This window comes from Buteo buteo, chromosome 11, assembly GCF_964188355.1.
Source record: "Buteo buteo chromosome 11, bButBut1.hap1.1, whole genome shotgun sequence".
Lineage (NCBI taxonomy): Eukaryota > Metazoa > Chordata > Aves > Accipitriformes > Accipitridae > Buteo > Buteo buteo.
In genome coordinates, this window is record NC_134181.1 from 14,039,296 (window position 1) to 14,110,302 (window position 71,007).

Consider the following 71,007-nt stretch of genomic DNA (forward strand, 5'->3'; position numbering starts at 1 on the left):
TTTTAAGGTCATTTTGTGTTTGCATAGCATGTACACCCTTCTGGTGGGTGGGAGGCATTATAAAAACAATCACTGCTGCACAGAGTTATGAACTAAGCTTGGAGAAGGATGGAGAAAACAGAACTTTGTGTACTTATTGCTTTAAAACCCCCAAACATCTGCTTAGGTCATAAGGTTTGTTGACCCACTCTAAGCTGTGCCCCCACCGGAAAAATACCGTTTCAATTAATACAGACTACCGCAGGGGATTGCGAAAGACTTGGGAAAACTCAGTCAGATGATAACATGGTATAAATAGAAAGGAAGCATCAGATTTGGCCATTTTTTTTTCACCCGTGCTTACCTTCAAGCAGTAAATAGAAACCCAGAGCATTCACCCCACGGCTGAGGAGACAGAACTCACACTGGCTGGCCAGGCCTGAATCCCAGCTCTCGTTTAAGACTCTTGTTAAATAACAACACACTTTATTGTCATACTTTCCTGGCTTCTTCCTGTTGGCCATATCTTTATTCACACACAGTCAAGTAATACAAATTCATTGGAACTGTGGCAGTTTACAAAAGACAGTTAAGAATGATTACTTTGAACTGAAATTTAAAAAACACTAAGTCTGGCTGTCTGGCAGGGAATGCACTGTTTGGAACAGGTCACGGTAGGGAAACAGTGTATAACATTGGCAGTGTACTCCCAGCCATGTTCCTTTTCCAGAGCATAAAATACACAATACAAAAATATACTAAAAGTAGTAACAGAGTTTGTAGAAATGTCTGCTGCAAAACAATTGCTGTTGTCTGATTTTCAGTATATTTACTCCCACGCTACATTATGATAGAATACTTGAATAAACATGGTTTATTTCTAACTTAGTTTGAACTTCAAAGTTGATCTCAAGTTAACTGTAAAGCCTTGGGCTCCAGTCCCGGAGGTACATAAAGGACCTTAACTTTGGACTCATGAGACCGATAGACGTGAGGTGAGCCCACAAGTGAGCATTCAATGCCTTGGGCTCCTGCTCAGGAGGGAAGTGGAAGTGCTGTACTTCACAGGATCTTAATTTGGAGCATTTTCCTGGATTTTTCAAGACTTTTAATGAGTCTTCCCTGGGCTATCCTTTCACCTGGTAGGCTTGAGTTCATCAAGTTGCTGGTAATCTGGTGGAACGGCCTGTTTTTGAGATCTGGGGCTCTGCACTTAGTTGAGTCAAGTGCAGTAAGTCTCTCCCTTCTTATCTCACTACTCTGTATAACTTTACCTGTCGCGTTCCTCTTTCCTTCCTCCCTCCTGGCCCAGTACCACCAAAATGGCCTCTTTCCATGCGAGAGCACTGGATGCTCCAGTGCTTTGCTAAGGCTGCTCACACCGAGCCTTGTACGAGCTCCCTGCATTCCGACCACCATTCCCTTAGTGTTTCCAAAGTTGAGAGACCTGGGTGCAGAAAGGGAAGCCTGTGCCAACTTTACCATGCAGGGATAAGCGGCTGTCCCCCCAGGCTGGCACGCTTGCAATGACAATCTCTGACATAGATGCCATGCTGATGGAAAACAGCATCCAGAGTGCCTCTTGCCATGACAGAGGAATGCACCGCTAGCAGGCAAGCATGTTTAACTCCAGGATTTCTTGCTCCTTGTTCTCCCAAGAGCCCACCTCAAAGCACCTGAGAAAAGAAGTTTGTATTGCTCTGTTTTTGCAGATGGAAAGACTAAGGCACTGAAGGGTGAGCTCATTTGGCCAAGGCTGATCTGCAGGTCTCTGCCCCAGTCCGTGCTCTTCACTGAGCTGTTGCTCTCTGTGCTCGCGTTGTGTGAGACACGTTCTCAGAGGGGTAAGCCCATCTCTGCTCCCCAAGCAGACACCACACACCTGGGCCAAGATCCACCTTCCTAGGCACGGCCTCCAGAGAAAACATCAAGAAGGACAGGCATTGGAGGCCAGAAGTTGGCTTCCTAATGTCTAAATGCCACCGACTCCCAGGGAGGTCAGCTATGGAAAGATGACCAAGATACTTCTGAGGTATAAAACGCTGTGTCTGCTGGCCACTGGTTGGCTTTGTCGTCGTCAGACTTGTCGCTGTCATCGCCACTGGAGGGTTCATAGCCTGGGATGGCAGAGCGGATCGGCTCCAGCCGCCTGCCATCTGCCTCCTTCTTCTTTTCCGCCAGCAGCTGCCTGTAGCACAGGTTGCACACCCTCAGGGGCTTGGGGGACAGTCGGGGCATCAGGAACCTCTGCCTGGAGCAGTCTGCACAGACGACAAAGCCGCACTTGCGGCAGTGGTGCCTTCGGGTGAGTGTGGAGAACTTGGTCTGCATGCAGCGCATGCAGATGTCCGTCGCCTTGTCGGGGATCCAGGGGGCTGCATGCTCCGTGGAGGGCTGGCGGCCCGTCTTCATCAGCAGGTGCCTGATGCACTCTTCCAGATGGCTGATCCACTCCTTCCTTTCTGTGAGGGAGGCCGCGGAAACCACAAAGGACTTCTTGGAGGTTTTAATCATCCAGCGGTTCTTCATCTGCAAGGTGTCTGGCAGCGTCTCCAAAGTGACATCTTCAAGAGGAATGATGTGCTGGGAATTGTACTTCCTTTTGTTGATGACTATGCTGCCATAGACAAGGATGTCGTTGAAAAGGAAGAATATGCGAGGCTTCGGTTTCTTGCGGCATTCTTTGGTTAAAATCCCTTCTCCTAGAAGGACCCTTCCCGGCACGGCTAAGGGCTGTCCGGAAGCCCCAAAGCAGTTTTCCACAGCAGCAATGCGCTGACTGTTGATCTCAGTGTTTGCAAGGTGGTCCACCATCTCCAGCTTGCTCTGAAGAGAGGAAAATAAAAAAGGAAGTGGTGAAGCTGCAAACATCTGCACTGGGGTGAGGCTGAATAGCACAGGTGAGATGCTCCTAATGCCACCTAAAGTTAGGATTAATCTCCTTACCACTCCTCACTTTAGTTTGTTACTTTTTAAAATTATATTTTCAAACTTTCTGACCCCACTTTGTAACAGCCCGGTCTATACTGGGATAGTTTGGTTTGCAGCAATGGAAGCCCCTGAAGACAGAGCCAGCTCTTCCATTACACCTGTGCTTTTTACCAGTATAACTGCATGCCCACAGTAAAGGAAGCCAGTTAGTCTGAACCTGCTCTTAGGCGGCTATAAGTACTTGCTCAGGAGTAACCATACTGTGACAGCTGAAGGATACCAGGACCCCTCTCTTTCTATCCCTCTTGATGCTGGGGGCTAACTGATGCTGGGCTGGACACAGGCTCAGGGAGGATATCTGTGGTCTTGGGAGCAAGCCTCCCACTTCTGACTGCACACCTGCTTTCTCGAGGATTAGTTACAGACACACGCACCTCACAATGCCATTTTGGGCCACAGCTGAGGCAGGAACAAAATAGCACGGTATCACTTGTTCCCGCTGGTCCTTGCTGTGTGACAAAAAGGGGGGAAAAAAAAAAAGAAAAGAAAAAAAAGCACCCACTATGTGAATAAACCCACACAAACCAAGCGCTTCCTCCATTACCACAGTTAAGCCGGGGCTGCCGGTGCTTCTAGTTACAAGCCACATCATTCTGAAAATAGTCTGACCTCTGCTGAAGGGGAAGTGGAAGGCAGCACGCTCATCCCTCCCCCCAGCTCCATGCTCTCCTCATACAATCTGGGGTTTTGATAGTCTGTTTATTGTTTTTTTTTAAACAGGAAAACCTAGATAAGGGTAACTCTGAAGCAAAAGCAAACGTTTGCTATGGGTAGTTTGCAGTAAGGTAAGTGCTCCATGCTGTAGTTCGATTTTTCGTTGCACCTAGCCCCTCCTGCACTGGGGTGCTGCCCCAAGGCTGTCCGGCCACGGGAACGTGAGTCATTTCCTCCTCCAGCGAGGTAGCTCAGCCATCATGAGGCAGCTCCGAGATCACAGGGATGTGTGTCGCCCTGCTTGCTGTTAGCAGTTCATCACTAGTGAACATACAATCGCTAATGCAGAGCTGCCCTCCATCATTTTCCCCATTTTCCTTGTCCAGAGTCCCTGTAGCCATGGAGGCTGGAGGGGAAAGGGAGGAGGAGGAGGACAGCACACCTGGTCCTGTGTGTTTGGGACAATGACGATTCACATTCTGCCCTTGCCCTTCACCCCAGATCATCCCTTCGGTACGCTAGAAGGGAAACCACAGAGCCGCTGCTCAAGGCTGCTACACGCCATCTAACTCTTACCTGAGCTATCTGCCAGACAGACTGGTCAATTCTTCTGAGTTGCCAGAATTTTCTTCTCTAGAGCAGGCCAGTGTACAAGGGCACAAAGCTAAGATGCAGGTTTAGCCCCAGGAAGACCCAACTGAAGTGACCTACCCCGCAGAAACAGCTTTCACAGAGAAGTGTAGAGTGGCCAGCGCTCCTGAACAGCTGGCTTCTCGGCGGCCTCTCTCAGACTTAGAGGGAGGGTTCCAAGGCCTCCAGCTTCCTTCTGGAAGGATGCGTATCTTCAGGGCCTTGGAGCACCGGAATGGACTTGATGGAGTTGGACAGTGGTAAGCACATCCACTCACGTGTGTGTGCTTCAGCGTGGAGGGCAATTTACAATTAACCGCAATGCTCCGGCCGGGGGCTGTGCTGCAGCCAGCCGGTGGGAATCCAGGGGCCTGACACCATCAGCCGTGGCTGAGGTAATGCCCCAACTGACCTGCCACTTCAGTACGGACGCGCAGAAGTTGTGCGAAGGGATTTATTACTTGCCGCCAGGAGAGGAGAAAGCCTCCGTTCCTCTCCTTCATCTGTCAGACCAAGTGGGCCTGCGCATGGAAGGGAGCTGCTCTGCTGCAGGACATACATTCCAATCTATTCTGAATTACAACAACGCAGCATCTGGTTTTTTTCTCTCCCTCTTAAATACACAAATTAGGCTGAAGAACAAGCAGGGCATACTATCGTCCACAACTGAACACCAAACTCCCTAACTATGAATACCCAGAGTCTCACCTATCCTGGGATGTGGACTCTCAGGGTTTCCTACAAACAACTCCATGGATGGGGAGCTTTTGAGTGAAACAGGAAGACGAGCACACGAAATAATAAAGGAAAAAGAAAAACTGAAATTACAGCTTGGGAAGTTTGGTGTGGAAAGACTGTGAATGCAACAAAACACTGTCAAGAATTTTTGGCATCAGCAACACCAAGTGGGATAAACCAAAGCAGTTAATCCTGCTCCCACCAGTCTTGCTTCCTCATGTGTCTGGGTTATGGAGCCCCAGCTCTTAGCCTGCTTCCTTTACTTTTATTTTATGTATTTTAGAAGCATGGTCCAACCTCTTAAGCAAATACGGTACCTCACACTACTCGTAATTTCTAGGGATCTCCATGTACTGGATCCCAGTGGAGATGAAAACGTTTTATCAGATATAAAGACGGTGCCTGCAAAGAGCCAGGAAACATAAGCTCATTTTCAAAGAGGAGTGCAAGCCCTGCTGCTGTGAAAGCTTTAGCTGTTGCATTGATCTGGGCACCTGCATAGGCCAGCAAGCACTTGGAATTGCTGCATGGAGCAAAGGGAGAAGGGGCTGTACGGGGGACGGACACAATCCTGCAACGTGAAAGAAATGAAAGTGAGCTCTCATTACCCATCACGCTTCCACCTGCAGGGTACGTCCTTATTCCTCCACCCTCTGGTTTGTTACCCAGTTAAAATGCCACGAGTTAACCAAAGAAAAGCTAACTCTGTTCTGGGAAAATCTTCCCTGCTAAGACTAAAAGTGTCAGCTGCTGCTCTAGCCCAGGGTTATTTCCTGAAGGAGTTTTCCCGGAGAAGCAAAAGCAGAGCGTTTTTCTTCCATCTCTCTCCTGTCAGGCATAAATGGCCAGAGAACAGCACAAACACATACTAAGCAGTAAAAAAGCAGGAGGGCTGGGATGCACATCGCCCACCTTTAGACTTGGACAACTAACTCCATCCCTCTATGAGCTCCCTTTCCCGTTAGGGGGGAGGAGAAGCATCAATCTGCAGAGGGTGACTCGCTTCATCGCACCACACACAAGATCAATCCTGCCCTGAGTTCTAGATAGCGCTCAGCTTGAGTAACCGCATACAAACCAATTTCATGTTAATATTGTGACTCACTGCAAATAATACTCAGTTTGGCTTCGGAATGGAAGTACTATGTGAATTTGGTAAAGATATGTGAATTTGGTAAAGTCTCCTTTACTGGGAGGTGAGAGCCCCGCCCTTTGGAACAACAGTGATGAGAGATAAAAATGAGGATATAAATTCTAATCTATTTTATTCATTTTGGTAAATATTTTTTTCCTGTTTGTTCAAGTTTGTCCTGTTGGGTCAGTAGGGTCACGGTGCTTATTACCAAGTGAAACGTATGCACATGTGCCACGTGCTGCAGAAGCTTACACAGCTGAAATGAGAGTGGGAAGATGTACTTTAGTGGCATGATACTCTTCATGGGAGTTTTTGGCATGGCAAAGTTTGGGGTTGTTTTTTTCATCAAGATCTGTTGGTTCTGCGTGTGATCAAATATTATGCAATGAATATATACTCAGTGAATACGACTGATATTCAAAGGAAAAAAAATACTATTTGGCACTCCACTCCAGAGGTAAGCAAGCCACATCTTTTAACAATGAGCACTTGTTCACTTGTGATTATAAACAGCCATGTTGATGCATGCCAGGCAAAGCATTTCAACTTCAGCTCTTGGGTCAGCGAGTCCAGGGTATGTTTTTCAAGTCTGTATGGATCTAAGGCTTAGGCATAGCAATGTAGTGAGCTGTTCTACCTGATTCTAGCATTCTTGCTGTCAAACAGAACTGACAGTCTTGGTATCCACTGCATACCACATGCAAGGAATGGTCCATGAGTATCGGCGCACTGAGATCTGACTGTTGAGGTCTGCCAGCAGAAAGTGCCCTAAGCCTCATCTCTCTCTGCAGCTCGCCCTTACTTGCTCTTTCTACTTTGCTTAGCTGAGAAGTCTCTCCTGGAGTTATGGCTGGCATAAGCTCTTCCTCACCAAGCACAGTAAGCAAGATGTAGCCATGTTTTAGCCTGAGCAGGCATTTAGAGCAAGAAAAACATAGTTCCTCTCCTTTTCCTCCCAGAGGGGATTTCAACTTGCCTCTCCCTTTTTCCCAGCATGCTGTAACTGCTGGGCCACTGGGGGCAAGAGGGGCAGGCTCTGGCAAGCCCATGCTCATGAGGAACCCAACTCAGTACATGTACACTTTGGGACTGACTGTCACGTTAGGCATTTGACTGAGAAATGCCACCAGTCCCCGTGGGATTTGGACTAACCAAGCTACTGAGCTTCTTGCCACTGTTGCTCAGCATGCCCAGGACTTGTGGCACGTAGGGCCAGAACAAGGGGACAGCTGAGTAGTGGCTTTTGAGGAGCTCAGCCTGATGCTACCAAAACCGGCAGTTGGTAGCCCAAGCTCAGTTGTGGCTCTTGCATGTGTCACCCAGGCTCAGAGGCATCCAAGCAGCTTTGTACAGAAGGAAGGAAAACCTGAAACTAAAGAGCCTCAGCCCCCTCCTCTCCGTCCACACATACACACGTCCTCAGGCAGTGCATCAAGGTGGTACTCCACAGGCACCTCCTGCTCCCCACTCTGCCGCTCATCAGCATCAACCTGGTGAGCAGCCATAAGGAAGAGACGTCCATAAGGAACTCTCGGGCGCTGGGGCTGGAGGCGACAGGACTAACGTAACAGCATTTGGTCAGGCCACCCGTTACACGCTCAGGCTGGACAAGGGCTCATGACAAATGACGTACACAGGCTTGCTGGTGAGGGTGGGTAATCACCAAGGGAAGAGGTTAATTCTGTGTCTCTCCCAACGCCTGAAAGCGCCCGTGCCTTTTAGAAGAGATGCACGGCCAAAGCTGGGGGACTCCTCTTAGAGTTCAGCAGTGGGATCAACTTCTGTGGCTTTGGTACAGCGTCAAACTCGGTAACTTAAGAGTGCTTTCTAAAAACACCCCAAATCGTCACTCTAACCGGCACTTAAGCCATGCATAGACATCAGGGTGCTGCAGAGCGGCGGGGGACGATTCGGTGCCGACCGGCCCCCCCGCGAGCAGGGAGACCCGCGGGTGGGCGCGGGTCCCAGGCGGGCCGAGCCCTCCCGGCGGCGAGCACAGCCTCCCCCACCCCTCTCTCCTACGGCCGGCGGAGCGGCGAACCGGCGGAGCGCAGCCGCCAGACCGCTCCCCTCCCGCCGCGCCGGTCCGGCGGTGGAAACCCTCGACTCTTCCAAAACTCTCCCTCTCCGCACGAGCTGCCCGCCCAGCCGCCGCGCCGAGCCTCCCCGCAGCCCCGCTCGGCCCCGTACCTCCGCCGAAGGGCCTCGGCCGCCTCCGGCGAGCGCTCCCCGGCCGCCCCGCGCCAGGCAGCTCCGGTCCGCCGCCTTCCCGGGCTGCGCTCCCGCGGCCCCGCCCACCCCCGCGCCCGACGGCCAATGGGCGCCACTGGCTCAGCGCGCCGTGGGGGGCTGCGCCTCCTCGCTGGACGGCTGCCAATGGCGGAGCGGGGCAGGCGGCGGAGGGCGGAGCAGGGCGCCGCCAGGGGGCGCCGGAGGGCGGCGCAGCGCGCGGGTGGTGCCGTTCGCTGTTCGCCGTTCTCCGGCGCTGCCTCGCGGTGCCGGCGGCCCTCAGCGGCTGTGAGCGGGCTGGCGCGGGCTGTGTGGCCCTTTCAGGCGCCTTTGGGCCTTTCCTGCCGCCTCTCCTCGGGCGGCGCCCCGTCAGCGCTGGGGCTGGCGCCCCCCGGGGCTACTCCCGGGGCGTCCCTTGGTGTGGCCGTGTCTCCCCGGTGGCTGCTTTGCCGCGGGCCGCCGAGCGCCCCTCCTGCGTGTCGCTGGCGTGAGGGTGGTGGGACGGGTGAGCAGAGGCCGTGGGTGTTCCTCGGCGGGTGTCCCCAGCCAGAGGCGTGGGAGAGCCGAGCTCTGGCCCTTGCCTGGCACTGTCAAACAGTCCCCGGTTCCCTGGGCCTGCGCTGATCTATAATTCAGGTGCTTGCTCACTTTCTGTAATAGCTTTTCTATTTTTAATGGGAACTGATGGACCTGTCAAGGTATTAGAAATGTTTTTTTTTCCCCAGGTTTTCGTTTTCTTTGGTAATAATAATGTGGGCTGGGAAGCTCGTGATCCACTTTAGAGCTAAAGTGCTTGGGCAGTCACAAGAGTTTCCACAAAGACCTTATTTCTTCATACTTAATGTTTGTGTCAGATGAGCAGATGAACGAGGACATGGACTAAGTTAATTGCAGTAGGTGGCTCCTTGGCAGTGTATGAGGGAGGGTTACAGAGAGGTCCATCGGGTCGTCAAACAGACTTCTGAAAACCTGGGAGAAGAAAGCTCACGGCAGAGAGCAGGCTGCTGGACTGAACAGTGCTTTTCAGGTTATTGCTAGGGCTTTAGTGTGGAGTCTTTTCTGTCCTTGTGTGAGAGCAGGACTGAGTCGTCTGTCGGTGGAAGGAGGGGCAGAGCCTTTGCAGAGCATTTCTCACAACTGGGAGCTGTTTTGTGTTGAGCCTGGGCACCAGCCGCCTCCATCCTGGCTGCCTTGCGAGCAGTCTTCTAGGCCTGGGGAGATCTGCCCAGCTGAGAAATTAATCCTCAACAAAATGCTTTTTTTAGGTAAAGCTAACTAAATATACAAAGCACTGAACTAAATATGTTAGAGTTTGTCTCAGCTGCCAGAATAATTCAGATCTAACCAGCCATAGATTATTACTCTTAAACTGTTTTTTCCCTACATGCTAAAATTATTCTGAATTTCCTCTCATGTTACCCTAACCATAGTCTTTATCACTGAGATGTAGTACTTTGTTTTATTTTTGTTGTTGTTTCTCAATATGCTCACCTGGGCAATAATCATTACATGTCGGCCAAACGTAGCACTGTGTTAGCCAAACAGCCTGGGATTTGAAGGTTGTTTCTACTTTCTCCCTCTTCAGTCAGAAGTGGAGGTGTGCTCAGGCAACTGCTGCATGAGGCAAGGGAAGCCTCGAGGTACAGGCTGGGCGTGCAGTCAGTATTAAGCGGTTGCACTTGAGAGCTGACTTTCTGTTGGTATTTTGTTTGTTTTGGAAGCTGTTACATCCTTGTTTGAATGCCTTATTGAGATACAAACTCAGAGTTTAACTAGTAATCTTAAGAGCTGTTTGATAGGCAGGCTTAGGAGCTCTTTTTTCCTGGCTGTAAAAGCAAAACATTTGTGGGACCACTTGAAAAAGCTGCAGCCCAAATTACCAGCTTTTAATGCAACTGGAGCAAGGTAAAGAGACTTTATCTGATCTATTGCCTCTGGCATTTTCTCCAAAAACACTTGTTTCTCAGTAGCAGAAGTATCCTGCCCAACTGGGATGCAATAATTTCAAAGCAAGTAAAGGAAACTGCAGCTGCTCAGCTGAGTCAGCCAAAGGTAAGCTCTGCAGGGGAGAAAATGGCTTTTTATTATCTTCTAGTGGCAAAATTACTACAACAGCCTGCAGGAAAAGATCAGATTATAATAGTAACAAAAACATCTGTTAAATTCTGAGCTCAGTGTATGTTTAGTGCATGTTTAAAAAAACCCCAGACATTTGATAAAATTATTTTGAATAAAACTCAATATTGAGATTCAGTTTGAGACGTTAGGAACCCATCGCGATCATAGGATAGACGGTGATTTTAACTAATTGACTACATGGAGCATTTCATCAGTGGACAAAGCAGCTCTTAGCTATGGAGATTTTACTGAACTGAGCTTGGAATACTCCTGTTACTTAATGAACGCATGTCGACTTATTCACTTATTGTACAGGTTACTTGTAAGCATGAATAACTTCTGTCCTATGCTCTGTGAGAGTATGGTGTGCATGGAGGGATGAATGTTTGCTTGATCTGACTCCTGGTGGATTCAGCTCATCAGCCTGTTTTAGAAATGTATGAATTGCCATGATTGATTTGTGTCCCTGAAGCTTTACCAGCATCATTTGTGTGCTTTAAAAATGAGGTGCTTCCAAGTCTGACGATGCAGAAATTGGAGCTCTGCTCGGCTCTGTCAGTACAGACTGGAACTTCAGAATGTCATGTTCCAAAATACTACTAGTCCACACGCCTTGAAACCACTGCTGGACAAACCTGCTTCAGGGGGTTGTTGCATCCTCAGGGCTTCTCTCAGCCCATGTGTGGGAAGTTACCCACTTCTTGAGTTGTTCCTGGGAGCCTGGCTGCAAAACAATTGTCAGAGTGATGAAAGTATTCCTGAAAGCAACCTTGCAACCTGCTTGCTTCTCTGCCTTTTGCATAAGGAACCAATATGCAATCAATGTGCTTTTGTTTTTACAAGGGTATTGCTGTCCTTTGCATGTGTGCAGGACTTTATTCTAAGAATCTTGAAGTGCAGCATAAATTCTAATAACCGTGTGAGGGTTTGTACCCTCCTCAGAGAGTAAAACTGAAACTTTGAGAGTTACATGTGGTGATACACAGCTTGATCACTGAAATAGGAATAGTGGGTTATTTGCTATTGTTTTCAGCAGCAACGGGCTCTGGCTGAGAGTGAGTCACTTGGGAGGCTGAGGAACATCCCACAGAGCTCCTGACTCACGGCCCTGTGTGCCTCACCACAGGGTCGTGTCCAAGTTCAGAAATCTCAGTGATTGTTACAAAAGCTGTTGTGCAAGGAGCACAAAACCACTCATGCTTGCAGATTCTAAAGTTGAAAGTTTGCATTGTAAGAGCCTTTGTGTTTGCTGTGCCTTGCCTTCCCTGTTCAGACCTTCAGCCCTGTCCTAGTCACATATGTGCAGTGCTGTGCATGGCCTTTAGATAGAGTTGAAACTGAAGTCCTGAACACCAATAATGACCAAGAAGGTAAACAGCAGAGGCTAAGTTTAAAAGCTGTGTATAAATACATAATAAATATTTGCTCTGGGTTCTAGGAAAAATAAGGAAGAGGATGTATTCTCCCCAGTAAAAAACACACGTGTGGTTGTCAGCACTACGAGCAAGGGTTTGAAATCCATGTTATCTTTAGGCTGTATGCTGGTGTTTGTGTTAAGCTTTGGCAGTTGTCTGTGGATCTCAGTGCTGAGAAGGCATAAGGTATTTTGCTTGTTCCTTCTTAATTTTCAGTGATAAATAGCAGTGGTGAAACATACAGTGGGAGAGAGGAATGCTAGGGGTTTCCCTGCTAAGCCAATTTCAGTTTTAATAGCTTGTTCTCTTCCCAGTGGTCTGTAACTCTAATCACAGAAGTGGTTAGAAGCTCTGATCCAAAGCTTGGTAAGAGTTTTAATTTCTGTTTTGGATCAACATGTAGTTCTATTTATATCCCCTTTCTTAACTGTAAAATACTCCGGGTATTTTGTCACTGCAGTGTTCTTTGTATGATGTCATCAGTGTGTACCATTCTGCATGGTAGAGTATACTGTGAGCAGGAGACACGGTAAAACTCGAAACTTAAAACCATGAGCAAACCAAATACACTGATTTACACTCATGGGGTCAAGCAGAGAGTGTGCAGGAGCGTGGTGGATGTCAGGAGGGCGTGCTGGACCTCTGGTGCTGGGCATGTGAAAAGGTGAGTGGGAAGCTGCTGCTGTCAGGACAGTGAATGTGGCTCGCCTTGCGGTGCAGAAACACCCCCGCTGTCCCACACTGGCAGCCTTTTCCCTGCCTCCCAGAGCACCAGTGCCACATGCCTCATGACAGCTCTGTGTCTTCTCCCATGTAGGCTGTTGAGTTGAAGGTAGCAAGGGCATTTTGTAGCTGAAAAGTGAGCAGGTCCAAGCAAGGAAGGAGTTGCATTGTTTCAGTGGAAAAGGGTTGGTTTTTTTATCCGGATTACCTAGTCTCATTTTTTTCAGGTTGTGTCACTAACCCGTGCTTTCTTTCATCCTTAACTGCATGAGCTTTGTGTTTGTTTTCTGAGTGGACTGATCAAGTGGGTCGGTTGCCATGAGTCTCCAGGTTGCACCCAAGAACTGCCCAGTATGGGGACATACAACGGGGAAAGCTCAGAAGTTTGTTCTCTTCAGAGGAGCAGGACAGGTGAGTATGCACTGACAAACAAGCGGTAGGTTTGGCATGATGCCAGACCACTATTTCTGAGTAGTGTTCCCCAGTAATGGGAGCAGGTTCTAGTCAAAATATGGAAGGGTAAGGTGAGAAGGAGGTGAGGTAAGAGAGTATGAAATGCCAGAACTGTGAGAAGGTGCAGGTATTCAGTGCAGAGAGGGCTGTAATATTAATGGAAAAACATATGAAATTAATGTGGAAAAAAAAAACGTGTCTAAAAAAGCTGCTGAAAGCATTTTGCAGCATGGTGTGAGAGAGTACTACATCTTTTGGGCTCAGCCATCCTTCCAGAATAACACCATTCTGTGCATGTTCTTAATCTGAACTCTTTTCCTACTATTGCTATTCTGTTTAAACAGTGATCTCATATTCAGAGTGTGCTTTTATTGCACAAGATAAATCATGGTGAACAATTAGGTATTTCAAACACTAAACTTGGGTAGATTAGGCATTTCAAATATTAAAGTGGGGAAAAAGCACAGGGAACAAGAGTGTGATAATCATCAGTTAATTTAAAAAGATGTAAATGTGTTCACCTATGATTGACTGATTAGTCAAAGACACATAAAAGACTTTAATTCATAAACCCTGCTTTCCCCATGGATATAGCTTCTATTTATGTGAAGAACATGCTTTGGTCTCTTTCCTTTGGAACTGCTACCCAGGCTGAGTGTGTGTGTCACTCAGACATGAAAAATCATCTCTTTGTAAGGGACCTGTGCCTTGCCCCACATCAATGCCTTTTGTGCAGGAAGGCATCTGCTGCAAATGCCTGAGGAAGTTTTATGCATCGAGTGCATAGAGCAGAGAGCTCTATGAAAGGGGAAGGAAAAAAAAAGGGGGAAATCTTTGTTTCCTTTTGTGCCCTTCAAATATAAGGGAAAACAGAAAGGTGGTGTGGCTTGGTGTTTTTTTTTTTTTTTCCAAGGTGTTGGGCTGATACTCTGGAAATCAAAAAGAGCAAATCTCAGCTTGGCTGGGATCCCCATCCATTGGCATGCTGGATCTTTAAATGGAGAGGTGCTGAGCTGAAGGAGGAACCATGGGGATTTCTTACCAGGTGGAAGAGGTTTATTGGCTTTTAGAGAGTGTATTGCTGCCTGGGCTGTGCAGGGTATGAGATGCAACATAGGCTAGGGCACAGAGGATGTGTGAAAGATCACACCTTAATTCGTGAAGTGTAAAAATTGTTGCCTGCTTGCGAAACCAGAGGGATTTTTTGTAATAGGAGGTGTGTGGTGGGCTGTTGAGGGACATTTGAAGGAGGAGTTGAGGATTCTGCTCTGTACTTCAGTTCAAGCTGTGTGAAAATTGTCCATGTGCGTGTGCTACCGTCCTGCCTTTTTGGGAGTGGAAGGGACCTGCAAGAGTTAATGTTTTCCTGAGATTTCTCTCTTACTGGTATGCTGAAATATGCAGGAAGCTTTGGTTTTTGTTTTCTGGTTGGTTTTTTTTTTTCTTTTTTTGTCTTTTCTTAGAATGAAATATTTCTTCTCTAACCTCAACCCTGAAGAGCAGTTGTGGGGAGGCAGGGGAGGGTACTGCAGTTTGGCTCTGTACCCTTTGGGCTGTTTGAATTCATTAGCTTGGGAGCCCCCACAAATGCCTCAGGCTGTATACCTCCTTATCCACACAACTTGGGAGAATCTCTTACCACTACTGCATGCATTAGCCTTCATTAATACAATTAGCATAATAGTGATTAGGATTCATTATTCCCTACAAAAAGATAAAGCTAGTAATAGGTATCTCAGAATCAAATTCTTCAGTGCCTTGTTTTGGGATTGCTTTATTTTGGAGTTGTTTGCTCTTTATAACCTTCCATCTCCTAGAAAAAAGAAAGCCACTTAATTGTAAAACTGTTTGGGTCAAAGAAATGCACTGAGATGATCTTTCACGCATGCTAAATAGGTGAATTGATCTATGGGACCCACACAGCTCAGACAGCCACTCAACAGTCGAAACTGCAAACTTCATGTTCTTCAAGCACAAAAGCTACTTAGTTTCCCCATGTTGAAGACTTTTTATAATAGCAATAAGACAACTCTAGAGAGAACCATCTAATATTAACTCCAGGGAGTAATCATCTAATCACAATCTGGGGGTGATTTGAAGCACTCATCTGGACCAAATGCCTCACAACACCCCAGGAGTGGTTTTATTGTATGATAGCAGTACCCCATTGAGCCTTATTGCTTAATTAAAAACAAATTCCCAAGTAATTTTTTTGCCTTTCCATAAAAACACAGTAGTACATAGCGTGTATAAAACATCCATTAAATGATGGTAGATGCAAATTTACTTTGTGAGATACAATCCGTTTCTCTACCACTTGGGGTTGAAGTTAAATGTAAAACCATTTCCTATAATCTGTGCACTGCTGTGTTTAGAGAGGAATAAATATGGGAAAGAGAGGTTCATTGTAGGATGCCTTGTTTTTATTAAGTGATATGTTTGGTTTCCTTACAAAAGAGTTCAAATTCTCGTCCATCTTGCAGACACAACAGTCAATCAACAGTGTGGCTTTTTCTGCTTCCTCCTGGAGATTTCCTCAGCTTGCCATCATTTCAGTGCAGATCTTCAATAGGAATCCTGTATTTCTTTCTGGGATTTCCATTCCTCTCTGAGCAGAGAGAGCACAAACAGTGCAGGTGATGTATTTGGGATACATCCAGCATACTATACAAGTGCTGCCCGGGTTTCCTTTGTGGGTTTTGTAGTCTAATGCAGATTAACCCTGGTAGATGCATGGTACAGCCACTTTTGGTGGTTTTGCCGCACAGCTGACCTCTGCCTGCACTGGATGCATGGCTGAGATGTCTCCACCTCCTGCAGTTTGACTGAGACCACTGCTATAGCTGTGGCTCCTCTGCAAGGGACCCCGACTGTGGATGGGAAGAGTATGAAAGTCTATTTTGTTCCTGTTGAGGCATGCCTCAACATTCGAACCCACAGCTCCCTTACACCTTTACAGAGTGCTTTTGTAGCCTGAAAGTGATTCCCAAATGTAGTGCTCCCCTGAGGACTTTGAGTATTGTTCACATATTACAGGCAAAGGAAGCAAATCCAAGTTTTTAAGTGATTGTCCAAAAAGCATACAGGGAGTACTAGAGACCCTGCTCAGAAATCCTGGCAGCCAAAGCTGTAATTGGGCTTTTGGCCACAGCACTGAAGGAAATGGTGGGGGGGAGGAGGGTTGATATGTTTTCTTCAGATTTGTCACTCAGGGTACCTTTAATTAATTGGTGGAGATAAGCTTGCAAGTACAATTTTTTAAATAAAAGCTGAAAATTAGTAGTAACTATTGCTCTAGTTGTTTGACATGCCAAAGCCACCTTGTGGTACCTACAGGCTCTGGATAGAGGAGGACACTTGTGTCAATCCCACCTGCTGTGGGCTCCACTCAGTGTTACACACACCTTTCTGTTTTTCCCCATCAAATGGTGGTTCCCCAAGGACTGGTGGGAGCTGAAGCCACATATGAATATCTACTGCTGATATGAGGTTGCAGCATTTGGGTTATCGAGGCAGCATGCTTTGTCCCATATTTAGATTTTGTAAAAAATAAATTTTTTTTGTTGTTTGGTGAACCACTTTGCTAGAATGTTTTGTTGACTTCATTTTTATTGTCCCGTTAGAGATGTGTTAAGTGTGGTGGTGGAAGATTTGTTATAAAGAGGTTATGGCATTGTACTAAGGAAATGAATGAGAGTAAAACTAGTTGCCTGCTTCTGCTGCCTGAGGTCAGTCTGAAAGAGTGGCAAAAAGAATAATTAAGTCTGTGTATTTGAAACAGTTCTGTAGTAACTTCAGACATTGCCAGGTCAGGGAAGGACATGAAAGGACCTGACTGTTCTTGAACAATAAACACTTTTACCTGAAAGATCTCTGCTGGCTTTATTAGGAATGCCATTAGCTTGCTTTGATCTGACTCTCTAGGACTGGCTGCTCATACAGCTGACACAGAGCAAGTAGCCAACAAAGGAAGGCACTAATAGCCTTTAATACCTTTAGTGAAGAGTTTCTCTTCCCCTCAGATGTATGTCATTTTACAAAAGCTCTTTTCATCTTAATGTATCATGGAGATGACTGTATGTAGTAGGACAAGCACACACTGTTGGCTAAGGGGCAGGGTTTAGCAGACTTGCCATCAGACTTGACAGCCCTGTCCCACCACTCAGCGTGGAGCTGCTGGGGGGTCAGCAGTCCTCCTTGCCTGCCCTGCCTTTGGAGTAGCTGCCACTGGCACTGCTACAGCCTGGACGCATCTGCAGAGCAGTGGGTGGGAGCTGCCCCAGAGTAGGGCCTGAGGGAGCAGCCATGGTAAAGCATCTCCCCCTGTTGGGTTGGGTTTTTTATTTTTTTTGGCAAGAAGGTTTTGAAGCAGAACAGCGGGGTTATTAGCCTTCAACAGAGAGAGTAAAACCGACTGTGCCCTACCGTGTGGCAACCAGTCATGCTGGGCATCAGTGAACTCCTGGGGTGGGCAAAGGCATGCCTCAGTCATCAAATGCGTGGCTTACTCTGAGTGACTGCAGCAGTGCTGAAGGGTTTGCAGAGTACAAACCTAGCCTATTCTCTCATCTGAGCACATATTTTTAAGCTTTAGGACATAGAGTAAACATGGTATTTTATCTGCATTTATTTGGCCATTTAACAAGATGAGGAGTTGAGAGTCTTAGGTTAATGGTTCTGGGACATGTATGACTTCCTTTAAGAGTATATCCTTTCATGAAGGAAATTAAAAGTGTGATATTTTAGTAGTTGGAAATGCCTGGCTTACTTTGGTTCTGTTTCCTAATTTCATTTTGACACAGTAGGCAATTCAGAAAATATATTTGCAGTAAGGAAAATTCAGTTGTTATGGAAACATCTGAGAAAGGCAGCTGACATAGGGTAAGGCATGCACCAGATTAGCAGTACACATAGACGCAGTAAAAAAGGCAAGTTCATGTAATGTAAGGGAGCAGTTTCTAGGCACTGTCTGCTTCATGGGTGGTTTTTTCTGTCAGAACCGGGGGTGGGGGGTGGGGGTGGGGGGGGGGGGTGGAATCTCTTTAAAACTGTGAGCATGTGGCTCCATCTTCTGGTACCAAAGCAAATGTGTTGCTCTGGGCATAGAATGAGGTGAGGAGATTTCTATAGCATTTTTATGTTAGTTGCAAGAAAAGCAACAACAAAAACAACAGCGACAATAATAAATTAAAATACCTGTGCCTCAGAGCCAAGCCATAAGATATTAATGTAGTTTTCCTGAAGCTACAAACCATTCTGCTGCGTGGGAAGAAAACTGTCTTTTGAAACATTGTCCTAAGTGTGTAGCCCCAAAGTGGCTTGTCTTCCAAAGCACAACACTGCTGTCCTACACAAAAACAATGTTTGGTCAGAGCGTGGACTGTACCAGCAAAGCTTGATGCCTGTGTTGTCTCCTGCGTATAGCTGTAGGATGTTTTTCTTTGTTTTCCCCTCCCCAACAATATATTTGGCAAAGTAGGTAAAAATCATGATACATCTTCACAGAAACGCTAGCTGGGTGGAAGTAGGAATGAACGGTTCTTTGAGGTAGACTGCCAGAAGTCAAAAGAAAATAAAGCTATTTTATTACTTCACCAAACAGCGAATGTTGTTACAGTGCATATTGCGCATGTTTAATTGAGCTTGATTACTCAATCTGTTCACCTTAGTAACTCATCTTGTTTTAAACAGAAGTCATTGTTCAAAACCAGAAGATGTTATTATTCTCTGGGTAAGCCTTGGGTTTTCTAAGTAATCCTAAAGCATTGCCCCAACTTTGTTGCTTTAAACAAACCAAAAAACCAACAACACAACAAACCAGAAACAAAGGTAATTATCTTGATGCAGTGCTGACCTAAAGCTGTTGTTCACAAGTCATTGCAAATAGGAGGTATTGCACTGTAAATGCAAAATTAAAAATACGGATCATGTGTTTTGTTTATTTTACTTCCATGTACATATGTAAGTATGTCTTCCCCCCTGGATATTGAGTCTAGGATATAAGGGACCCTATATTCTTTGTATGAAGCATTAGTTTTAAGTCCGAAGTACTGCATGGCAGAACTGTGAGAATGAAGGTGAGGGAACATATATTTAATGGCCCCACTGCTTCTGCCCATACTTGTGCCAGTCTTCCACTAACACGAGTGTTGAGTTACTTGCATGCAGCACTTTTCCGTGGGCAGGGTTGTGTGCGAGACCTGCTTCAAAAGAGGGTGTTCATGTCAGTCCAGCTCCTGTATGGCAGAGAATCATACCACAAAAATAATCTCTAATGTAAGTACTAGCCAGGGCTTCTCATCATGGCCTCAGCAGCAAGACTGCGAATCTTAACCAGAGGTAGAACTAGCCTTTACTCTTCAATGTGGTGCTTCTAAGGACCCACACAGAGGGAAGCATTTTAAGTGGCCACAGGCTTTGCTGACGTAATATGGTTGCATCTTCCATGGCTTGCATTTAGTGTTTCTAACCTGTCCCAGCAGCCAAAGCGCATGAGACTTCCCTTTGGAGGGAACCTACCTGAGGTTTCCTTTTCAGGCTGCCTCTAATTCCTATGATCTTTTTTTTCCCCCTCCCTGTATTTAACCTTCAGCTTCATCCGATTCATTTAATTGGTGTTTCCAAGCTTTTATTTCTAGGGTCTGTGCCTCTCTCCTTATCCTGTGGATTATTCTAAAGGGATCTACTTACCTTTCTGAAAGATGTCACAAGGGTAGCACCTTTCACTGACACTAACAGTAAATAAATATTACAGACCTCTTTTATTAGGAAGTACAAACCCACAACAAATCCTGCCTGGAGTGTGTTTGATAAATCAGATCTTTTGCAGACATCTGGAGATTGTGTTTGCAAATCCCCAGCCAGCTTGTTTTGTAGTCATTGTTACCATAATTCAGGTTAATGTTGTTGCCACTTTTTACTTGTTAAAACACATGTGGTGCTTTATTGCTGAAAAAAGTGGCTGCCTTGGAACAGAAGTTCTTTTAAAACCCTTCTTGGAAGTTTGCTGTTTGGAGAAACAAATGTCAAATCAATTGTCCTAGCTCTGAACTGCCATTCTGAAAAGGCAGCTGTGAAAAGAAATTACTTGGGTACTGTGATGGGAAGCATGTAAGAATCTAGATTGAGAATTATGTAGCAATAGAGACCTAGAATAACAAGTGGAACAAGTAAACTTTTAGCTTTTCCTGCAAAGATTAGCTTAAAAAATACTAGATCCCAAGCGAGAATGCTCATGCCAAGTTTTAAATCTCATTTGAATTTTTATAGCTGTTATAATCTCTGATATATAACCTTGGAAATAGGGTCTCGTAACAGAAATGCCGAGTCCCTTGACTATTGCATCGCAAAAAAGAGTTGCGGTAATAGGCTACAATTCTGAGACAAGTTTGCAAGGCTGGCTTATGTCTGCATATCATCACTCAAATGGATCTAAGCTGGGCTCTTCACATTATTTGAGCGTATCTTGTGTACATGAGCAGCCGTATGCAGCTGTTCCAGTACTGTCAGCCTTCTAAGTATAATAGGCACAATCCAGCATATCCTTCTCCATTGAAATGTTGCCACAGGGAGAGGCTTGGAGCTTGGACAAGCTGTCATGAAAAGTAGAGCTTATTTTCTTTTTTCCTGTCCTTGTTCTTCTGTATTTCTGTGCAGAAGAAATGGAAGTTCCCAAGGAGCCTGGGCTGCAGAAGGATTGCACGTGCCAGTGCTCTTTTCCCTCTCATTATCATACGCTTGCAATCAAACTCTAATTTTTGAAATAAAAAACCTGCAGGATTCTTTATTGGGACTATTAAACCTTCAATCTTCATTATTTAGGATGGCTACTTACCTTTTACTCAATGAAGCCATAATGCAACTGCTCCTATAAAAACTACTGAAATGGCTACTGTGGCAGTGAGTAGATTTTCCTCCGTGTAAAATAATCCTGTGTGAGTGAGACATAACTATCATTTACCTTAATTAGGCAGCCATATAATGGGGTGTTCAATAGCTATTACATCATTTAAATTCTTCAATGAGCACCCCAGCCACCCAAGAACTATCCAGCTGAACATTTCTGAGTCCATAATTTTGAAATAATCCTTTAGAGGAAGAATATGCATGGCAGAGTGTTGCAGACAATTTCACCAAAAAACATCCATTTTATTCAGATTTATGGGATTATTTTAACATTTACAAGAAGTGCATAATCCTATTTTTTCTCTCTCCCAGAATAACAGTGCCATTAATTGGAGTCCATTTGGGGGCTGATACTGTGTGTACGCTAGAGGATGGCCAAGGAGCTTGTAGTCAGCAGTCTGCATTGGCAGCTGGACTCACATACACAACAAGCATGTTTCCCTAAACATTGTGTTTGTAAACATTGTGTTACAAGCCTGGGGCCCTGGAGCCATGTGGCTCAGCTGAGAAGCCCTGACTCACAGACAAGTGAGTGCAGTCCTACTTGAGGTTTTGTTTTTGAAGTCTTTTGCCTTTAACAAGCACGTGAGGACTTTAGCATTTATATTCAATTTTGGTTATTGATTTTAAATTTGTGAGGTCAAGCCTTGGCATTTCTGGTAATATCATACTTCCCAGAAACTATTATATGAATATTATAATTAATGTTCTAACTATATTTTTTTTTTGGGGTATACTTTAATATTAGTGTCTCAGTCAAAAGTATGCACATATGTCATGAGGCTAGGAGCTCATTCTGAGAACTGAAAGAAATAAGGCCGAATTTAGTAAGTAATACACCAGGAAGAGATTTCTGTTAACAGGCCTGTAGTGCAAATCTTTAACATGCTGTTCAGCTGCCTATAGAAGGTGATGGTTATTAGAAGATTGGTCAGTGCCTGAAAGTATATGAAAATAACATGTTTTAAATCAGTGTTGTTTGGCAATAGTTAGGTGCTATGGGAATACTTCCTAGCAGAATGAAAAAAAAGTAATAGCCTCAAAATAGGCTGGGGAGCAGGGCAGGATAGACCGTAAAGTTTAGGTTGTGCCTTTTCCTTCAGCATTCTGGTTCAAAGCTATCAGTTATGTTATTTTAGTCAATCCTATACTCAATTTTTTTCTCTTCTTAATAGTTATAAGGTACTGTACCTTATCTGACTAATACAATAATAGAAAGCAGCAGAAAGCTGTCTTAACAGGGAGAGCTCTTAATTCAGTATTAAATGTTGCTAGGTTCTCTGTAGTTCTCCGTAATCCCTATCCAACAGGGAGAGTGTGCAGAGCTATGTGTCAAAACCTGTCTGTAGGTAGAGCACCAGGTACTGTTTGTTCTGCAGCCCAGGAGGTTTGCATTTGCCAGATGTAACTGCTCCTCTCAGCAGTAGCGGATGCTTGATCCTCTGTTTTTCACATTCGTTCGTTAATTTAATTAAACCAGTACACTGAGGAAGATTGCTGCCTTACCAAAAGAATATATTTTCATCACATGCTGTGGGGAAGGTGGCTCAGAATTAGAGTTAGTTACCATAGGAGTGACAGAATTAAGGAAGGGGAGTGTGAGACAAAGGTGTGTCAAACCTCTGTGAAATTCCATGGAATCGGCCATTGTCGATGTATAATTTGACCTGGTACATAGGACCATGGTCTGGTGAATGTTGTAGCATGGCAAACTTTGTAAATCCAGTTTTTATTTGTCTAACAAGATGAATGAAGGTGAGCATTTGTTATATAGGTTAACTAATGCGCTTTACTCACCAAGGTCCTGCATGCTAACAAGCTTACCTTGGGTGCAAGAAGGCAGTACAGCTGGGGTAAGAGGCACAGCTGACAAGGGTTAGCCTTTCAAAGCACTCAGGTGTTTTCAGTGTCAAGAGAGCTTGTTTGGAATTTTGGTGTTGCTAAAGAGGCCAGTTGGGCATTTGCCTCAGCTGTGATGGTACAGGAGACTGGCCTGATGTAGCTGTTACTGGGTGTTGGGGACCTTCTGTCCTGCTGGTGCTGCTCAGATCTCATGGGGTGTATAGGCTGAAGAAGATGGGGCTGTTAGAACCAGTAAGGAGAGCTCATGGATTGCTGAAGCCTTGTACTTGCATCACCTATGGTAAGGATGCTGCGGAGGCAAAGGGAGATTAATTAAGGAAATTGTAGTGTGTGCTGAGGGAGGAGTGATGAACAGCAGGAGCTGGGAATTAGCTGTTTGGTGGCCTTTAGTATGAAGGTGTTGGCGACTGCAGCAGGAATGATACGGTGACCAGAACTTTTTGTTAGTTAAAAAACCTGTCTGCGTATGTTTTGGGGACTTGTAACTGGGGAATGAGCATACGTAACTGCTCTGGTAAGGGGCTGAGGAATTGCCCTGTTTAGGTAAAAGCAGTGCTGCCCTGGTTTTGAGAAGGTGCTGCTCCTGTCCCTGAAAACATGCTGCTGATGCAGAGGAGCAAGATGGTGTCTCGGGTCTGATGCAGTACAGTGGGTCCTGCCTGACATCACAGCTGTGTTTTAAGTGAATTTTAAAAGGAGAAGAAGGTGTATAAAAAATAAGTGAACGGTTCTGGTTATAGGGGGCAAAGGATGCTATATAAGGAAGGAGTTACAAGCAAAGATGTAAGTTAATTGATGGCAAACCCGCTAGTAGCTCTGTGGTGTGTTCTGGTTCTTTGGCACCTGTGCACCAACAGAAACACTTGGCAGAGTGTGGGCCTGGGCTGCTGCAAGAGGTCTGTCGCAAGCTCAGCATCTCCCAGTCATGCTGTTGAATGCCCAAGGACACCATTTTTCCTTGGAAACTGAAAAATTTTGATAATTTTTAGGTGGCATGCTGTGGCTTTTAGTCACTTCTTAAGGACTGCTTCATATTTGTTTGTAGAATGTTAAAGGTTATTTCTAAATCTTTTTAGAAAAGCTTTAAAAATACCAGAAGTAAAGAAAAAGTGCCGATGTGGAGAAGGATGAGTAGCCCTGGTTGGTTAGGGTGTGACATGTGCAGTCTGTAGCAAACCTGAGTATCTTTTTCCCTAGAAAAGTGGAAGCCTGCAGACGATGCACAGAATTACCAGTGTTGCACCAATGGATACCTGCAGCTTTTCTCTGCAGGATTTGTTTCCCCTACCAAACTGATTGTCCTTCCCTTTGTTATTCTGTCTGAGCTCTGACTCGCTCTGTTTCTTCTTTTATACTCTTTCTCACCCCATGCCATTTTTTGGTCCCTTTCTGTTAGGAAATGCCACCAATGTTTCCAGTCAAGGTTTCTAAACCTATGATTTGCATATTATGGTGAAAATAACTAAGCCAGGCTTGCTTATCTTTTATGTACGCATGTCGGAACAAGAAGCTTCCTTTTCCAGATCATACCAGCCTGGCATAGCCATAGCCAGCCCTTTTCCAGTTCAACAGGGGCATTGTTCTAGTAAAAAATACTAGTCGCCCTTGCCGGGACTTCTCTTTTGCAAAATGCAGCTGGTTATTGAGGACTATGTGTTACTGTTCCAAATTATTTTTAAGGTTTGTTTAACAGGAGTTGCTTGGTCGAAGGTTGTAAGAGGCTTAGAAATTATTTCTAACCTCTTGCATTGACACAAGTCCTCCCAGATCTGAAATACTAACGTGGACAAAGAAAGTCTGCCAGAGGGGCGAACTTGTCCAAGATGTGAGAATTAATTAAAAAAGGCTCTGGTCCAGATCAGAATTTTATGCTCTCTTATGCTTCTCTAAAACATTGGGTGGCTTGAATATATAGAGTTAACATCAGCTACATGCTGCTGTGATTTCAGTGATTTAATGAGTTTCACAAGGAGAGTCCCAGGACGTTTTTGGGGGTTTCCATTGTATCGCTGTGTAATCCATCTTTTAGAGGAAGTATAAAAAAACCCCTTCAAATAGAAAATTCTGTGTGTTTTCTTGGATGCGACTTGGCTTTAATTTCAAGCATTTCCTGCAATGAATTATTTTGAGGTTTCAAATGGAAATTATGGGGTGTTTTTGTTTGTTTTCCCGTTCTTGCTTAAATGTGCAAAATTCAGTAACTGGATTGTTTATAGTTGTTTCAGTTCAGATTGGTTATAAATATATATAGTAATAGGAAAGCAGAATTGTGTTTAATGTAGTGAGACAGTATATTGTTCATTATTCCCTGGTTAGCCTTTTCTTTAGTGAGAGAGAGTTTAGGTATAAAAATCATAACTAATAACAGGTCTCTGCTGCATGCAATTCAGAGTTGAATGTAGAAAGGAAGAGGCATATTAGAGACAGCTGTGATTAGTTCTCCAATTTTCTAATATTAAATCCATTAAGTATTTACTGTCTCAGCTAATGAAGAGATGGGGAATGGTCATGAATCAGCAGGGGAGGATTGGTGCAGTCATTTTCACTTTACTCAGCTTCTAAGGAAGTTCCTTCACCAGCAATGGGTAGTTTAATGTGTTCTAGTGAAATATGAACACAGAGCTGCGTTCTGGAGAAAGCAGATGGGACAGGGGTTTGGTTCAAGGAACTGATGGGTAGACAGTGATACCAATGGTCTGCGGGAGTGATTTATGGGGGCTGTTTGGAACACCTCACTGAGTCATTACAAAAAGGCCTCTTCAGGTGATTTACCAACTGCAGTAAAGGTGCCTTCAATACGTTGGCCGTTCAGCTTTCGTTATTCTTCATTTGTCATCTGTCTTTATGTGCTACTAGCTTGTGATTACCTTGAGGAGACCTTTGAACATCTTTTCAGCACTCTTCACTGTAAATAATGAATGCCTTCCTATTATTTATCGAAAGGGACTGCTAGGTAGTGTTTGTCTTTTGGTTGCTGAAATAGTTTAAAAAATGGAAATGCCAGTAGCTATGGGAATTTGTATTGTGTTCATCTATGTGTCCATATGGTAGAATATGGTATGTCCTTCACAGCACAACGAAATGTGATTGTGCCTAATTCCAATTTGTATGGCATTCCCATTAATGATGTCTGTTTAATTTAATTAACTAGACTATGCCAATACAGTTCTATCAGCTTCCCCCTTTTAATTTAACATTATAGGCATTTAACAGATGTCTTAATTAGATGTTACACTGAAGGCTATGAGCAAAACTAAAATCAGGTTGTTGTCCTGAAAGGAAAGTTTCTGCTATGATTTATGCTTTCTACTACTTTGTTTTTCCTTCTGACCTCTTGCAGGAAAACAAGGGATTTAATTTTGGAGAACGTTGAGAGGAGTAATGGGTACTAGGTAGAATAACAACTTGGGTCTAACAACTTTAACACATATTGTTCTTACTTCACAGATGTAAATTCATTGAAAAAAGCTTCTACTCTTTGGCACTTTCAAGTGTGTTTATCTGTATTTTCAAAGGCTTCCCAGTGTTTTTCTCCTAGTTTCCTATTGGTGTGAAATGATTGTATTTCCCTCTATAAAATATAAATCTCTAGCAAAACCACTGTCTGTTTTCCCCATCCCAAGGGCAGTACTTCATATAATTGCAACAAAGATTTATTTCCATACCAACTACTTTATTTCCTGACTTCAAAGGGGGAAGAGAAGCAGTCTGCTCTTGAAAACCGGTATTGCCTATGCTGTGATTTCAACTGATCAATCTGGTTCAGTGATGCTGAATCTGGTTTGTGTCTGAGGGATGTGCCAGGGAGATGCAGCTCTCCTGTAACCTCTCTCAGCCACAGGTCCAGAAAGGAATTAGGAACTTTGGAGGCCAACTGACTTGAGGGCTGACTGGCACAGTTAGTGTTTTCATAGGACTGGGGAGGGTTGGAGGTGGTGATGATCTTTGGCTCTCTCAGGGCTGATAAATGGCTTGTGTGCTCTGCAGTGCAGTTAAGAGCTCTAGCTGGAGCTGTCCTCCTGAACCCAGTATGAGGCTTTGGTGTGTAGTGTATGTGAGAAACAGCTATGTTGTCTTTAAAGAAATGATGCTGGTTGGCTACAAATGCTTGAATGGTGGCAGGGAAAAACTCCCTCCTCCTAGACACAGGTCTTTCATTTGATCCTGAAACTGACTTGGTGATTTAAATTGAAAGCTTCAGAAAGCTACCTCTATAACATAAACACCATAGAGGCTCTTTTACAACAGAAAAATGTGAAGTGACCTAAACATGTGGGTCACTTCCACCTCCCAAACAAGTCAAACCAGCCTAGTTAATGAGAGAGTATAATCTGGGCAATCAAAAAAGGATCTAAAAGTATGGGGGGGGACGGGTGGGTGGGTGAAGAAAAAAGGAGATTAAAAGGGACTGAGGATATGTGAAACACATCTACTCAATGCTGAACAAGTCTCCACTGGTGCGAGTATGGGGTCTCCATTACAACCACTGTTGCAGACTGCTGCAAAAAGCAAATATTTAGAAAAGGTTTAAACACTAGAAGCTTCTTTACAAGTGGTGCTTGGTGAGTTTAGAAGACTTATGCTATAAAAGTACCTGACTGCTTGTGTTCCAGTGATACAGTGCTCACAAACAAGTGATATAAATTGCCATCCATGCTAGCCTTTTTTAAAATTTTATGTAATGTCTAAATATATATGAAAACAGGCTACAGTAAAGCTCTATAAATAGAGGTTAAATATTCATAAAGCAATTTTGTGGGTAATTGAAGATTGGGGGTCACTTCCATCTTCAAATTTCTAGCTTCAAGTGCTTCCCTGTTATGTGATATGTTCCCTGCACTCTGGCATGACAATATGTATTTACTAATACAGATGTATCTGATTTTAAGATTAAAGTAGTATGTTACTAGTAAGCCCCTGGTAAGCAAACAGCTTGCAGGGTAGCATTACATGTTTAGTATGTTTATATTCTTGTTCATATACATGTTATCTGTAACAATATTAACCACAGGGAAGGAAATACTCAAGGTAAAACCAATCAGTTGAAACAACTTGCATATGCTTGCACCAAGCAAAGATGTTGATGTTGGCCCAGGAACGATTATAAAAGAGCAGTTGTTGTTGCCTACAGTCTCATTGTAAGCATGTAATAGGCAGATAAAGCCCAATTTATACAGAAGGCACCAATAACATTTATCACAGTTACAAGACATAATTTTCATTGTGCAAATTTATGATTATAAATTGAAACAGAAGTCAGGTACTCAATACCAATCATGTAAATTTAATAAAAGCCAGAATGTTATATACAAATAACAAAACAGATACAACAAACTCCAACAGTCTGAGAGACTGCTTTAAAGACAACAGGTACTAGTCATTCTTCAGTAAGAAGAAATGCTTTATAAGTATTTCACATAGCTATTCTATTTCCAATCTGCCTGAAAACCTGGTATTTAAACTGAAGGAAAACAGCAGACATTTCTATTAATATTCCTGATTTTCTATGAAATCATAGGTCAATAGTTCCTTTCAACTTGAATTTTTTTGCAGATCGCTCACTTGCTCTAAGCTGGAACTTGCTTCCATAGATGTAGGATATGAATCCATCAATCTCCAAGCTAAATACATTGTTAAGTTTGGGAACAACTGAAAATGCAAAAGGAAATAAATTAACAAAAGTGGACTAATGTAAATAAATCCCTGTTATGTGAAAATATGACATACCAGAGGATATTAGTCACATGTAGACCTGAGGTTTGCCACATATCAAGGTTTTTATGCTTTAGCATGAGAAGAAAAATAACCAAATCCTCTAAATTTTAAACTAGAATTATTAAAGTTAGTCCTCTTTCAGGAGCATGCACTAAGTGTTGCAGAGAACATCCAATGTGAATCAGATGAATAAGCCTTGTGCATAATCACGTTGGGTTCATTGGAAATTATTATTTTTTTTAATTGCTCATTTCTAATGAAATACTTTTTGCTAAGATACTGGGCTGATATGTGGTCAGTAAAGACACCGACTTCTGCCACTCTATGCAAAGAACTGAAAGCACTGATATAAAACAAGGTACTCGAGAGGTGTAAGATGAATAGGTGTTTAAGAAATTTCTGATTATTTAAGTTGTGAAAAGCACTCAAAAAATTGTCTTGTATACCTTTTAATTTGTCCTCTTTAGTGATAATTTTGAAGACGTGTTTAAATTCCTGTAGAATGATTCCTGTTATCCCAACGTAAGAAGGGCACTTCGATTTTGTGACTGAAGGAACAGAAGTATGTATTAGAAAATTTCAGATGCAGGCAGTTTATTTGCTCTTCTACAGTTGCCTCATGATTTTAAAAACTGGTTTGCAATATTCTGAAGTAATGCAATTACAGTAATCACTGGTGAAACTTGCAGTAAATCTTTGCAACTAACAACATGACTTTCAAGAGTAGTTGAAAAGTCATTCGCATTGGCAAGTAGAGAAAGAATCCATCAACATATGATCTCAGCTGTGTGATTCTAGAGTTAATGATGCTGAAAGGAATTTAAAAATAAGTACCTGAAATATAGGAGTGTCTACTTAACTTCAGATAATTTTGAAAAAGAAAACAAACAGAATACCTGTAACAATAGCTCCATGGAGATCAGCTTTTAGCAGTTTGCCCTGAATCACGTGTGGTTGCCTTGAAGAAGAGGGTGGGATCAGAGGGAAAGAAAATTATATGGAAAGTTAGGTTTACAAAATTTGACCATGATTTCAATAGTCACGGTCACAGCTTACAGAAATAGTACGTATCCTTATCAAGTAACTATGATGTTTCATGCAGTAACTCAGTAAACCTGGAAATACCTACTAAATCAAAAACCACAGTAATTTTAAAATATCTCAACTCACACATCTGGTTTAAGACCATGACATAGGTCTCTGATATACTGTTTCCAGAGTTCATGCAGTGGTAGAAAGACAGCATATCTGCAGTAAAAAGACAAAAAGTATTACACAAGAACTTAATTATCAAAAAATCTATTGGTTGATTACTGAGGTAATCCATATTTACAACAGAGTTAAGACTAACATTTAAGTTTTGTAATCTGCTCTTGTAACTTAACCTGTGAGGTAGCCCACTCCATACAACAGGTTTACTTTATTAAAAAAAAAAAAAGGCACAAAGTATGGTCCTCTCTATTGACCCCAAACGGTGATGTGTTTTAGAGGATTGGGCCACATCTAAGACCAAAGAGATTTCTACTCTTTTATCTCCCCACTTACTTCATGTCAGCAACAGCAGGGACTTTGTTCAGCATGCATTAGTTCGAGGAACCTGATGCAGAATTTTGACCCTCTGGTCACAGGCAGTCTAACTTTAAAAACTGAAGTCAGAGGTGGTTGTATTTCAGTTTGATTTATTGTTATATTTAGGTATACAAAAGGAAAGAGAAGCAGCACCAAACAGAAATGAATTTTCCAACCACACAGACAAGCGAACTCTTTTCTCATGGTGAAATGCCACAAACAGAGTCTCAGACAGACTTCACATACGGAAGGGTTAGTGTCCACATGTACGTGCTGCTGCTTTTACATACTTTTGATTACTTCCCGCTTTTACTACAGAAGAAAAATATTTAAGATCTTACCTTTGCTGTTCAGGTTCAATTTCAAAAAGGTGCATTTCTCGCCTCTGCTTGGCAGTGAAACCTTTTGTTTTCTTCTTCTTCTGCTTTGTCTTTTTTTTTGAATAATGCTCAAGAACTACAGCTTTCCGTGTTAATATATCCTGGATAGCTTCGTCTTTCATTTTTGGCATACTGCTCTTCAGGAAGGCATTTACAAACGCTTTGGCCTCTTCTGATCCCTGAGGCTAAAGATATTTTAAAAGACACTTTAAAATGCTAGATTTTAATTAAATTACGAACTTGCTGCTGACTTTATCAAGTCGACAGAACCACCCGAGGAACGGCAGATCGACGCCCAAGTCCTGGAAGGCGTTCACACGCTGAAGCCCCGGGCGTGCAACAGCCTGGGCTCTTCTCACCGCGGGTGAGGAAAGGACCCTTTTCGCGTTTCGTTCGGAACGGCCAAAGCCACCGGCCGCGCACGGGGGGAACCGGAGGCGCTGCGGGGAAAGAGGCGAGACAGCCGGGGCGGCGGGCCCCGCTCCTCCGGCCGCCCGCCCCCCCGCGCCGCCGGCGGTCCTCCCGCGCCGGTGCCCCTCGGACGGCCGCCGGTACCTGGAGGCGCAGCTCCCCCGTCTCCTCCGGCGGCAGGCGACTGTACAGCGACCCTGCAAGGCAGAGCGGGGCAGGGCGTCAGACGGGGCCGCCGCGCCGCCGGCCCGGCTGGCCCACCGGCCCTCACCCTCCATCGCGGCGGCGGCCGCCTGCGCAGGCGGTGACGACGGCCGGGGCGGCCTGCGCCTGCGCAGGCGGCCGGGGCTGGGCGCTGGGTTTAACCCTTGGTGCGTGAGCGCGGCGCCTCGTTAAGCGAAGTGCCTTCGTGGGGAAGGAGCTCCAGGGAATAAACAACGAGCGGCGCTCTCCCTGTCGTTATGAGGGGCCAGCAGTACCTCAGGGCCGCTCCCGCGGCGCCGAAAACTGGCAGGGCCCCGCGGGGGCGCCGAAGCCAGGCGCGGGCCTGTGAGGGTGGTGCTGCCATGGCCTCTCCAGCCCTGGGGAACGGGGCGCCCTCCGAACCCGGGCTGAGGTCAGACTTAAGGGGACTCAGGCAAAACTTGCCTTCACGTGGGTCACGTATCCAACACGCCAGCCAGGGCTCCCCTCGTGAGCTGCGTGGGCAGCTGTCGGCAGGGCAGCAGGCCGTGGGTGAGGGGGAGCCAGCCCTCTCCCTCTGGCCTTGCCTGACGACTGCGCGACAAAGTCATGAGGGACAAAAAAGGGTTGTCGGGTCCTTTTTGGCAAACGGGGGCCAAAAAAGGGGGGACAGTTGTTAGGTTCTGCTCACTAAAAAGCTTTTATAAAGAGTGCATTACTACTCAGCATATCAAAAGAAATACCGGCTTGTTGCTATCTCCCCCGCTGCTGGTTAGGCTAGTAGATCCTAGCCTTAACCTCAAATTCCAGAGGCTGTGCTGGTAGAGGTAACCAAGATCCCTGTGTGTCCCAGGACAAGGAGCCTCCTTGCATACACCGGCGTTTCTGAGTTACTGCCTAACATGGCTGGCACTGGGGTCCCAAAGAGCTCGGTGTCCCTTATAAATCACAACTGTGCTGGACTCTGGTTTAGAGGGAAGCCATCTCTAAGATCAAAATCCAAAGAAAAAAACGTAAAACAGGGAAGTGGGGTTGCTTATCGCAACCATGAGGTTCTACAAAGGGGGAAGCTGTGGCCAAGGTAGATTGTTAGATTAGCCATTTAGATTAAGCTAAATTGGGACCATTTAATAATTTTAATTTCTGTTAGGTGTCTGAACAATCATGTTACTTTTATTAGGCAAGTCACGGGTTTATTTCAGCAGAGATCAGGATGCAAAATTAATATTATTTCTAGCCAGAGTCAAAGAAACAGTCTTGCAAAATGAAATCTGGCTATTATTTATCTCTTTTATACTAACAAATTCTCTGACTTTGGAGAGTAAGTTGAGCACCAGGTATTTCAGTTACTATCATGGGGAAATTTCTTTTTAAAAAAGTCTTGTCAATCATACCTTCTGTAACACAGGCCATCTCATTTTCTCTAGTCATCTACCACTTCAGTATGATCATGTACACTTGGAGTAGACAAGTCTGTTGTTTGAGTATTGATTTGTTAGCATCCTTCCCATAGTAACAGCATTGCTTTAGAGTCTGAATACTTGTTGTGATGGGCAGCTTGGATAGGTCAGCTTTCAGTTCTTCTCCCTCATCCTGTGGTTGCTCCCACCAGAGATGCTGGGACATCCGTTTCCACCTTTCCATCCTGCAGCCCCCTCGCATTCCACCTCTTGTTGCCTCATTTTTTCTGCAGATCTCTCCCACCCAGGATTTACAAATGCGGTGGTGCAGCCAGCCACTGCCTGAGCTCCCCAGGCCGTGGGCAGGCGCAGGCCCTTCCTCTCTGCCCCTTGCCAAAGTTCTTCCCATCGCCCTTCTCATGGTAGGAAGGAGGTTTTTTTTTCCTAGTCCCAGCCTGTGCTTCAGCTTCTCCAGCCATAGCCCTTGCTGCCATTGCAGGTACCTGGCTCTTGCATGCTCCTGTTCAGCTGTTCCCAGTAACTAACAATGTGTCAAATGCTACCATACCATGCCTGTAATTGCACACCTAGCAACACGAGGTCTTTGTTTAAAAATCTGTCCCCATGTTTCTAGCAATCAAGGTCAAAAAATGAGGAAGGTGCTGCTCGCCATGGGGTTTACCCCCTCTGATGTGTTGTTGCCCCTTTCCTCCTGGGATAGGACAAAGTCCCACTCACTGTACAACACAGAGGTACCTTGAAACCAGAGCAGCCAATTCCTTTCCTTGCCAGTCTAGCCCCAGCTCGTGCTGCCCTCTGCTCAGACGTGATGGTTCTCCAAATACAGAAGAGATTTATATTCCTGTCACAGGGCGATATTGGCTTAGCAGATAATTAAGCACTGCGTGGTAAAGGATACTTAGGAGGCAAGTTACTGAGGCACAATGATAGGAATTATAGGAATTTTTATTATAGGAATTATTATATATTATTATAGGAAACAATGATTTTGTTGAGTGCTGCTGTGGAGCACAAATGCACTAAAGTGATCCCTAAGAGGGAATGAAATTGTAGATCTCTCTGTGTGTAAAGAAGAAAGGACCAGTCTCTGCAGAGTATTAAGCATGAGCACCAGTTGGTTTGTATCACAGACCTCCTGGCGGTTAAGTATGTTGCCACAGCAAGCGGATCTCTTGGTTTTACAAAGCATGGCCTCCTTGAGTTGTCATTGCTACTAAGAAAAGATCAATTTTCATGAATGGAGTACCAGTATAAGCGCTATGGGTCTTTAGGGCCATATGAGTGCTCCTTCACTGGATTTATGCTGCAATTCCTAGGGCACTTCAGGGATTAATAGTCAAATCGGCGTTGGCGGCGCTGGTGTTGTAAATCCAATGATCCAGGCTAAACTGGTGCCTGGGGAAGCCAGTCTCTTTCAACAGCTCTACATCTTCATTTCCCAATTTATCTTCAGATATAACATCTGAGGGAGTGAGATCAGCGTGTTAGTGTGTGTCCCAGCAAGAAAGCTCCACGTCAGGAGTCGAGACTCCCATCAAATAAACATGAAAAAGAATAGGCAAAGAAACTGAGAAACTAGAGAATAGGCAAAGACAGTGTGTAAATAAGACAGAGAAGGCTCAGAGAAATGAGGAAAGGTGGGTAAAATGTGACTATAAAATGAAGTGGAAATATGCAAAGAAAATAATTATAATGCATGTTCCTGAATGTGCAGCATCACCTGCTCCACCTCTCTTAGTGTCTTAGACTTTTGAAGCTTTTTACTTCCAGTAAATCACTTTGGAACAAGTTTATAGTGATATAAATCCCTAGTATATATTATTAATACCAAGTTATAGGTGCCAACATTGGCATTTCTTATTCTATTGAATCTCTGTATGGCTTTATTTATTGCTCTCTAAAAAAATAATAATTAAAAAGACCCTATGCAAAAACCCAACATCGAAGCAATCTAACTGTGTGCACTAGGGGGCCGTATTGCTGTACCTGTAGGTACTGTTGAATTACAGTGATGGGGGAAAAAAACTTGTGCAGGTCAGGCTAGGTAACAGCAGTGTCCTGGGGAAAGTTAAGTGAATGTGAGAGCAATTATAGAAAGAGCTTTATATTGACAGTCACAGAAAGCTAAAACTTGAGATGCAGAGTGACCAAAGATGGTTATTAAAGATATTTGTGTGACACAAGAATAGAAGATAAGTGTTGTTTTTTTTTTTAAAAAAGGGTAAGTATGTGAAGTTAACTGGTGCGTGTAAAAAGTGACTGGCCTGTAATCACCGTTACACTTTTGCTGATTGATACAAGAAATAAATACCATAGTTCTCTAGAAGGACTGTCTCAGGAAGCATTTGAGCTCTCACGATCAATATAGTTTATTCCTCTTGGCCAAATTGTATTACCAGCTGCATTTGGTCCCTAGGGACGTCCGTACTGGTGAAAATAATTTTCATTTAAAACCCTCTGATGTGATTTCCTCTATCCAAGTATCAAGCTGCTAATACAATTTCCACCCCCTTTCCCACAGTTGCACTGAAGCAGCGAGCAGCCAGCCTGTGTAAGCCCTGCCCACATCTCGCCGCCCCTGTGCGGCTGCCTTCTCCTGCCGACATCTCCTTTCGGCCTGCCAGGGAGCTCCATGCCAGTGTTTTTAGGGCACCTTGGCTGACCATACCCCGCGTACCCGGCTTCCTCCTAGTTCTGGCTGTGCAGCGTCAGGGTGGTGCTGGTGTGCCGCACATTGCGGTACGTTTCCACAGATTTGGTACTTGTGGTTCCCTGGGAAAAATGGTCCAGGAAAGGGCCGTGTCTGGGGGGGTGGCGGTGGGTGGGCAGGGTGAGAATTGCTGTTCAGCCAGGTGGGTGGGTAGAGTATTTGATATTAGCAGCCTGAATTTTCATTTCATGTCAGTATAGGTTTGCTAGAGGAAAGTTTAAGTTTTGTGTGTGGAAGCCCAAACTCTTGCTTTATGGGTTTGGTTGACCGATTTTTAGACGGCTGTGGTTGGTTAATGAGCATCATCTTTTGATGTACCCTGTGTCCCTCAAATGTTTCTTTTCCATATATTTTTCTGTAAATTCTTCTGCTTTATCAGCTCGTCTTTAACTCACGGATTAGGATGAGATGTATGTGTTGTCCCTGTCGTGTGTCCCCCCCCCCCCCCCCCCCCAGCTGATAAACTATTCCTTCCAGCTGAAGGTTCATTGTTTCCTTACAGTCCTGGCTCCTTGTCATCTCAAATTGCAGCTACTGCCTCTGGGTAAATAAAAAAGACTGGCTTTTCTGTGTGCAAAGAAAACAAGAAAGCGTTTGGAAACATAATCCAAATATATCTCAGTGGCACAGTGTCCTGGTTTCAGCTGGGATAGAGTTAACTGTCTTCCTAGTAGCTGGTACAGTGCTATGTTTTGAGTTCAGTATGCGAAGAATGTTGATAACACTGATGTTTTCAGTTGTTGCTAAGTAGTGTTTAGTCTAAGGTCAAGGATTTTTCAGCTTCTCATGCCCAGCCAGCGAGAAAGCTGGAGGGGGACAAGAAGTTGGCACAGAACACAGCCAGGGCAGCTGACCCAAACTGGCCAACAGGGTATTCCATACCATGGGACGTCCCATTTAGTATAGGAACTGGGAAGTGGGGGCCGGGAATCGCTGCTCAGGGACTAACTGGGTGTCGGTCGGCGGGTGGTGAGCGATTGCACTGGGCATCATTTGTACATTCCAATCCTTTTATTATTACTGTTGTCATTTTATTAGTGTTATCATTATCATTATTAGTTCCTTCTTTTCTGTTCTATTAAACTGTTCTTATCTCAACCCACGAGTTTTACTTATTTTTTCCCAATTTTCTCCCCCATCCCACTGGATGGGGGGGAGTGAGTGAGCAGCTGCGTGGTGCTTAGTTGCTGGCTGGAGTTAAACCACGACACACAGAAATCAGAAGGCAAGTAATAATCCCAGAATGTTTTGGGAAAATTCCCGTGAGTTAAAAGCCGAGTTTTAAGTGAAAAGGAAGAAACAAGCAGGGTTTTTCGGAAGGCTGGGTGCCTTGTCAGTGCGGCTGCTCTCACTAGAGGGCAGACCGAGACCGGGGGTCGGCTGCCGCCCCCCCCCCCCCCCCCCCCCCCCCAGCCACGCCGCGGGCTCCCGGCTTTTGCGTACTGCCTGCTATGAAGTCTCGGTGCTTATTTCTACGTGTGGTTGTAATTCAACTAACCGCTTCAAGTCCAAGTTTAACAATTGCTTCCTCCCTTGGAAGAAATTTGTCTGTTTGCAGCTTTTTTTAGCATACAGGACTGCAGTTCTCCCATACACAAACCTCTTCCGCATCACACTAAAATTATCAGTGGAAAGAGGATTTTGAAGGAATTCAATTTCACCACAAGTTGAGGCCACTTTTTTAAACACCAATATATTCCTGTATCAAAATAAGAAGCTATATCCTCCTTAAAATATTAAAAATATGAGTGACCCTAGAATACCTGGGGATAACTACTGTAAACTAGAACTACTCAGCCTTGCCTCGCAGAGCAACGCTGAAAAGGCAACACTTGCTCCCCAAAACAGTAATGAGGAGTCAGTAAACTGAGGCTTTGGCAGCTGGCATCTGGTTTCCCTGCGTGCTGAGATCACGTATGATCCAAACACACATCAGGATGACAGACACCACTGCTGCTCCTGAACAGCTTGTATTTACTAATTAATACCAGCATTCTGCATTCATGTATTATTCCATGACAGTCTGTCTTACACTCATTACTTTTGCTGTGCTTTGAGTCTCATTTAGATCTTGCTGAATATTTTATCTTAAAACATAATTAACATTGGCTTATATGTGATAGGGATGTATGATGCAAAGTGAGTATTAAAAATGATAAATTATGAAGTAATAATAGTCATTGGAGTTATAGCAGATTGAATAGTTTAATGTACTTAATTTGGTTTTGGCTAAATACATTAACATAACTCATTAAAATTAAAAAATAATACAAATAGAAAGGGTTTAGGCTCAAAAATCAATTATGTTGGATTTTCATTGAAAAATATGAAATTGAAAAATTGAAAATTGCTTTCTGGAAAAGGGTTGTCAAATTCTGCAAGCCTGTGTGATATGGTTTAGTTGTCTGGACTTGGCATGTTACCCATGGTAAGTAAGTTTTGGCCAAAAGTATGTTACTGCGTACTGCATGTTACTATTTGCAATAGAGTGCAATGGAAAAATGATACCTCGAAGAGCTCTGTGCTGCAGTACTGTGGCTGTTGTGGTATTTGTGCATCCCTGTCAGCCAGGGTGCTTCCTCTGGCCACCTCCAAACCTCCTGGCACTGCCAGACCACCCACAGGCTCAAGGACTGCACATAGCGAGCTCCTAAACATAAAGAAGAGTTGTACATCTGCTGTGGGTAACTCAGCCTCAGGGCTCTGGAGTGAGATGAAGCAGTTTTTACTAGGATTAAGGTGACAGGAAGGAAGAGGCACTTTTCGCACAAGGCTTATGTTAAAATAATCTATGTTTCTGCTGCATTTTCCAGAAAGTGTTTAAGCGCTAACTGCTCGGGTCAGAGTCTGGGGAGAGGGCATCCTCCAGCTCAGGGGCCTCTCGCTGGGAGCACGGGGGCTGCTCCTGCCGCCCCGGCCCAGGAGGGAGCAGGAGGCTCCAGCCGTGCAGGGCAGGGTCTGCAGCACAGCCGCCTCCTGCACAGCTCAGTGCCAGCAGGTGCTTCGTGCCAAACAGCCAGCGTGCCTGGAGTTAGGAACTGGGATGAAATCCCAAGAAGGTTGAAAAGGTTCATTAATTAAACAGATACAAATTTCTCATTTTTCCTCTGTAATGAGACGTCTTTCTCAAAGGCATCACTATCAGCAAGGCCCTGTTCCTGCCAGACTCTTTCGAAGCAACACACTTAGGCTGTCAGGAGAGAATGGTTCTTTTTAATAAAATGAATCAGCTTGCGCACCTCCAAAGAGATGCATTGCTGAGTTCACACCCGTGAAGGCCTCGCCTGCCAAGGCATCACACAGCTTCAGGTCCTGGTGGTTTGAACGTGTGAGTTGGCGTGTTGACAGACAAGAGTCCTGCCGAGGGCATGTGTGCGTCTCCACGAATTCAGGTAGTGCGACCCAGAGAAAAACAAGTGCAAACTATTTGTCTGTTGAAACTGGGCTGAATGAGCCCCGTTGCCACAGTCAACTCCTGTACTAGCAGTGAGTGTCCTGAGCTGCTGCCCGAGGCAATGAGAGATAATAGCCGTGGTCCGTAGTCACGCAGGTAGGTTACTTACAACCCGTCACACTGGCTGTGACTATGTTGGTAACGCATGTAGGCAGCGGGTTTTTTTAATAATGTTCCTTGTATCTACATTAGCTTTTTATCAACCAGTTATAGAGGTGTCAGTGACAATGTAAAGTGTGGCCCAACCCAGCAAGAGGAATTCAGGCAGCTCCCTCTCATTGGACTGCAGCTGAGGGCACTGAGCCCCATGCTCAGGAGTCTCTCAGCGTTTCCAGTTGAAGTTTTCAAACATGGGAGGATGAAAAGTAGTCACAGCACCTGAAGGTTTTGACTCCCACTGCAGGCAAGTTTTTATGAGCAGTGGTCAATGTGGTCAGCTGCTTGCACAGAGCTAGTGGTGACACTTCCACCTCTCTATACATAATCTGATTTCTTCTGGACTGCAGGTGTGTGGTGGGGCAGTGAGGGGATTAATGCTGCTGGATTGCTTTGATAATTGGGGAGAAAAAAAAAAAAAGGCCATCCAAAGTCAACCAAAAAACCCCTGTTTGAGGTCAGTGCTCTAGTAAGTGCTTTTTAAAGAAACAATAACCTGGTGCAAAAGAAAATATTTTGTCTCTCTCTTCAGTAGAAATCTGATAAACCACAGAGGCAGGCAGGTGTCCAAGGAGATAAAAGTAATAAATGCGGCTGCAGTTCCGGAGTGAGCTAGCCTGTCAGGCTGGTAATTAAATGAAAAGCTCTCTCAGGAAATGCTGGAAGCTAATAGATATACATGGAGATGCCAATTCATTTGCCTCAACAATGTATGTTAATTTTAGCATGAGATTAATTTATACATTTTGCAGTGGGACAAAATGGTGTGGGTGGGAGGGGGAGAGCTTTCATCCTGCCAGTGATTATTTCAGGTGGTAGAGATTATCAAGCACCTTATACTTCTTAAAACCAGAACAGTGGGTGAGAATGGGGGAGAGAAAATGTTTAATCTAAACAATTAACTAATCACAGACTTCTAACTGACCCCAACCATGGTTGCAGACAGCTGCCAGGGGATCCTTTGCTTTGCCACAGCTCAGTAAGTACAGAGCCCTACTTAGCAAGTAGCTTGAGCTTGTGTCACCCTGTGTTGGCGTGGTTTAAAAGGATTTCTAAGAGTTACGTGAGTGTGAAATTAAGAGTGCTGCAGTGGTGGATCACACCTACAGGAAGAACAGCAGTTATCCGAGAGTACGGTAAGCTCAAGGATGGCGCACAACGGAGGTGCGGTGAAGGACTGATTTCTATGTAAAAGTGCACTGGTAATCACTAAGAGAACTGCATGTGCCATCTGGGCTCTGGGCAATGAGTAAGTCTCTGCTCAGGACCCCACCAGCTTTAGCGATGTAGCACTTACCATTGACCGAGCTGCCCAGTTCCTTCTGGTTTGTGGTCGTCCTGTTGTGGAAGAAAACTAATTCTGAGGCCAGATAGACATCGAAGTGGAGGAGATGTTTGCCTGATGCGGAAGGCAGTGAGGTGACTGTGACCCCGCTGTGTGCACGGGCAGTGTGTGTGTTACGGTCCCTCTTGGGGTCATTTTTGACCCTTGTGTCCAGTTTCAATCCTATTTGTCACGGCTGTCAAGCTCTCATAACATCCCTACAGCTCTCATGCACACAGCTGCCTGCATTAGAGGATAGATATGCCATTAACATTACACGCTCTGCCCCGTGATGCACCTGGAGTTGCTGGGACTCGCTGGTGTTGTGTGCCACCGCACCGGCCCTCCACTGCTGGCAGCGTGAGGTTCTGCTGGGTGCATGGTTGCTTCTAGAAATGAGGCCCCAATTTACACTTCCAAGTGTGTGTTAAGGGCATGGCTATAGGTATTTCAGCTCTGAAACACACACTGCAGCATATCAGGCTTCTTTAAAAAGTCTTCTGATCTGTAAAACTATCAGCATGGAGGCAGCAGAAGCAAAACAGATTTTATTTTCTTCTGCCTTAGAGGAGGAATACTCGTTTGCCCTTCAGTGTGATTACAGCCCATTTACCAACACTTCTTTTTGAATTTCAGACCTATGTTTTGGAACAGTCACAAGCAAGAACTGGGGGGGGGGGGTTTGTTTTTTTTTCAGAGCGTGGAGCAGTCAGCACGAAGGTGAAGTTTATTTAACAAAAAGAGTAGTTCGAGCTGAATTCATATTGTGAAATTACAGGTCCATTTAAAGCAAAATAGAAATGGTGGCAGGTTAGGGTCAGGGAAGGAAGATAATGACATACCGCAAAGTGCGTCCAACAACTGTCTTAAAATTTTTAAGTTTTTATAGGAAGTTTTTCTTTTCTTTGTATAATTATGCAAAAGAATAGAACTAAAAAAAAAAGTAAGAGATGCTGAAAGCAAGCTTGAGGCTTGCTCAGGGATTGCAACTGGAGACACTATAAATGGTGTCTCAAATGCTGACTGATTCCAGAGCTACAGGCTCTGTCCTTCCTGCCATGGACCAGGATGGATGTCTGTGACCTTCCTGCCTGCACATGTCCCCCCAGGGGATGTCCTCCCCGTGTGGCTGGCCAGGGCAGGACCTTGCGGGGGTGTGATTCCCACGAGGGCTGGCCCTGGCTGCACGCTCCTTGCCTTGCAGCCGTTGCACTGATCCCACAGAAGTCACCTCAGTCCCTTTTGTTCCAGACTGTAGCTGTCAAAAGGCACGTTTTTTCATGACAAAGAGGGTTGCTACCACCTTTTCTTAATAGTACTTTAGTTTGCTCTTGCTACAGAGACTGGCTGCTAGGTCTCCTCCCAGGCACTTGCTGTAGTGTCCTTCTGCCCCTGCTCCGAGGGCTCCCTGTTAGCGTTACTGTAACACTGGGAGGTGAGCTAGAAACAAACCCGGGAATATTTTGTAAGTCCTACCTGTATTAGCCCTGTGCGTTTGCCTGTAAGAGCTGTGGGAGACGTGGAGGAGTCAGGAATGCTGGCATTGTTACAGGAGGGGCTGCTGTGCCAGTGAGATTGTCTTAATGAAGGCCTCCCTATCACCTGAGGAGTTACCTATGGCCCTCTGAGATTACCAAAGGGAATTCCAGAGACTTTAAGAGACTTTGGGGCATGCCTTAGTGTAGCTCTGTCTTGATGCTACTGAATCCTACTGAGCCCTTTCATAACCCTGGCATTTAAACAGAGATTGTGTTTATAGTTGTCTTCTTCTTATGAGTTAAAACAACCAAAAAAGATAGAAATAATCATTTCCCACATTGTCTTGCATGTAAAACTACCAAGCTCCACAGCTGCCCCCATTTTTGCTGCTACGCAGACATATGAGGTCAGTTCTGGGGGTAGAAAACAGGGATGTTCAAGTTGCCAGTGAAGATACATTACCTGCAGATTGCAGCTCAAATTCTGTTCTGGCTTGGTAGCACCAAGAAATTTTCCTACTTTGAACAGAGGTGATGAACGAACAAACCAGTTGAAGCCCTTGTTCTCCCTGCGCATCGGAGGAAGTGTTTCCACAGGCTGGCTTTGAGCGCACCTTCAGACACAGTATGGCACTTGCTGCAGCTCCGCTCCAAGGTCCTGGTGCTGCCAAGAGCTGTGAGTTTAAAACTAACCGAGCCTCCCACATGGCAACATGATTTACTAAACCACTATGATATTGGGTCAGCCTTGTAAATAATTTTAATTATTTCACTAAACAGGTTGTGGAAATAGATCAATAGAAAATATGGCATTTAGGCTTACAATGCTGTGCATTCATTATGGGAAAGAAATTATATTAACTGATTTAGGAGCTAATAATAACTGAAAATAACAATTTAATGGAAGCTTTCCAATCCTGCACTTTGTAAGCAGGATACAGCTATACACAGTCTACACATTGTAATCTCAGTCAAGTATACATAGCAATTTTTTGACTCTCAGAAATGTCAGTACAACTGACTTGCAGACTTTCAGCATCCCACAAATTACATTATAATAAAACAAAAACAAAGAAACTGTCAACAACCATTTTTACATACTGGCAGGGTCACATGAACCAGGCACATGAAAAATAAGAAAATATATTGCAATGTAACAAAGTAGAAGTGCTGCACAGCAGAGGTTATTTTCCACTTGCAATTGCTGTTTCCATGAGACTTAGTTTGTGCTGCTGGGCTTGAAGGGCACTTCTCTCTCCACAATGTTGGGGTTTTGTCTTAAACATCTGAATACTAAATGCATGCTATATACATGAAATATATATAAAGAGAGAGGGAGGAAAACAAACCAGAAAAAACCCTAATCTCTACTGTGCAGCAAAAGCCAGGTGTCATCACTCAGTAGCTGGGGTCAGCATTGCTCTACTACAATTATTTTACGTTAGCTAAACTAAATTTGGTATGCTGTGTCCTGGTTTCTTAATGCATGAATGATAGTCACCTGTGCTATTAAAATACTCTCTCCTGAAATAAGCTGTACATTGCAACTATTTAATGCCTTATTGGCCATCGAGTAACTACACTGAACCAAGCAGGCACGACTGTGGGCAGAATTTAAGCTGCAATCAGATAGTGCACCTATGCTGCCTGCTCGTTTGAAAGCCTGCAGCCTACTGATAGGCAGTTGTCACATCAGCTATCTCCACTCTGGTTTGCAGGCAGTGTTAAGCTTTTGTTTAAGCCCTCAGGCTAGATAGCATTTGAATTATGCACTTCATTGCACCCCAATTAGCTAGGGATGCATGATGAAAATTATTATCAGTGAGTTTATTTGGGAAAACACCTTTGCTACTTAGTACGGCATATAAAGAAAAAACAAACACACACTCTTTTTCCTCCACTGAGAAAAGCTTGTTCTAGAGCAGAGTGAAACTTTGAGCTGTAGCAAATTGTGCTGCTCCTCCTTATTCACCTGTCTCCTTGAGCTCCATCCGGCTGTTTTGGGAATGTTAAGTGTTGCTCAAATAAAAATAAATGGCTTCAGCATGATGGCAGAAATGACTGAGCACATTCCCTGCGCAGGCTGTACAGTGTGTCTGTCTCCTACTCCCAAGACATCACAGCAGGTGAGTTTTACAGTGTCCCCAGGTACATGGCCCCTGTGGCTTCCCACACTGCCTCTCCTCCTTCCTCGCCATTTTGCAATCGCACTCCCAGCTATAAACAACAAACTGGACAATGTTTTTCCCATTCCCTGTAGATGCCAGCAGCAACAGATGAGCACTGAATGAAAGGAAACGCCCCGTGTGAATACACGGTGTATTCATGACCCTGAATGTGAGCAGTGCTTTCTCTGGTGCTGCTCTGTTCCAAAAACCTGCAGTGGCAAGGTTTGAATTACCCTGGGTAATGAGCCTAAACTTGGTTGACTTTTCCATGCACATTTATGACCAGGTTGACAAACACTTTCTGAACCCAGCAAAGCTCCACGCATTTGATTTTGAGATGGTTTGCTTTAGTGGAATGCTTTAGTCTAGTGTAAGTGGCATAAGACCTCTCTGGTCTTAAAATAATTGGTTAATAAGGAGATTTTATGTTCTTGAAAAGTATTGCAAAACGTTCAACTTCTCATGTTTAACACTGTGGCAAGCTGGACTTGGTTCCATTTACTCAGTCTTGGTATTAAATCATGTTACAGTTCAGATTTTGACAGGTGCCTGGTGTGTGTTGCTAACTACTATTTGTTCGGGTTTAAGCTCCCCCCGTTCTGGCAGCAGTGAGGCGCACCTTTCTTCTCTCTCTCCCTACATGCTGAAAAACTGCAAGGTGGCCACGTTAACAAACCCACAACAGGATCAATGCACCGGTATGTACTCAGTTTTGGTCTTCCTGTCTTGTCAAACACTCCTTACTTCTCTGGAGACTGAAACGCCAGTGTTATTAAGAGACTTCACAACATAAGGAGCCTGGCTGCTGACTTCAGTGGGACGTAGCTAGCTCGGATACACAGTCATTAGCTCAACCAGTCACTTTACGATAAACCAAGGTTCATTTTAACCAGGATTGCAATTAGCACCTTGCTGTGCATTTAACGAACTTGAGACTTTCATACCACTATACTATAAAAGTTGAAATTCTATCCAAGCACTCGATAAATGGATTACACTATTATCATTATTTGTAGCACTGAATGATTGTATTTTTACTGTCTTGCACTTAGCATAAATGAATCACAAATGTGAGTGTTATTTGGTAAAGATCATAAAGTAACTGAAGTTTCCTTGATCAAACTGTACATTTTCATCATCTCATTTGATTTTGTTGCCCTTAGCTACTTTGAGTGCTGTATTCCCCTCAGGGTAACAGGTATCACTAACAGACAAGGTTTGGTCTAGATGATCACTCAGTGCAGTTATTCCTTGGCCTGACTTGGATTTAGATGTGCACACCATGTCCTTGTCCAAAGATTTATCAACGTTTCCAAGCGAGCACAGCTCCCAAGCTCACGTGCTGCTTGGCTTAGTCGTGGCAAGGCACACTGACAAGGTACTTCCAGCTTTCCAGAGCTCAGAGCAATGTGTGTTCAGTATAACAATGTGGGGTGTTTCAACAACATCCTAATTCCTGTTGGAGACAGGATTAGTTTAACTAGGGAAAGCAGGCCTTTAAATCCTGAGGCACTTAAGGGTCCCTTCAGGACCTGATGGGTGGCTTTTCCTTGTGCTCCTGTTGTCCTTGCTGGCTCAAAGTTGGGGGAGAGGCAGTGGCTGTCCTGCCGGAGCAGAGCACGCAAGGATGAGTGTGCATGGGGATGCTGGGCAAGAGGTATCCTGAGCTGCGCTGTCCACAGCTTTGGGAGCCTGGTGGCCCAGCCCCTGCTGTCCCGCATTCAGTGCCTTCTGAGGGCATCCCAGAAAGCAGAGAAAGAAAGAAAAAAAAAAAAAAAGCATACTTGCCACCATGTTGGTGAAGCTCCGAAGGCCCCAGAGGACTGATTCCCTGAGCGCATGTCTCGGAGCACAAACTATCCCCCAGCCCAGGGCTGCCTGATGCCTTGGAAGGGCACATGTCCCAAGGGGTAATTCAGTTATCAGATGCTTTGCTGAAGTCTGGCCAAGCTGCTCCTATCTAGGTCACAGCAACCCACCATGTTGCTCTTCTTGGGAGGGAAGGATGAGGCAAACCAAGGGGAGGTGTCAAAGTCCTGACACTAACCTTCTTCATACTCCCCTAACAGCACAGAAGCTCTCCCTGTGGGGCTGATAACACTTTTTTAAAATTGCAAAGACAGTTGGTTAATGACATACTGACAGGTTATCAGTCACTTGGATCAACTCTGATTAACTCTGAAAGCACTGAAATACAACTGTCCAGAACAGTAAGTAAATAAATTACAGCATACACATTAAAAAAAGGCTCTGCCATGGGAATTTAGAGCTAAATATCATGTTTACCATAGACTATGAACACAGAAGCACTCTGTTTAAAAAAAAAAAATAAATTAAAAACTATTATAAAAAACACAGCACTTGGAAATCAGAAGTATCCTACTATTTTTTGCCAAAACAGCTGACTTTGACAGCCTAAATATCAACACCTGCCTAGACACTATATAGATCATCCTGAAACCCAAAATGAGTCACGATAGTCACTGGATTGTCAGAGCAACTTACAAGCCTGAAAAATATTTAGTAATGAAGAATTTCTATTCTAGTTTGTTAAAAAAATCAATGACTTAAGTTTTTGAAAGAAAATAACAAGAAAAATCCAAAAATAAGACCCCATTTTATGGGGTCATCTTTTGTTTCATCCTGTGTAACACGCCCGAAGTCTTATCTGATGCTTCCTATTTCAAGGGTATTAACACAGAGATAATTAAAGTTTTGGACAGATCTGATCATGGAATAGAAAAAAAAATAGCTTAACACGCCCTTTCCCATCTTCTCCAAAGTAAATCCTAAAAATGTCCTGTTGGAAAAGTATAATTCTCAGTTGAACTGTATGCATTTTTAAGTTATTTATCAAGACTTTGGTCATTTAATTTGTATTAAACTACAGATGATTTTCCATGTGAGATTCAAGAAACATTTTAACAACAACAGGAAACCAAATCCATAGGCAACAAATAGGGAAATCTATTAACTAACTCCACAATGCAGTCCTCTTTCATTTGACTCTTAATATAACTGTGATTTGCTTGGAATGTCCATAATCGCTATAATTAAAAGGCTGGCAGTCACCAGAGGAGAAATAGGAGATTTCAATCCATTCATTGACGTTAGCACAGCTCCTTAAAAAACCCCATCTTGCTCAGTGCTATAGTTTGGGTTGTCATTGATGCAGACTTGAACCATGTACTTTCCCCAGCTGGCTCCCTTTATAATAATATCCATCTTCACTCAGCTGAGATTGCTGGGTTTTAGAAACGTGGTCTAGAAACAACAAAACCCCCTCCTTTCCTTCTCCCCATCCCCTGTCAAACCACATGGCTGGGCCAGAGAACGGATGCTGCTTGCTGCTGCTCTGGGGCAGGACAGGATAATGCAGGAGTCCCTCACGGCCCCCCTCCTGCGTTGCTGGGTTTCTTCCAGCCTTTGTCTCGTTCCCTTTCTTTTAGGGCCTGTTCGTTTTCATATGGAATAACTGTAACTGCTCCTGTGTGAACAGAACCAAACCTGTCCCACATATGCACACAGCCCTGGGCTCTGCCTCTGGGCATCTCGCTGGAGGGTGAAGCCCTCAACCGCCCAGCAGCCCCCTGCATCGCAGCTCGGTGATCTCCAGTACTACAAGGCTGCCAGGGGACAAAAAGACCACAAGAACCCGCAAGAGTGAAGAAGAAAAAAAATCCCATCTTTTCTCTGCCGTAAGTGAATGTTTTATCATCTAAACGCTCTATTAATCAATAATTTGCATAGGTTGGTATTTTAGCACTCTCTCAGTTTGTAGCACTGGTTTTCCCTTACCTGGTAGCAGAAAGCCCCTGGGGTGATGCAGGTGGTGTCACCGCAGGCAGTAGCTCACTGGGCTGCTGGGACCAAGCTCCCTTGGCAGGGCTGGGAGAGCCCTCTTTGCTCCCAGCAAAACCGGGCAGCACGCTCACTCACTACAAATTAATATTCTCACAACACCCCCCCCCCCCCCCCCCCATCAGTCTTTGCTAAAAGCATTAAGACTTTAACATTTTTGATCCCATCAATTTTCTGTTCTTTTCTTATTAAATAGATGTACTAGGGGAGTTTGAATAATAACTGCCCAAAGTTTGGGGATAATGAATAAATGAACTTTGCCAGCCTCTGGCTAAGCATGAAATTTACTGTGTAGTAACAAATGCAACAGAAGCAGCTCATACATTAACCAACCTAGCTTTGACGCACAAGTTTGGGAGCACATTGTTTACTTACTTACTAATTCTAAGTGAGGCTAGGCTCCAAAATGTTTTATGCAGGAAATGAAAAATGACATGTTCAGACAGTCTTTTGCATTCTCCATCACAGCATGAAGCTGCTCGCTCGCCTGTCTTCCCTTTGGTGGGTTTCTGGCCCTCTTGCCACGCACAGCGATGTTTTGCAGGACTGCACGCTTTATTTTCCTTGGGAGTTTTGCCAGGAAAGGAGCATACCAGGAACTAGGTAATTTTGCTTTTTACTTGCTAGGTCTTGGCACTTTGAAGGTCACCTGTGTGCTATAAAAACTACTTTTGTTCCATGTATTTTTACCTGTGCATGGCTCTAGCATAAGCTCTGTTACACTGTTGTAAATCCATTCATTTCTGTAGAAATCTATTAACTTGCGGTGAATTTACAGCAGTATAACTGTGAGCAAACTATGGCTGATGGCGCAGACTGGAAATATTACACGGAAAAGTGCAAAGTTCTATTGATTTTCTCTCAGGAAAAATGTGTGTTTCCTTATGATTATATTATAGATGACTCAGCTCTGGCCCCTAACAGTCATGACTCGTGCTTCCCAGCTTGGCTGCTTGCTGGCTTTGTAAGAAGCCACTGACTGCGCTGTCCCCCAAGTGCAGGGACCAGGGGCTGTCTCCCCAGGTGCCCAGAGACGCACCCACCCCACCACTGGCGCTAGAGGACTTCCTACACGGCACTGCAGGAGACACGCTGCCTTTCCACGGCTCTGCAGTCCAAGCACTTATTCCTAATTGATTCTGACAGCAGACGCCATGAGGAATGCTGAGATTTATGAAAGAGCAAGATTTGCCACTAGCCTCTGTCCATTAAGGGTACAGCAAAACCTCACTTTGCCCTTTGTAAATACAATCAGCAGAAGTGAGGCAGTTGCCCTTTTCAGAAGAAAGAGCACTCTCAAAGGACAGATATTTTAGCAAAAGTCCTTAACACACTCACAAGCAATAAGGCTCCAAATTCTTTATGTTTTTCCATCAAAATGTTTCTCATTCCCTTAAGTGCTTTTTAAAGACTAAATACTGTACTGAAAGCTGCAGCCTCCTCTTTAGCCAGTTATTTCCCCTGTACTACACGAATACGGGGCCAAACACAGGCTGTGTATTTAGCAAAAAAGCTGGCCCAAATGTGCAAACCAAGGCCCCAAAACCTGGTGGACTCATTCTGCACGTTTTTGAAGGCAGAAATATAGCGAAGGTAAAGGTACAGCCAGGTTATCTTAGCAATCTGCTCCCTTGTTGAAGTTACCCTGAGTGCTAGGAATGAGTTATCTCTGCATGCGGGCAGGTCTTCACCAGAAAGAAAAAATGCCTACTGCTCTTGGTAGAAGAGATTTTTCATCAAATCCTCAGGTTATTGTTTAGTAGTTCTGAGGTTTTAATAGTGAATTGGAATATAAGAATTGTTATTCCTACTGTGGCACACTTCATTCTGATTTCAGGAAGGATAAAAAAAGTTATTTTTAGTTGCAGATTTAATATTTTTTCACCTTTAATGTGATTAAAGTCTAAAAGACCTTGATAATTCTACTGCCACTGCACACAAAAATTCCAGTTGCTGCCACATCCCTGTGCAGGTAACAGGCTACAATACAAAAGGAAGGACAAATGGAAGATGATATATTTCCTCCCATGTTTTCTGCAAACCACACAGTATGCAATTCAAGACATAATGTACTCTGTAAGTGATGAAACAGAAGTATCAGAGCAAAGCAGTTGTATATGCTTACTAAGAGACCATGCTGAGATATGGCTGAAGTTGAAATAGAAGCTTAAGTACTCCTAGATAGACATGCTTCAAGCGTCAGCTATTTATATACATAAATTTAGGCAGATTTTTTTCTTCCTCTTGTGAAAAGAATTGTTTTGTTTCTCTCCCTCAGAAGGAAGATGAGTGACAGAGAAATATACACTGCCATTGAGAAGAAGCAGCAGTGATGATGAGCTTGCCAGAGGACCCACAGTTCAAACCCAGGCAGGTTTCACTTTTGTGACCAGCCATTACTTGAAGGATTAGAGCTCTTGTGACATTACAGACTCCACACATACCTCTGCACTGAATAATTGTCCTTGAACAAGTTCATAGACATGAATGCCGGTATTAATTTAGGCGTGGTCTGACATTCAAATCTTTTTTTCCACCTGTCTTTTCCTTTCAGGTTATAAAAGACTCACCTTCCCATGTGCATGTGGAAGCCAAGGACTGTGCTCTTCAGTGTCTCATGCTCTGATGAACTTCCAGGCTTACAGCAACCACCTCCCCCAAGTTGTTCCAAACAGCGGTTCTGCTTTTTGTGGGATGATTATGGATTATTCCCCAATCCATGGGACACTAGAGCTGGCATTAAGGGGATGAACATTCTTACAAAGATTTTATCACCTTTGGATCCCCATGGTAAGTTTGCCCCAGTACAAGAGGGTTTTTATCACCACAATGTAGTAGTACGTATGAAACACAGATGTGTTTCAGTCTCACACCTGGTGAGACGTGAGTGGCATAAATCCCTCACTATTACTGGCAGTCCTAGAAAAAGCAAATTCTGACCATCTAAGAAACTGAAAATCCCTTCCTACCCTCCTTCTAGAAGAGGACTCGGGTACGAGGTGAGGCAATGGCACATCCTGCTTTTGCTCCACAGCTGCTGTTGACAGAGTCCTGCTGGTGCTGTAGCTGTCACTTTACCATTTCCACAATTAAGGTCTTTTCTAAAATGCTATGCAAATGAAAGGATAAGAATCACAGTCAGACACTGAAATTTCAAAGTACTTGGCTAAATTAAGCTAAAGAAGGTCATGTGTCTTTACCAAGTCATCCTATTACCTCACTTAAAAACCAAGCATTTCTAGGACAGAAAAATAACTGCTGTATTTACTGTAAAAAAGCCTTTTGCTTCATTAGAGGAAAGCTCACTTGGTAAGACAAGTGACACAATTATGTAATTTAAAAAATCTGAGTATTTTTTTTTAAACAAATGTTGGAACCAGGTCTAGGGAATACAATATTCCAGGTTGATTTATTTTTATTTTCATTTTCCAGTGCTGATTCATCTTTTTTTCAAAGGGGCCTGGGGAAAACCAAAGCAACTTACCTTAAATGCTCCACACTGTCACACTGTCCATTAACTGCCCCGAGATAACTGGTGTTGCCACAGGAAAATGCAGCTATAGCTTGTGATTAGCTGTCAGCACATTCCGCTGTGGGGTTTGGCAAGCCATGGGGGTATGTAATAAATAACTGATTTAAATTTTATTTTGTTTGTGATGCACCTTTCCTCAATTCTCTGTGCTGTGACAAGGTAGGGAACAGACACAGCCGTGAAGCCTTCTCAGAGAGCTTCAGCACACAGGGAAAGGCACACGCATCTGCAAAAACTTTATTTCAAAATCTTTTTATTCAACTGTTATTCAGCAATATACAATACAGTTTATAAACAAATGTCTTACCTTGTTTCCAATCTTCCTTTAAAAATAAATATTATTGACAGTGAATATTAATTATGGTAAGATCTACCTTTTTAATTAAAATGTCTCCAAAAGAAATAATTTAATTAAAAAAAAAAAAAGAAAAAGGAAATCCAAAAAACCTAAACACAATCTACTAAAAATATTTCCTTTCTTAGGAAGGGCTTTGACCCAACATCTTTACATATTGTCATAAAGATAACTGCTCAACAGTTCGTGCAAAATGAAGAGTCAGAGGAAAGGTTTAGAAAAGAAAAAATATTACATTAAAATAAAGAAATCATAAGTGCCATGCACAGAGCAGGGCTTGACACCATAGTCTGGAAACTAGATGCATTATTCTATGTGGTTTACTTTCTGTGGCATCCCCAAAAATATGTTCTTCCCCCCACGTAGAATTTATCATGCTTCTTTCAGTCTCTTTCTGTCCATCTTTAAAAGTGTAGGTATTTTTTTGTCAGGGGTTTGTTCTGTTTTTAAATAGGTTCTTTTCTGTTTGGCTGAGGAGGAGTGGAAGTAGTAGTCCATCAGTGGTTTACTAATAAATGTATAAGCTTATGCAGTATTAACAGGGACGTATATAGAAGTGGGTCTGTAGCATAAATAGGTCCTGTACCTAGAAAAGAAAGAGACAAGGGAGAGAAGGAGATTTTATTCTTTATCTTTTCCAATATAGAAGATTAAATGCAGAAGAGAAATATAGGAAGATTTATTTTTATCACTTCAGAGCCAGGGGTCAGAAGCTTAATTTTAATAGTAAAACAGCATCCTCAAGCTATCCAACTCAAATAGCCTTCTCTTCCCCCTCACAAATCTAACTCCACTTAGGTCATTTCATTATGCATTACTAATGGTATGGCTAAACTTGGCTTCAGCCAAGTTACCAGCAATTGAGATTTCTATAAATACACCTTAATCTGGTATATAGTTTCTTGAGAAATGACAGGTATCCACCACCCATTACTTTAAAGGGAAATGACAAATGCTGTGGCTGTACTCCTTGATTAACAGGACATGAACCCATTTCATTTGGAATGGGAACAGCAAGACCTTGACATCTTCTTTACCTTTTATAGGAAAGAGCGGAATTTTAAATTTAAAATGTGTACAGGAGCTATAGAAAAACAGAGGTCAGATGTGGAACACTTCTGTTACAGTCATTTCATCCAAACCCAGGGAGGGCAAGACTGCTCCCGCTCCTATGAGGTAAGCTTATGTGGCATGATATAGGGCTGCAGGGGTAGTTATGTACATGCCATCGTGGGAAAGCAGGTGCCTGTGACCTTATGGCTGTAGAAGGAGGACGCAGCTCTCCTTGGGCAGGGGCAGACACCAATGCCTTTGCTCACAGTAAGAAATGGTATCCATGTCCATACTGCAGCTAACAAGGCTGTCCCTGCCTCATATCCACTTAGACACCAAGATAGTTGTTCAGTTTTATAATTTTCTAGTTACCTATGCCAAAAAGAGAGGAATTTACTGTGTACCACCATGGTCCGGCCCCTCTCCCTCATGTGGGAGGGCTGAGCCATGGGGCTGAGGTGCATTGACTCCATCTCTGAAATGGGTCACCGCTCTGCTGCCGGGCAAGGGTGAGAACAGCCCCTTCTTATGGAGAAGTTCTGCTGTCCTGGTGCAGCCTTCACCATTGCTGCAGGACAAGAGACCACTGCCTTTCACTCCCCAAGCCCCTGCTGAGCCCATGCAAACAAGGCTGGGCTGGTCCACAGCAGCAGCTCTTTGGGTCCCAAGTGCCAATAGGTGACCCCTTTGCAAAGCCATGACATTCCCTAGCGTGTGCTGTTGTCACCAACACTGCATCATGACAATACAGGGCTGCATACATGTGACTGATGCCTCATATGGCTGTGGGGCGTTTCCACAGGGGTGAATACAAAAGCAAGAGCCCAGCTGGAGCCTTGCCCTGCAGCTGGAGTGCACAGAGACACCTGGGGAAAGGCTTCATCAGTGCTGAACACCCTACATACAGGAGTAATCAATGCCCAAAATACTGACAGCCACCCAGAAAAGTGACTGGCAGAGCCACTTTGCAAAGCGTGAAAGCTTTAAAAAAAAAAAAGTTTTTCATGTTCAGTATCTCTGAAAAAAGAATCAGGCCACTTCTATTTAGGAAACTCACTTCAGGTACCTTAATGTGAATACTTTAGTCTTGGTCTCTAGGAGATGTGAGTCTCTCTCAGCTGTGGCATGATCAAAGGAAATACCTCGAACAGTTCCTGAGTAAACCACTGCTCTTGGGCTCACTGTTCAGGTTGCCTCATAACCTATATAGACCTCACCAGCAAAGCTAGAGTATTATTATCCAATATCAAAAAATAGTTCATAGTAATGTGGTGTGCAAGTGAGGAACTCAAGAAATGTCTCCATAGTGCTATCTCATAGACACCTAGACTGTGTGGAGATTATTTAGTTATTAAGGTTTTAATTAAATCCTTGCATGCACAAACACATGGCTAAGGACTGACTACATAGCAACAGCAAGCCATTAAGATGAATTCAGGATTTTTCTTTTTAAAGCTGAAAAATCACTAACACACACAATTAACTCTGGTAACTAAAGGAGTAACTCGTTAAATTCTTGCCAAAAGACACTAGAAGCGTGTGCAGGAAAGTGCACAACAGCTGCTAAAGCTCAGGTTCCTGGCCAGCACATGGGACAGACAATCACCAGCCCCAAACGTCCTTGCTGCTCTGAGGCAGCAACGCAAGATCTCACAAGCTCAGACTTGCCTTCCCTGCCCCAGGAACCAGCCCTGCAGAGCCGAGGTGCAAGGAGGGTCTGCCCCTGGAGACCTGCAGGCAGGATAAGCAACCTTTGTGCGCTGAGAGGGTGAGGGCAGTGGGAGCCCTGCCTGTGCTGATGCTAACCCTGCCAGACTTCCCAGCCTCCGCGTCAGCCTGGGAGCAAAGAAAGAGGGCTGTGACAGCCATTTTCCAGCCTCAGGGACCTCCCTCCTCTAGCAGGTCCCGCCGTTCGTTTAAAAATAGACAGTCAATTCACAAATACATTATATCCTACAGTTTTAGCAAGGATAAAGCCCTAACAACAAATCTGTCTGCACCAGCGAGAGAAAACAGCTTGCTGGCTGCGAAGGCTGAAGGTAAACCCCATTTTCTGTCCGTCTCTGAGCCTGACATGCTATGTGTTATCTGAAGACTGACTGCTTATTCACAAATTGCAGTCACTGGCATGACAGACCCATACTTCCAGCCAGCACATCCCCATTTCCAAGCTGTCAGATGGCTCTTCTCACTTCTGGGACCTGGCAAACCTGGAAGAACGCCAGCCCAGGATAGTCCCCATGTGCTATTGCCATCCCCTGTACCCAGGGATGGCAAGGATAGCCTGGGAGCAGCCAACACTCCTGGCAGCTGCACGCAGCTCACAGGTGCTGAATTTGTGCCAATTCCACACCTGCCCACCACTGCAGTGCAGATCAGGCCTTGGGTATTTATTTATTATGCTCAAAGCTGAGGGCAGTGAGAACCCGTTTTTCCCTGCCAGGGCTGAGCTTGTTCTTTCAATAAAGAGGACTCGAGTTTGAGGAGATGCTGCCAGTTACTCAAAAAGAACGCTGCACTTTGTAAGGGGGGGAATCCCCCCTGGAAATGCTGAAGAACTCAACCTGGAGAAACAGGCTCTTGTAGCTCAAGTGCTCTAACAACCATCATACTGAAGGCCTGCGAAGGACACCGGGTTAGGATTGTTTCTGTTCTGAATGGAAAGCAGTATTAGTCACAACTCCATGCTGTAGCTGTGTGCCTGCTTACCAAAATAATTCCTACACCAGTTTTACCTTTATGTACTGGTTTTAGTTTCAATCTCAATGTGGAACTGCGAATTAATGCAACAGTCCAAATTTTTTTGTCTTTTCCTCCTGTAGAAATTGCCATTGTTTTTAACCTACATTCTTCATCTTAATTTGACAGCAGAATGTGAGTTCAGAGTCTGTTAACAGAATCTCAGCAGTTAAATAAAACATATTTTTTAAAAATTCTTTGAAAGCAATTATTCTTACTGAACGCCAACTACAAGCTGCTTTTTTTCATACTGATTCAGCGTTACTCTGCTCTAAGACTTCAGGCAGTAGAAGCAGATACACAGACTTCAGAATTCTCCTCCCTCTGAACATAAGCAGACTGGAAATACCATTTCCAGTAAATTCTCCCTGTTTAGTTAACCTGAACCCTTTTCATTATAGGTAGTATTGTTTATAAACAAGCTGGACTTAGTGTCCTCAATTCAGCTTTCACTGCAGTAGTGGAAGTCTTGACTTTTACTGAATAAATTGCTACATTTGTAGATGTAAACAAACAGCATGTGGTCTTGACCACTAAGTATCTGGACACGCGACTGACCCAGATTTGAGAACAGGCAGTTTCTATCCAGAGACTTTAAATCAGGAGTACACAGTTACTTACAAACTACAGACCCTTACAAGAAAACATTTCATTTATATTTTGAATATTCATTTGATATTGTAACCTTATTTATCACTACACAGATTTACAATTTTGCTTTTAAATTATTTATATGCACATAGCTAAAAGGGAAGGTCTACCACTAAGCAGAACAATAACAAATTGTTATGTTTGTGTAGGGTGAATTGCTCTCTGGCATCACTCATCCTTTTTTTCGATTTACAACATAATAATGTTTTACTGTAGTTTTCTATTTAATAATTTGTTTTGTGCCAGCATTCATCAAAGTTTGACTTAGTTCATCCAACTGAAAACAAACATTAATTAACCAAGTGACTTGGGACACACGGAAAAAATGGGATGATTTTTTTTTTTGCAAGCTATATTTAACCAACAGCCAAAAACAGAGTTTCCAGCAGTTTCCTATTTTTCTTCCTAGAAAGAATCTGAAAAGTTCCTTGATGTCCCTTTCTGAGATAGATAGTGGCAAAAATACAGTGGCCCATATAATAAAAAGCTGAAAGACATCAGTAGTCTATTTTCCTTGAAAGATGAGAGAACACCTAAATCTGACTGCCTATTCATGATGGAGCTGGGACTCCGGCTGGCAGTATCATGAGACATTTCTCTGTAATGGCTTTTATGCAGTGACCTGTTAGCCTCAGCCTGTTTCCTTACAGAACAATGTTCAATTAAAACTCTCAAACCTGGCATTTCATTAAGAGGTGAGGGATCAAACTGACCATATAGATTGATTTATTCTCTCCATCCAGAAACTTTAGACTGCACTTGAGACATTCTTGGAGAAACTGCTCCTGCTATCTTGTATCTATGGAAAAAATAGGGGTTTATAGGGGTCGTTGGTCAAGGATCATTACATGCAATAACCTCCTAGATAAAACAAATGCTCTCTCACTGACATACATTTGGAGCACTTCCACTGAATTGAAGGGAATTTACCAAACTTCAGATCCAAGAGCTTCTTAGAAGTTTTTAATTAAAAAGACGCCATTACTAAAGTCACTATACACTTACTGAACTGAAGAGATAATAAGCCACACCGCATTAGAATTACTTCGCAGTCTGAGACATGATCTTATAAGCTGCAGATATGCTTCTTCCACTCTTAAATACTTACAGCACAATCCACACACTGCATTTTTGCTGTCGGGGTTTTTTTAAGGCTTGTAACTGGTGCCTTAAACTTCATACTCCTCACCAAGTGCTAATTCTCCAGGATGATGTGCAGAAGCGTACCCAGAGCCTGTGCTAACTTTAGCACACTCTCGCAGCTAAACCCTAGAGCACTGCATGTAACATGAAGTGCTCTTGTTAAAAGAATTATGTGATACTATGAAAATCTATGCAAAAATACTAAACTATGGGGTCCCCATGGCTCCTGGCTTTCAGCTGGCTGTGGATCATCATGCCTAAGCACAACTAGAAACAGCTTCTGAGCTGCCTTTTGGTGTTGCTAATTTTGGCAATGGTGACTTCCCACATATTTATAAGCAACTGCATGGGATCTGCTCACCACTGAACCTGCCTAGAAGGCACGATGACAAAATTAGTTTTCCACCCACTACACATTTTTATTTACGATTCGCTGAATTTTAGAACAGCTTTCCATAACTCATCTCAAAAAAATGCCTCAGAGAAGTCAGCAGACATAGTTATTTCTACACAACCACGCACGTATAAGCTAGTGATCCTGCTTTCTTCCTTCATCCATGCCATCAAGGTTTTTAAGGTCAAGAGTAAGGTCTTCTCACGCAGCTGCGTGAAACTATCAGCATTGCCCTCCACATCATTCTTCTTGAAAATGCCCATGTTTCACTTTCCTTATCCACACTGTAGCCTCAAACTCTCCAGGAAACTGAAACCAGCTTTACTGGCCAGAGTTTTGTAAAAACTGTGTCATCATTTTAGATCTTCTCAAATATACCTGAGTTTCACAGTTTGTCTACCTTCTCACTTAAGATACCCGCTGCTACGTTCAGGCCTATATTTAGAAGTGAACTGCCAAAATACCGTGTAACAAGGGTAACTGAAAGCCACTCCTATCCTAATTTTGGAAACTCAACAGGTTTTAGTATTTCAAATAACATTCCATTTGCATCTGGAGTATTTAGCACTCCTGAAATGACCATGTCTGACTTGCCCATATCTATATCTATTTACATGCTGGGCTCAACTCATGTGACTGAACACAGAGGTGAGGTAGAATGTACGGTGTGATAACGCTACAGAGGCTGCATACAGGGCAGCACAATGCAAATTTCCAGCACAGGCAGGAAAGTAAGTATGTGTATTTGAGGAAAATCCAATTCTTTGTAGTAGCCTATTCTTAATTTTGATTGTTCTTGATGTGACATCTGAAAAAGCCCATCTAGGACAGAAGACTTCGGTGTTTTAGTGGTAAACCACTGCAGGGGTAGCAGGAAGGCATGGGAATTGCCGCATATTGAAAGGCATGACAGCACTGTTAAGCAGACCAGCGGAACCTTGTTTTCTTGAGAAGCAGCATCTTCTAGCTCCCTGAGCATTTCGACTGACACCCTTAACCCCCCACTTTGAGAAAGGAAACTACAACATGGCTAACCACCTGTGAAGCCCCTGTTTTAGCATACGCTGTGAAAAATGGGTCATGTACATCACATAGTTATGGACAGATTAGAAAACAAAGAAATTGGATGGCAAGTAGAGGGAGGTGTAGTCATGCAAGGAAATGATGCAGAAGAAAAAGTTTGGTTCTGATACGAAGCTAAGAAAATAAAGATTCCTTCTGCAGTGTTGATTTTCCAAAGTACTGCAGTGGTTTGCTGGAAGTCAACCTTTGTGAGTGCCTGTGGGGTCGGACAGATGTAGGAATTGGTAGAGGAGTTGGGTGTATGTTTCTCAAGGCACTTGCAATCATTGAGGTGGATTTCTGATCACATTAGAGCTCTTTTCAACTGAGACTCATTAATTGTTCTCAAAATGCTAGGACTGACAATCCCTTCCAAACATGCATATGGTACACAGATCAGTCAAGTGCTCAATTATCCTCTATGGAGGCTCTTCCCTTTTTCTCTTAGATCGTAAGGACATTATTAGACATAAGCTACAGGATTAGATGGACAATTGATGTGATCCAGTTCGACAGTTGCTGCAAGTCTGTGTTGCAAGACATTTTTCTATTAAACACAGCTACTGACAAACAGAAAGAGGGGTAGTTGAACTAGTGGATTTGATGAATATACGGATGTGCATATCAGATAGAGAGCAAGAAATAATTTTACCTTTATTAGAAATATTTCTACTTTTTAGGTTGCCAGAGAAACATGCAGTTTCATTGTCAATAGGCTGGTAAAAACTCACCTCCCACTGAAGTTACAAGTAGGGACACACAATACAGGAAACAGTTGGTACATTTTCCCTCAATATTCCCACTTCCCTTCTGTGGTAGCCAAAGATGTACAGAGCAGTCAGCAGTCTTACTGAAAGCCTCACTCCATGTCTTCCAAATGCTACATTTGACTATGAAAATTGCTGTATTGAGAGAAGGTGGTGCCCCTGGAGAGCCCAGCAGAGCAGCAGCTGAGCCGATTCACATGGAGCTGTGCCTCTGAGGGGCTGCTCTTGGGATCTGTCCTACACTGGAGACAGCCAAATAAACTGCCCAACCACTCCAAATACCCACTCTTCAGAGAAATTAAGGAAAAACTTCAAGAAAACACCAGCACATGCTTCAAGAAAACACTGAGACTATTTATAACAAGCTCCAAAAGGAAACACTGCTACAGACAGTGTCAATGTAGAATAGAAATGTATCCTGAATATGTGAAGAGTCATTCATGCTATATAGATTATACAGCTTAAATACTTTACATTGGGCTGCAATTAAATAAGCCAGTAACTTTCCTCTTTTGAGACCTGCAGCTGGTCTCTACTTTGTAGTACATTCCCATAAACAGACTTCTGCTTTGGTATCTGTGAGATGATCTCTCCTCACCAACTATCTTACTAAAGAGATCCAAAACATGCAAGTATGGATTTGTTTCATTTCCAGAATTTTCTGCAGTTCCATGATCTAAAACTAACCTAACAAAACGAAGCACCATTAATTCACTCCTTGACTCTTGAATAATGAGAGATACAAAATTCTTTGTAATATGATTTGGTGGAAAATGAATTTTGAACTAAAACTTACAGAAAAATAACTAACTACATTAGTGGTAATTCAGGTGATAAATAAGCATCCAGCCCTAGCCATCCTTCTTCAGTACTACTATGTGAGCAAGTCCACAGCATATTGATACACACAAATAGCAAAAAGCACAACTCAAACTCCCCAAACGATGAGGCAATGAAGAATACTGGTAGCAGGTTTCAGTTACTGAGCTTTGAGGTGAGTCTGGGCCACATTCTCAAGTTTTTCATTATAAGCAGGAGGAGCCACACTGCGAAGCACAGGAAAGCTAGATATGGTCACACAATTCCGTAAATCGACACTTCAGGAAAAGACTTGCAATAAGAGTCACACTGGACAGAATCACAGATTTACATTCTGTAATTGATACAAGCTGTAAATATTTGCAACCCAGAAACAAAGAACAAGACACTGTAGTTCTCACTTCACTGTCTTTTAGAGTATTTTTGACTTGATCAGGATTAGGAGCAAGCTGCCAATGTGGTTGTAATTACCACTCCAATCAGAATTACTAAAGTTAAGCAGATCCGAGTGCAGATTATCTAAGGATTTTTTTGAAAAAATAACCCTATCGTGTCCATACTTAAAGAATAGAGGTAAGTGCGTTATCGGAATACATAATGACACAGGGAAAATGGCTGTATTGAGAGCATATGCCTGAAAAAAAGCAGAGCCTGTGATTTACACAAAGAAGGGATCACTTTTTTTCTGTAAACAAATGGTGAGATTTTGGGAATGACCCACAAATACACAGACCCTCCAAACCTTTCCAACAATTGATATTTGCTAGATATTAGCTAACTAAAGACATTGCCATGCCCTAGATCTAAGGGAGGCCAAACTTTATGGAATAAGCCAGCAAGGGATTATTTGGAAAAACTGTGGACATGGGATATTCCTCAGTGCCCTCTTTACATGTGACATCTCCTGCTCCCTGGCGTGAGAGGGATTCAGATTAGAACACCGATTTTAAAATTTATAAAGTAGTAAAGTAGTTCTAATTATACCAGTTCAGTGAATTTTACACATGACCAATAAAATGACAGACATAGAAGACTGTGTCCATTAGAGGACTTACTAACTGTGCACTACCTCATTTTGAAGTTAGCAGCCGCTCCTAGGACACGCAAGGCTGCTCTGCTTCCTAGCCACAGCCATGCAAATGCAGGGTAAGACCAGATATTACAGCAACTACTTGACACCCTGCGTAAGCTTTGTTAGCACAGCTCCCTTCTCCAGCCGTGGCACAATGATCTGCGCACTGCGATCACACTGACTTCTCCACAGAGCACAGTTGCTGCTCTGCCAAACTGTTCTTCTTTCCAGCTAATAAAATTGCCTCCCAACTGATAACAGCCTAGCAATATAAAATACTCGGTTCTTAACCGCTGTTGTGACAAATAATACCATTCTGCTGACAACCCCATTTTTTCCAATACAAACCTACTTGAACTGTTTATTATTGACATACAGGACTGCTCTGCCATTATCTAATTTTAAAAAACACATAGTAAACAGCAATAGTGAACCTGCCAGCATTCTTACTGCTTTAGCAAAGCTAAATCAAAACCCAAACCAAACCGCTTTTATTACCAGCACAGTCCTGTTAGGCTGTGTTACGTAAAGAAGACACACCTTCTTCACAGGACTACTGTAAGATTCACTTCCTGGCAGATCCTCCTTTATTTCTGCTTTCCAACTACAGAAACACCACTATTAATACCCTTCTCAAAACTAGCACCAGTAAGATTGTCTTGAGATTCTTTCTGCTATGACTGCTAAGTATACCACTTAAAATATTAAGGACCTATACAATCCACAACACAGTTCAAGTGTTACTTTATACATCAGTAAAGCTGCATCAGTATAGCAGAGGTGGCGAATGCGTAACAATATCTGCCTCTTGTAAAATATACAAACTAAGTTAGCTGGTACTGTAAACTAAGACTCCATTTTGCAAAGTATCTACTGAAACCCTACATAAAGAACTAGCAGTATATGTGTATTCCTTCCCCAAATGCTGTTTGTTCATGCAAAAAGACACATAGTTGCACTCAGCCTTCCCTCTCATCTAGAAATCTAGACCAGCATTAGGTACAGCTTCCACATTCATTAGAAAGACCTGGAACACCCCTTTCATTGTGTTCAGTAATATCTTTTTAAACATTTTTTCATCTATACCTTGAAGATCTTAAAGAAGTTCAAATAGTATTCAGATTTCTTCAAGGACACTGCACAGGCTTTAGTAGAATAGGTTAGTACATTTTTTTTCTGTCCTCCAGGGAACAAGCAAGAACCGCTGAAAGGAGGTTACTCAAATAAATTGCATTTCCACAGTACAAAAACACCCTGGCACAGCTTGTTTCTGCCCTAGGTAATGAGGTGACACGGTACTGCAGTTCGTGCTTTTGTGGATTAATTCTCAAACTGGACATTACACACACACAAAAGAAGAAATTTGTCCTCACTTGTCCCCAAAGCAGTCTAATTTGCCTAGATATTAAAGTGCTAGTGATGTGTATTTAATTAGAATTCTTTTTGCATGTTTATTATCCAGTGACATTTAGGAGGTCAGCCTGATAATTCATTTATGGCCTCTGTCTTGCTACTTTACTTAATGTAAAGGAAAATGTGATGTGACCCAGGTTGCATTTAACTACAAATAACAACAGAACGTCAGCTCATGTATGGTCTCATAAAAAGCACAGGGGGAGTGAAGTAGACCCAGACATTACCGAGTTGGAAAGGTAGGGAGCCTAAGCTGAACAGCAACATAGAGAGACTTTCCCTTCTTGCTATTCTGTGTAATGTTCATCTATCAAAGATAAACGAGCTCCATGGGCTGTTTCTCAAACTAGCATGCAGAGTCATTCAAATTCTGACAAAGCCAGGAAAGCCCTAGACCCAAACCCTTACCCAAAGTTAATCCAAACTCACCCACAGCCACTCCAAACAAAGGCCCTCTAACCAGCCGCAGCTCGTTACACTCGAGAAAACAGTGTGTTCATTTACTTTCTTGTCTCTAAGCTGCAAAAAAAATACTTTTTGCTTCCCCGTGCACAATGGAGATCTAACAGGCTCCCACACGGTCTCCTGCCTCAAGGTAGGTTGCCACAGCTTGACTTAGTGCATGTACTGCTCTCACGAGCATCACGGCGAGCTGCACACGCACACAGACTGCAGAATTGGGACCTGGTCCTTTATTATCTCAGGCCATGTAGCCCACAAGCAGACTTCCTTCTGCCTCACACATAAAAGGCTTTGTGGGGGGTAGAGGGGGATAGGCGTGAAGACTTATTTTCTTCCTTGCTGTGAACACTTCATCTCTGCATAACACATGAGTCTCTCTGTGTCTTTCCTAGAGCACTCTAAGCATAATGAAGCACAGTTTCTTGTTTCACACTCCCATCTTTGTTTATTTTATTTAAATCTTTCACTTCAGAGCTTTGAGGCTAGAGATCAAACAAATAAAAGAGAATTTGGAAGCTGCAATGTCTGATCAACATTCTGCTCAGAAGTTAAACTAAAAATTGCCCCCAAGCCGATACACAGGCACTCATTTTGGAGACCGTTTGGTAGGATATAATACGTCCTATTTGCCTCCCAGAAGGTCAGTATGAAGATCCTTGTTTATTACTTCACTTATCAGATGACAAAGTTAGTCTCGTGACTAAGGCACTGGACTTAAATTTTAGAGATCTGAAATTAAGTTTTCACATTTAATTTCACAGCTGCCACACACTCAACAAAGTTGGCCATCGCTCTTCCTGCCATTTGTCCGTCTCACCCATTTGGACTACAAACTTTCTGGGACAGAGACACTGCACGTTATGCTCAGTGATGCTCCTATATCCCCCCCACCTACCCAGTAAAAACTAGGAACACTTCCAAACACATTAACACTGTATGTGCCCTTTCATTTGTTCACCCTGATTTTTTTCCTACAGCAAAAGATTCCATTTGTGTCTATGTATTTAAACTGAAAGCTAAATATTATTTTCATTTAGAACCATATGGACAACAACTCCCTCTCTGGTAGTATTAAAACCAATGATCTTACCAGCAGATCTTTGCCTCCTTGCAGCCTAAGTAACATGTTCTCAGTTTCCACTTCAGCCTACCTTACGGGCAGACAAGCGGTAATCTTTTTGACTCTCATGAGACCGCAGCAGTAAGTTTTTATATGGTAGTTTAAACATTAAAGGTAAAATTCTGTTTGAGTAGCTAATATTTCTGGCATACTGGGCAATGTTTCTGTTACACTGGATCTATTCCCTTATATACTATAATGCTGATCACAAATTTCTACCAAATACAACTTCAGATGACATGTCCAAAACTATGGATTTTCTGTTTATACCTGGTTTGTCAGATGAGACTCTATGCTCTTTACAGAATCTCACTGACAGACACATTTATTCTAATAAGTTCACATTTCAGTTCAACTAGAAGATGTAAAGAATCACATTTTTCCACAGTGCATGACTGGGACTCCACCTGAAATCAACAAGAGCCCTGCTGGCACATCTGAAAGCAGCATTTCAACTATAATCACATTTATTGGAATACAAGCACACAGAGGCCCTATCTAACTACACTGAACATACCGGGAAGATTGCTATTGCAAGGAAAACAGGATTAGAACACAATTCATGCAGGACACTGTGGCTAGGGCCATGCCATCAGCTTTTAGGCAGAGCTCTCCAGTGTATTAAATGAGGGTGTTTCTTAATCACTGATGGCAAATCCATTGTTTGAGCACATTTCTGCTTTTACACAGAGGAAATATCCCTGTGTACAATGAAAAGACTTACAAATGCTAAAGACTTTTGAGAGTAAATGCATTAGATGATTCAATTATTACACACAGGTTTGGTGCAAGTACTTATCTGTATGTGTGTTACAGAGCTCAAAATATGCTGCTATGCCAGTATGTAATTCATACAGCAACACAGGGTTAGGTCCTGCAGTCTTACACACCTATGTGAACAAAGATTTAGTTTGATTTGATGGCCCTAGTGTGTGGAAAACCACCTATGACACTGCCTTGAGGGCGTGGACTCAAAACAGGACTTCTAGTTTCCAGAGGTAAAAAAAGAGGTGGGGAAAAAAAAAAAAGTATTTCCTATAAAGAGACTGCATTATTTACAGTGAAAAATAATTACTGTACCTATATTAGCTCTAAACAACACCACTTCAACATACAATTGGGAAACTCTGAAGCTCAAGGATGTAATTTTCTTTCAAGGTATTTTGAAGAAAGTTTAGTGCTTATCCGACCCAAGTGACAGCACTGGAGACCCAAGTCTTCCATTTCCTCACAAAAGCAGGTGAGATCCCTGCAAGTTCTCATCACACTGACCTCCACGTTAGTTTTTATCCACATGCCTTTATTCTGGGTAGGGAGCAACACTTCACGTCTAGGGGAGATAAATCCATTTCTTGACTCTACACCAAGCTGTCTCTCTCTGCTTCAAACCAAGTGCCTGGCCCAGACAGTGTTTCTAAAATACATCAGTGATAGGGACTGGAACAGCAACCAGCAATCTGCTTCACAAAAGCAACCAAAGAGGCATCTCGTGGTAACAAGTCTCAGACAGTTCTGGTCCAGAACGCACCTGAATCAGGAACTTCGAGGGCCAAGTCTTTCAGCTGCTAACCTCCTGAGCCACACTGTGGCTGATGGTTTATTGATAAGCAATACAAGCAGCTCCAACCTGCCACAGGTATGGAAATTACAACAAACCCAGTAGAAGCCTGTAATTCAGGGGGTCTTGGTTCAAGCAAAGTATTTTTACAGAGGACCATACCCAAATACAAAATCAGTTGCCTCCCTTGTATGGAGACAAAAGCAACTGCTGGTTTATACCTTATTAAGTCAGTACTATGAACAAGAACAGGAGTCCTGTGCTCTTTACACTGACTTCAGCCTTCTCCCAGCACGGAGACTGCCACGGAGTGGCACTGTTCACAGATACTAGTGTGCACAGGAGAGATGTCACAGCAGGAAATTTTGGTTTAGCCTATTTTGTAGCCCTGTTAGCATCAGTCTCCATCTGGAGATCCCCACAAAGAATTTTTCTGCATTCCACTACCTTCTTCACTGATTTAAATCATTCCATTATCTCCACTGCTGGCCACAATGCTTATAGTTTATTTTCAAAATTTAATCCAGCCTAGAAATGATGCAGCAGTGCCCCATTCCCGAACCACAGACATGTACAAAATCAGGATAGACAGCAGTTTAGATGATCTGGGCAGGGGGTCTTGCCCTAACAGACATATTTGACATGCTGTCTTGGCGGCACACACTCACATCCATCTGTTGAGATGGAACTGAGCCCACTGCACTTCCATCGTCCTGTTTTTAGTTCAGATGCACTTACATAAGCTCTGGGTTCAGTAGGCAGGGCACACAGTGCCGTGAATCCTAAACCTAACTTCCACTGTCAATGTGGAAAATGTTGCAAGAATTCTCACTGCGGGGAGTGGAAAGAAGAAACACGAAAACAACCACCAGCCCTGGGCTCCTAGAAGGAAACCAGATCTTTCCAATAGGAAAACAACAGATCGTGAGCCTTACAGTATTCAGTTTAATTTCTTGTGGTCAGTGAATTCACCAAAAGCAAACTGAACTTTTTTATATGCCCACAGGCACCTGTAGTTAAGACCTCAGGAATTACCGCTTTGTCTTCCACTAGACACCAATGAACAGCCAGCTTAGTCTTAAGGATGGTAAGGAGTAAAACCTAGTTTTCACATATATTTCTACATGAGAAAGAAACTAAATTGTTCAAAAAACAGCGAAAGGTAGCAGTCAGAGAAAACACAGCACCTGTAAAGCACCGGCAGGTCACAGTGACCTACATACAAATGATTTCCATTACTGTGAGCCAAAACCTGCAACAGTTTGCCCTGAGAGCATGAAGAGGTATCAGGAAGAAGTGTGAACGTTCCTGTGTGAGGATTATGAACCTGCGTCAGAAGAGACTCAGCAGAGAGGGGAGCTCAGGGCTTTCCCTGCACAGTCAGTGGCATAAAATTGTTTCCCTTCTTCCACAGATAACTTGGCAGGGACATTTGTTCAACCTTAGTTAAGTGACAGTGGCTGAGAGGGGAGCTAAAGCCCAGTCAGAGCAGCACACCTCTGAAGCTTCAAATAGCTTTGCAATCCACATTTAAGACTCTGTTCTTTGCTGCTGTCATTAGCGTAAACAAAAGTTTACAATGGCCTTTTCCGGCTAGCCATAACATGGTAATGTGGCATTATTAACTTAATACGGTATTAACTAGTAGACAATCGGTATTAGCACAACGTTTACGTTTGCAAACCGTTCCAGAGCGTAGTATCTCCAACTCGCATAGCATCTCCAACTCTTATCCTGCCAGCAACTCAAACGTGGAGCTCATCACACAGCAATTGACATTTCCCTTCCGAACCTGTCACCTGCTCTGCACGGGCCCCGTGCCCGCCCCGGCCGACCAGCCCCCGTCACCGCTCGCCGATTTCAGTTCTCTGCAGAACAGCCGCGGCATTTCGCTCGCTTGAGGCCGCAGCTGCTGTTTAAAACACCCCGCCCGAAACGCTGCAAGGGGGCCTCTGACAGCGGGGCCTCCCGCAGCACCTACCCAAAGGAGGCCGGTCCCCGCCTTGCCCTCAGACCCACCGCCCCAGCTCCGCGCCTCGGCGCCAGCTCTCGACGAGGCAGGGCGCGATGCCCCGGCCCAGGCCCCGGCTTTTGGGTTCCTTCGAGCGCGTTCGCTTCCCGACTCGGGTGCAATTACTTAGCTCGAGCGCTCGTCCCAGCGCCAGTCCCGGCCGCGACCGAGGCGGGTAGCGGTGCCCTAGCCTAAACCGCGCGGCGGCACTCGGGGAGCCACGGCCGGGCGGGGTAGAGGGGTGCGCCCCCCGCCCGCGCCCCCGCGCCCTACCTGACCCGTGCTGCTGGCGGAGGATGGCGGCCTGCCCGGGCGGCGGCGAGGCCGAGGAGGCGGCGGCGGCGGCCGCCGAGGCGGTGGCGGTCCCCACCTCGGCCGGGGGCGGCAGCGGGGGTGGCGGCGGGCGCTCGCCGGGGCCAGGCGGCGGCGTGGGCCGGGCGGCGGTGCCGTGGCGGCGCGGTGCCGCGCCGCTCTGGATGTGCGAGACCGCCTCGGCCGCCTGCACGTCGGGCGGCGCGAAGCGGGAGAGGACGCGCAGCAGCGCCTGGGCCTTGTGCTCCTGCGTCTCGTCGTCGCTGTAGTCCGCCACGCGGCACTGGTAGACGCCCTCGTCCTGCCGCCGCACGCCCGAGAGCCGCAGCCGGTGCGAGATGTCGTTGCCCTGGACGCGGACCGTCTGCAAGAGAGCGCACCGCCGGGCACCGCCTCAGCAGCGGCCGCCGGCCCCGCCGCCTTCCCCTTCTTCCCCTTCCCTTCCCCAGCGGCGACCCGCTCTCCCCGGTGCAGCCCCGGCGGAGCTCGCTCCCGCCCCAGGTACGCGTCTTTTGCTGTCCAGAACACCGTGCCTGGGCCAATTCCCCCCGCGAGCCGAGCGCACCGGACGTTTAAGCCCAGCACCTCGCAGCTACGGCCTCCCTTCGGGCCCCCAAGGCGCCATCCAGAATGAGCCCCTGCCCCGCCACCACGCCCCCCCCGTCCGCCGCCCGGGGGTCCTCTCTCCCTTCTCCCCCTGCCCAGTCCCGCCCGGAGCCCCCGCAGCGGTCCCAGGTGCCGGGGACGCTCCAACCCGCCCGAACCACCCCGAACCCGACCCTCGGGGAAAGCCCAGCACCCCGGGGGTGGGCCCCGCGCCCGCTGCAGAGGGCCGAGCCCTGCCGGGTGTACTGCAGCCCAGCGGGGACCGAGGGGGGCTGGGGCGGAGGCAGTCCCAGGCCCGCATCGACGGGAAAGGGGCTCGTTTCTTGCAGGACAGGGAGAGAAAGGAGTCGCCACGGGCGACCGGGGTTTGCAGAGGGCAGGGAAAAAAGCAATCTTCTCTCCTTGTCTGGCCCACAGTCCTTTTCAAACGTAGCTAAGGAAGGGCTGTAAGGCAAGCATCACCTCCTCTCGATTTGTGAGGAATGAGATGTGACTGCTAAACCAGCAACAGATGGTAACATTTCGACCAAGCAACAACACACCAAGGAAGGGAAACGTGCCACGCTCCCGCTGTGCTGCAGGCGCGGGGCTGCCAGCGAGCCCAGCTGCGTTCATGTGTCAGGATAGGAGGGGGGCATGCAGTAAATCCCACGTGTATGGGAGGAGGGGTGCACACCACCCAGCTCAAGCTGCACTTACGCTGATTTTGGTTGCATCCTTATTTGTTACCTAAAAGAACAGAAAAAAAGGGATATTAGACTTAGCTCTGCCAGCACACAACAAGATGCTCATATTCCCACCCCAGTGCAAGGATAGGATACAGACAGATGCAACTTTCTCTGCCTGCCATTCACACAGCCTGTATGTGGCTGGGGGGGTGGGGGGTGTTCCCCAGGCAATGGAGAACGCAGCAAACCAGTGCTCAGCCCCGGGGACTGTTTTGGTGAAGCTCCTGTGGTGCCCACAGAAGCGCGGCCTTTACCAAGGGTGCGAACAGCAGCCAAAGAAATGCTTGTTGCATGCTGTGCTGCTCACAGCCACTGACAGACACTGGGGAAGACACTTTACCAGCAGCATTAGCACAGCGGTGAAGTGCTTGGGCAGGATGGATCCCACACTGCTCAGAGCAGAGCTTCGGTCCTGAAACATCCTGGGAGCAGGTATCGCTCAACAGGTTTCATACTTGGTTATTTTTTTGTCTCCAGCCAACTACTGTAAACCTAAGCGATGCCTCAGAGCTCACTGATGCGCCTCCCAGGGCATCATTCTCCAGGCATGCCCTGTCATCATTTATTGTAAAAGCAACTCACGGTTTTTATATAAGGTTAAAGAAGACATTTAAATCCAAGCGATTTATTTCCCTGTCTGACAACTGACTTACACTTTCCCCAGCTAGGCGGCATCGCATTAGCTCAGTGTCTATATGCTTTGCATCTCTATTTGAGCTCTGCAGGAAAACAAGCATGCCACAGAGAGGGGAGCTGGCACAGGCACAGAGGCTGCCACGGGGCACCCTGCCGGTGCAGGAGATGGGGGGCTGGAGAGGATGACGTGCCCTGGGCAGTAAGGCAACATGGCCTGGAAGTCCTGCTTTACCCGGCTCCTCGTACAGCCCCATTTGGCACCAGCAAGGTGTCTTGCACCTGGGGTGGAGGCTGCAGAATGAACTGGCTTATGTTGGGGAAATGCAGCTGAAAAATTTAGACTAGAGCCTACCCTTGTGCCAGGCGGCTTGCTAGGGGGAGGGGAAAGGACACGCAAGATTTAAGTCTGCTTCATGCATTTTAATTACTATATCTGACTGTCTGAAAATGTCTTGCTGAGCTCCAGATATGGATGTAGGTGTGTACGCGCACCCCAAGAAACTGCATGCATTTGTATATGCAGATTGATACGTACTTAACATACCAACAGAGAGAGGTGTATCCCTCATGCCTTTCTCTATCAGTGAGCAAACAGAGGCTCGCCCACGTTTTACAACAATTTCTAGCTCAGCCCACAGCAGCGCTGGTTTTTGCTTGTCCCCACTTCATACTACAGCTATTTTTGACTGCCTCCCTTGGGTCCTCATTGCTGATTTTGCAGCGGGACATTTTTCATTTTCTATTTACAATCCTTAAAGCACTGACTTTTTTTCCTGAGGTGAAGTCCCCCACGGTGCATGCCCTGTCCTCCTCCATCCCAGGGAGGGCCTGGGGATGCCAGTGCTTCCAATGGCTCGCTGGCATGGGGTAGAGGAACAGCTGTCCTCTCTGGGACTGCTGAGTTTATCCTG

General features: G+C 44.5%; 3 protein-coding genes and 1 long non-coding RNA gene across 4 annotated transcripts in view; 1 reads left to right on the top strand and 3 right to left on the bottom strand.

The window, feature by feature from the left end:
• Window positions 1-443: 443 nt before the first annotated feature.
• PLEKHF1 (pleckstrin homology and FYVE domain containing 1) lies at window positions 444-8,410 on the bottom strand. The gene is made up of 2 exons (XM_075040142.1): window positions 8,318-8,410; window positions 444-2,805 (listed from the first exon to the last, which is right to left on the bottom strand). The coding sequence occupies exon 2, from the start codon at window positions 2,791-2,793 to the stop codon at window positions 1,978-1,980; it is 816 nt and encodes a 271-aa protein (XP_074896243.1). The 5' UTR covers window positions 2,794-2,805; window positions 8,318-8,410; the 3' UTR covers window positions 444-1,977.
• A 19,686-nt stretch (window positions 8,411-28,096) lies between these two features.
• Window positions 28,097-31,226, bottom strand: POP4 (POP4 homolog, ribonuclease P/MRP subunit). Its single transcript, XM_075040143.1, has 7 exons — window positions 31,180-31,226; window positions 31,053-31,105; window positions 30,459-30,682; window positions 29,719-29,796; window positions 29,445-29,506; window positions 28,995-29,096; window positions 28,097-28,482 (listed from the first exon to the last, which is right to left on the bottom strand). Exons 1-7 carry the CDS (start codon window positions 31,184-31,186, stop codon window positions 28,346-28,348), a joined length of 663 nt encoding a protein of 220 aa, XP_074896244.1. The 5' UTR covers window positions 31,187-31,226; the 3' UTR covers window positions 28,097-28,345.
• Window positions 31,227-48,162: 16,936 nt separating this feature from the next.
• On the top strand, window positions 48,163-51,552 carry LOC142036253 (uncharacterized). The gene is made up of 4 exons (XR_012652128.1): window positions 48,163-48,266; window positions 49,942-50,033; window positions 50,218-50,453; window positions 51,096-51,552. It is a non-coding gene; the product is annotated as an uncharacterized LOC142036253 (long non-coding RNA).
• A 58-nt stretch (window positions 51,553-51,610) lies between these two features.
• Window positions 51,611-71,007, bottom strand: part of VSTM2B (V-set and transmembrane domain containing 2B) — a 20,912-nt gene continuing 1,515 nt past the window's right edge. The window contains exons 3-5 of the mRNA XM_075039377.1: window positions 69,432-69,461; window positions 68,088-68,490; window positions 51,611-52,136 (exon numbers count right to left, since the gene is read on the bottom strand). Of these exons, the coding sequence (XP_074895478.1) occupies window positions 52,048-52,136; window positions 68,088-68,490; window positions 69,432-69,461 (522 nt within the window). The 3' untranslated portion in view covers window positions 51,611-52,047. The remainder of the gene's footprint in view (window positions 52,137-68,087; window positions 68,491-69,431; window positions 69,462-71,007) is intronic.

Coding starts and splice junctions, on each gene's coding strand:
- PLEKHF1 (XM_075040142.1), bottom strand. CDS start 2,793: ATGGTGGACCACCTTGCAAACACTGAGATCAACAGTCAGCGCATTGCT.
- POP4 (XM_075040143.1), bottom strand. Junction 29,507..29,718: donor CATGGTCTTAAACCAGATGT/GTGAGTTGAGAT, acceptor CTCTTCTTCAAG/GCAACCACACGTGATTCAGG. Junction 28,483..28,994: donor TAAAGAGGACAAATTAAAAG/GTATACAAGACA, acceptor TTGCATTTTCAG/TTGTTCCCAAACTTAACAAT.